Consider the following 60,948-nt stretch of genomic DNA (forward strand, 5'->3'; position numbering starts at 1 on the left):
AAATAACCACCGTTTGTGAAGATTTCCTCAAATCGGTCTAGATTATATGTACAGTAGAACTTCGATAATTCGTAATTCAAGGGACCAGCAAATTTTTACGAATTATCGTAGATTACGAATTAACGAGGATAAAATAAAAAATACGAATAACGAGGTTTTTCGAGGGGACCAAAATGCGTGTAAATTTTACGAAATATCAAGATTTTTTCAAGGGACCGACAGTTTGTTACGAATTATCGAAGATTACGAATTATCGAGGTACGAATTATCGAAGTTCTACTGTATATGAAAGTATATACATATAATTATTCGATTTCATACAAGTGGTATACCAACAACCCTTAGTATAATATAAAATCGGTTCATATCTATATAGATCACATAGGAGCCTCTATTGTATGCCTCTCTATTGTTCTGTTCTTACGGAGCAACTACACATTTTTCGTCAATGCGTTTTTCTAAAAATGAATTGTATTTAGTCGTTACAGTTTTATGTCTTTGCCTGAAGATGTCCGTGCAGTTCAAACTGGAATCAACGAGGATGCTGGTCATGCATCAACAATTTTTCTGTTACTATTTTTAAACGACGTGGTATTATCTTTGCCATACTCGTTGGCATCACTTCTTAATATTATGAAGTTATTATTGTTGTAATCTGTTATGTTTGTTGTCTCGGCTAATGGTGTCTGTCCACCCCACTCATCCATTGCTGCTGATGTGCTGCACCTGATATATTGAGTCTTTAATGCGAACGATAAATTGTTGATTTTATTTACTTTAAAATGCCGCAGTCATGAATGCTTAAGTCGTAGAGTTCTATCCCGCATTCTAAAAATAAGCGGCGACAATTATGCACTTTATGTTCATAAAACTTTGTTGATTTACAAATTAACGCAAGTAGGCGGGTATGTATGCATGGAAAGAGGGTATTGTTTTATGAGAAATTCCATAATTTATTGAACATTGCAGTTGTTTATGTTATCTGCCAGCAATGCATGCTTTAATAGAGTTAATTTTTATTAACAGTCTAAATCCAAGTTAACTTGTGCATTATCGAACCCTAGATACATAAAATAAAATTAAATTTATATCGCATTTAGAAAATTAAATAAGTCGCTTAGAAAAACTATCCCGATTTAGTAATGAGGAAAAGTAAAGAATTAGAAATTGAAGATTCATTTAGGTTCTTGCTCAAGTTAGTGAAAATAATAATTAATATCTGGTCAACAAAGATATATTAATTTCATTTGAACTATGATAAAAATTTGACTCATCGAAATATCAGTTTTAGACAATAAATTTCGAATAATTTTGAGACGATTTACAAGTGTGCGTCCGTCTGTCTGCCTTGTGTGCACGATGTAACCGATGTCATCCAAATTTGCACATGTTTTTTTTCCACTCATAGATTAAGTCCAAAGATGGGAAATACCGGCCCACCTCTTATAGTATCTGCCCACATAGGGTTTAAATTTGTTAATCTCATATAAAGCGAAAGGAATATCAAAATTCGGTTTGCCTATTTGCCAAATTTTAATATCACAAGGTTGGGATGTTTGTGAAGAAAAGAGTCAAGGTATTGGATATATAAAAGTATTTAAAATGATTCAATGTTATAAAAACCTATAATTATTTTTTTTTAATTTTACAGATGCACAAATTTTATAGAACATGCCCCATATATTAAAATAAAACAACCTCAACAAATTTACAAAGAAGACAGATTCGGACGTTTCCTTCATCATTTTATATTTCTCCGGATTTGACTTGTTATTTCTGTATGGAATTTTATTTTTTGCAGACGCCATCAGGCTTCGACAATAATAGTTGGCGGAAGTTAAATGAATCATTGTCTCGCCTCATTGTTCTCTGTAATGAGACAAAAGATGCAGTTTTTCTGTTTTAGCAGTTCTTTGATAATCCATTAATACCATCAATAATCCGTAATGAACACAACAATGCGCTCTGTACACTTCAGCATCTCCTGTCGTTGAGTTCTTTATCAGCAATGTAATCATTCTGAAGTATTTTCGTATTGTTTTTTGGTTTTGTTTTAACTTCTTGCTTTGCATTTCCTTCATTGTTCTGCAGGGTAGGGAAACATTTTATGTTCCGAAATGATTTCAAAACGATTGTCTATAAAAGAGTGAACTACTTCCGCTCGTGCTGGTCACGTATTTACCGTTTTCGTGTTTGTTCACACCGACCTGTCTTCATTATTGAACATTCATCCAATTCCGAACATTGATTTGCAATAAATATTCCGATAGATAGGTATTGATTAACAAAAAAAATCTAATATTTGTATGCATGCATGTCTAATGTGCCAAAGGTTTTAACTTCACTAAACGTATGTATCCAACAGGTGTTTCACGGCTATTGGAAGTGGTTATGGATCGATAATAGCTGTTTATTGTTGTCCGATTGCCAATTGGAAAAAAAACAATTGTGGATATTGCATGAGTACGTGAGGGTAATGAAATTTGTTCATTCAAATCCCGCAATAAAAAAATAATATGACTGAAAATTAGTGTTTGTAATTTGTTGTAGCTAACGGCAGGAAAAATTATAAAATAGATATTATTAATGCAATTTATGTGTGTATCTGCTATGATATTAATAATTGTTTTAAAATAAGGTAAATTAGATATATGAACAGTTTATTTTGAAAGTGCCTTAAGCCATTTTTTTTTCTTTAATAAAAATATTTAAGGTTGTGTGTTTGATTTGTTTCAAAAATATTGTAAACGTAATATGTTTTGTAAACTTTACTAGAAAACCAATCTGTGTATCAGAGCCTATAATGGACTTAAACCACTTTCAAAATAAACGACTCATATAATGCTCACTTTAACCCTTTGATGTCGGAATTCTTTCCCTTCCCTATTTTTTTTTTCAAAATCGGTGCTGGTTTTTGTGTTGGCAAAACATAACACATAACCATTCCTCGATATCTAAAATGTAAATATAACATTAAATAAACTTGGAAGGAGCTATCACCACTTTTCGAAGTAGATTATCTCTCTGTGCACGCTTTTTAAATTTCTATTGACTTATATTCTTTGAAATCGTCCATACAAATTCGTTTAATTTTCCAAAGAATTTAATTTTATTTCACAATGTCGCATTAATGGATTTATGACAAATACATTAATAATTTCTGGGCATTCAAGTTGTTTAGTAGGTTGAACGAATCTTGAGCCGCTTTTGAACTAAAAATGTGTTAATTACTTTCTATTTTTTTAATGATAAGTGTAAACAAAATATAACGCAATGACAACCGACATACTTGCATGTGCTCATCACTGTACCTTCATCAGTCTTGAGAGGCTAATGGTGATAATGAATGCAAGATAGGCACAGAAACACCCATGTCATATACGCAGTATCAATTTGAAGTGAAACGCCACAATGGCTTGGTAGATACATGCATACATATTGTTGGTGTATGTTTGTACTCAAGCAAGCATGTAAGAGGTGAGGAAGTGTGTGTATCGTCATGTGGTAACGATCCTCTTTATTCAATTTGTCCCATCTGTTTGTCAAGCAGAACACATCATTTCTTCGTATAAATTTAAAATAATAAAGAAATGCATATTGGTGTGAACGACACACATACATACTACGGCATGTCATACATATACTATCAAAATAATAGCATCGAAGTGTTATGAATATTTTAGAAAAAAATATTTCTTCGGAAAATCTTCTTGCAATTGGATAATAAATGTTACATACAAATACATCGTTTACTACAGTGTGGTAAACGGGGACTCCGGTTTGCTGAGGATACTACTTTTATTCTGACTTCGATTCCAACCCAGTTTTTTAGGCCAAATACGAAAATGTTAATGCAAGGAACAAAATTTAAAAGTAAATAAAATCGGACAAAAATGGGACAGATACTCGTAGTCGAATCTTAATACAATTGTACGTTAAATTATAAAATATATGCATATATACGTATGTGTATAAAATATATACATATGTGTACATATAATTAAAAAATTATGTTCCAACTTTTACCAGATGTTTTCTACGATCTCGTCACTATCATGAAACGTTCAAACACCTCTCCTCTTAAAAATCCCCAACACCAAGATTAGCAGCTGCTCTCCACTATCAGATGCCGGTATATTATATTAGAACTGGATTTTCCCCGTCTTTGACAAGACAAAAAAATATTAGCTGCTATAATTTTGACCGTAACTGTATAAACAATTTTGAATTAAACATCATCATACTGATACCAGCCACCGCCATTACGTACATGACTGAGGCATAATGGGCCAATCAATCTGTGTGTATTTTCTTGGTATAGGGCACTTTTTACTGACAACCACTGTCGCTGTCCACTGTGTGCAATTTGAATTATTGTTGTTTGCTGCTGATGCACACTTGGAACCAAGATTGACATGTGCTACTGGCACTCTTGTCCACTGGGATTTCATATTCTTATCATCGTCGACCTATTCGAATTCAGTGTTTGGTAGTGACAGTACGAAAAAAAAAAACGAATAACAAAATAGTTGCGCCACCGACACAACTATGGCATGCGTGTCCAAGAGCACTTACGCACTCGTTTGACGTTCTCTCGCAGCGTGGTTCCCTAGATCAATTCCGGATACAACGGAACATACAACGACGATATTGAGTGGGTGTGAGTTTGAGAACAACGTTGTGGTTTGCAGAGCTGCAGTGGCTGCTGATATTAAATGAGCTAATGACCCGTATTATCATCATCATACATAAGTTGCATGTTCGTAGCCATCCATTAGCTGCTGCAACACAGCACAATGAATGCGGTGCATTTGTGTTTGTGACAACATCATTACATTTGCATGCCTGGTAAGGGTGACTCAAAAGTTTTAACCGAATTATGAATGTTTGTTTAAATTACATAAATTGTGCAATTCCATATCGGGAACGGAGTAGTTAGCGATCGATAAATTACAAAATTATTGAGAAACATAATATTTATCTTTATCCTTATAACAATTTACTTTGATCCTTGGGTATACTTTCATGCTGGGATGGAAAATTCAGTACAATAGTACTTTTTTCAGTACCTTTTTACCGAAAAAAGTACCGTAGTACCCCCGTGACCATTTCAGTACCATTTCAATCCTTCATTAAACCATGATGTATAATTTTTTTTTTAATTTTCCATCCCTGCCTTCATGTCGAGGTTTTTAATATTTAACTTCAATTCATCCGAGAGAATAATATTTTTTTCCACTGAGTCGAATTCCAATTATTATAAACTTTTGCGAAGAACAGAAATAAAAGAACTTTTTTGATAGTTTCCGGGCTCATAGGCCTGCTATCATAGCTCGTTCACTCTCGGTTCTCGAGGTTATATCCAACGATAACCGCCTCAAAAATTCCGTTGAACTCTTAAATGGGATTTTTACTGCTACGACAATTTGTTGATCAGTACGAACTGATGTTCTTTTCCGGCCTTCCTCTGTGATGAACTGTCACTACTGATATAGTTGCATAAAATCCACTTATAATTCGAGAATTCACTGATTTATTCATGAAATATTTTTCCGAAATCATTTTCTGTTATAAATTATTTTCCCAATCACTGGTAATTAGCTGTTTTATTCGAGTACTGTATATTTTCTAGCTATTTTAATATTTTTTGGCAGTAATCAAAATGGAAAACCAGTGAAACCCATTAAGGAAAGTAGTAAAGTCGGACGGAGCCGACTATTTGATACCCTTCACCACTTTGGGTATATTCCACAGATTAATCCTAACAGACATTGAAGGACCATAAACACAAAAATGGATCCATAAAAATGTCATAATCTGAACCGATTTTCACGACACTTAACACACATCAATCTAGACCTAATTCATTACCCTATGCCGTGCAAATCGAAAGATATATATTGACTTTGGTGCACCATTTACATTAAATCGGAGGAAAATATATATGGGAGCTATATCTAATCTGGACCGATTTTCAGGTAACTTGACACACATCAGTCTAGACCTAATTCATTACGCTATGCCAAATTTCGTGCAAATCGAAAGATATATAAGGACTTTGGTACACAATTTACATTAAATCGGACAAAAATATATATGGAAGCTATATCTAAAACTGGACCGATTTTCAGGAAACTTAACACACATCATTCTATACCTAATTCCTTACGCTGTGCCAAATTTCGTACAAATCGAAGGATATATAGGGACTTTGGTGCACCATTTACATTAAATCGGACGAAAATATATATGAGAGCTATATCTAAATCTGATCCGATTTTTCAATAGGGTTCGTCCTTAGGCCAAATAAGTGGTATATGCCAAATTTCATCCAAATTGGATCATAAATGCGACCTGTACTTTGCTCACAAAAATACATTGACTGGCGGACATGCGTAAATCGACTCATAAAGTGATTCTATGCATATTCACAAAAGAAAGCATGTGTCTATCTCGTTTCCTTTTGCCTGTTACAAACATATGCACAAAGACATAATACCCTGTACCACTGTGTGGTGAAGGTTATAAAAATCCATTTAAAAATTATCTGTTAGAATCGAATTTGGGACTACAAAAATTAAATTTTAAATTCAGTCAAAAATGAATATTTACTGCACGTGGGTGCCCACTTATAAGACAAAATATGTTATATCGAAATTCGGGCAAATACGATAAAACACGGGTAACAAATGCTATTGATCGAACCTGTACATTAAAAATTCTTTTAATTCCTGTGACACCCTAATGTTTAAAATTCTCCCTAACGTTAAACATAAAAAGTTACTTCTATAACAAAAGTGAATATAATTAGATACATTTTACAGTAAATGTTGAAAGAGAACTTTTGATGATCCCTGTCAGTCATCTGTGATGAATTTACTTAACCAAATGAGTGCATACACACACATATGACGATGTTATTTGTGGTGGTAGTTGTTGCATGTTTGTGACTGTTTTTGTGCATTATTATCGTTAATCACATGTTGAGGTAGGTAATGCTTCCAATTGGAAACCAACCCACCCAAAACAGCATTGATAAGGCGTCCGAAAGCGGAACAGTGGCTGGCAGACTGGCGGGTTTTTGACGTAAGACTGGCTGGCTGTCGCTACGTCCCCTTCTTTCTTCTTTCCTTTAATTTGTTTGTTGGCTGAAGGCAAACAATGCAAGTCAACGGTAAAAGAATCCGGGGTTGGTTTTTCCTCAAAACTTTATTTTGGTGGAGTTATTTATTTAGATTTTAAATTTATTTTGTTGTTGTTTCTGTTTCTTTTTGTTCTTGCCAAGCAGTCTCCCCCCTCCTCACATACTACCCATGTATCAACGTATATAAGTGCGTTCGTATATATATTTAAAATGTACATAGAAAACATATGAACATAAATTTATCCATAGATTCAATGTGTGATGCATGCGGCCGTATGTTTGTTTGTACACACACTTCGCAATGCATTCAACACACATTGGAGGGCACAAATAAGTTGTATCAATTATGTTTATAGAACTTGACGAGACGACTGGCAAAGGCTGGAATAGCATAGAGGAGTGAAATAAATACGAAAAATAAACGAACAACAAGAAGAATAAAAAACCATAAATGTTCCAAGTTTTCATTATTTATTTACTTAGTTTCGGGCAAAAACGATACTCGAATTTAAATGAAATTCTTTTGAAAGAAAGAAAACACTTTTCAAGAAAGACTCCCTCTCATTTGGGGTCGGTCGATCTGTTACTCTGTGGCGTTGTCGCCACCGTCGTGTGTCAGAAGTTGTGTGTGCCCCGTAAAAAAAAAACACCACTGATTGTTGTAGCCACACTCGCAACGGATCGCACCGCATTCAATTGAATGTGCAGCACATTTTCTGCCGGTTGGCTGGAGTATTGTGGGCGCCGTAGTGGTTTTGTTATGCTTTGTGTATGGTCAATTCCACGTTTATATCCGGAATGGTTTTTCCTGAACTGAACTGTATAGAAAATACTAATCGTTTATTTGCTCTGCCACAAATGTGTCTATCCAATTAGATTTTGATCGTGGTTGAGTTTTATTTTATGGCATTTATGAGTGATGAATATTATTATGTGCTGATAAGAATATTGAAATGTTGCTGTGTTGCTACTAATCAGCTGTTGGAATAATTTAAAAATATGTTATAAATTTGAGAAAAAAATAAATTTTCTTGGAAAAATTCGAAACCAGTGCTGATGCAAAGAACTTCAGGTAATAAAGTCGGTAAAAAATTTATAATATTAAAGTAGACTCCATTCGCCTATAATGTAATTGTGACAAATAAGAAAATCGGAATCGGCAACAATCGATGTACCTTTTATGTTTCATTTTTGCACATACGGCTCGATTTAAGGCATAATACTCTCGATATGTATTTTCGTATGAACTAACATTAATAGTTTCACACAAAGATTAATTATCTGAAAATCGCGATATATCAATTCCAAATAAAGAAAATCTTTACCGATTCATGTTTTCCAGTGACTTTCATAGACCAACCATCTCAAAAACTCGAAACGACTTTCTTTGGAACATTCTACAGAAAATAATTCTAAGCAAGCATAAAACGAAGTATGATTCAAAATGAATTGTGCCATAAAAACATGATAAGGAAAATGTCTACCATGGGAATCGTTAAGAAAATCACCTATGATACCTTACCCCACTTTGGGGTAAAACAAAAGCCTTTCCAACATTTAGCGTAATCATAAAAAATATAGCTGTATACAAATCTTAAACGATTTGAATAAAACACACGCCATTCTAATCTCAAGTCGGTAGCTCATTAAATATTTCGTTTTATTCGGACAGTTTAAGAGAGATATATCCCTAAATCGTGGATTTTTTTGGAAACGTGGATTTGCTATTTGGTTTAGGAATAATATTTTCGATAAGACACTTCGAAATGCACTTGGATTTGAATTTGAAAATTATTTAGTTAATATGATTTAAAGAACATGTAGGACTAGTGCCAAATGTACTTTGTGTACTACTTGCAATCAGCGCTACATTTCCGCCCCTTGTTTGATAATGTAAATAATATCAGAATAGGTAGATAGATCCCTGTAAATATTTACACATAATTTGAAGGTCAACCACTGCTCTTGGATATACTATAATTTTCTCGGGTATATGTCCTCCAGGATTAAATATATAAGCCATATACAGTAGAATTCGGATAAGCGAACACCGGTTTATCGAAAAAATCGGTAAATTGAAAGCAAAAATTATAAACTAATATTTCGGATAAATTTTACTTCGCTTAAATGAAAACCTGGTTAATTGAAAATCCGTATAAGAGAAAGACTTTTTTGTTGGAAAAACACAATGTATAAGGAACGAGCGCCGTTCCTTATACATTTGTAACAGCGACGAAATTTATTAAATTTTTATATGTGCAATTTCTAAAATGAATGTGCACATTTTTCCAACCATACAAACAAAACGTCAACAGAGTTTCGCTTATCCGAAGTCCCTTTAATTGAAAATTCTACACAAGAGAAAAAAAAATTACTGAAATTTCGCGTTTTCGCTTAACAGAATTCGACGTACTACAAATTTGTCATCTTTCACACAAAAGTCTGGATTCATTTGACCCTATATAGTTTCTGGTCCTATAAAGGGTCAACAAACAGACAAAAATAATGTTTTTGGTCCATTTCATCCCCTAAATATTAACGGATCATTATCAAAAACAATAGGGGCCAGAAACGATCCCACATCCTACATTTTGTGATGATTGGTCCATAATTGTGGCCTGTAACGTGTTTACAAATTATAATGGACAGGCAGACGGACGGACACACATGGCTAGATTGACTCAACTAGTCGGTACATTAAAGGTGGGTGTAGGACCAATATTTCGGGGCGTTACAAACTTCTGGGCCACACAGAGCTATAATACCATTACAACAAATTTATGTATATATTTGAAATTATTCGCTGCCAAGATTAACTTATATGAAGTCATTTGGATTGCCATTTATATTATGATGTATTAATGTTACGATGATTGTTACACATTATGAATATAAGATAGTCGGTTAATATTCAACCCGTCCAATGAATCAACAGATTTGTTTCAAAAAATGACGAAAAGTTTGCATTTTATGCAGATAGACAGAACATGGAACAGTTGTCAGTGTACGAATGTGAGATGATTGACTTTTAATCTGACATCGAATCTAACGATGCAAGAGAACGGATATGGTAGATATTCAATTATGAAATCTTATATTTTTCATTTTGAGAGTAGTGGTTGAAATTGGTCATGGAAGAGAATCGGTAGATATGTTTATAAATTTAAAAGTCATTATCGTATAACCCACATGAATCAGTATTGTTTCTAGCTATATACGGAAAATTCACTTACCCCTAAAATTTGTTGCTTTATTTTTAGTGGACAATTAACTCGAAAATATCTGAATATCGTCAATACAATATTCGAAGATGCTAGATTGATGTGAAGATTTAAACCCCTTAAAATAAAATTGATAGTCACGTCAGTCCCAATAACAAACCTAACCAGCAGAAATAATATTCTTCGCACACACAAATACAATTTCTTTTCGTGGTTTCTTACGTTTCCCCATTCTTATTTAATTTATTTTGCAGCTATCTTAAGATATTAAACATCTCCATCCCTTATATAAGTTATAGTTCTGGATGATGGTCAATAAATTCCATTGAAATAAAATTATTTTAAATTTTCTCTTAAAAATAAAGTCTTTGTTTTTAAATTATTAGCTGCAAGCAACGAGTTGTATTTCCTCATTGCAGTCGCATCTTCCCACAGTGTTAAATGTGCGGTCTGTCATATGGAGATATGGGCTTGGCGCAATTTATGGTGGTTGAAATGTCTTTTCACACTTAATCAATTTATAGTTAATGTGTTTCCTAAAGAAAAAAATAACCCTAATAATTCCATTTGCTTATAGTTTTTAATTATAAATTTAAAAAAAAAAATCTATTATTTCAGTATAAAATTATAGGCTGTTATGAATATGGATTTAATCAACATAAGAAACTAAATAGCTATTAAATTAAGAACAATATTCCATTGCATTAGTAATACAAATCTACGGGATATTATCATTGAAAGATATTTTGCAAGCAAGTTCCTCAGCGTTAATACTAGTTCAGTCGCAATCAGGAACTTCTACTGATAAGTTTAAATTGATCTGGCTGCATATAATGAGCGTATAACCCAACCACCCGAATTTAGAACAATTGGATACAAACCACTTCCAATTTGGAGTTATCTATGGGAAACTACTTGTAGTCATTTTTCCTGTCAGCATATTGTTTATTTTATGTTTATCTACTATCAGTGTTGTGCAGAACAAAATTGCGAGTGAGTGTATGAAGACGATCGTGTCTAACCATTGCCGATAAGTTATGTTTTAGGCAGAGTAGCAGTTAGTAAAACAGAGTGATAGTTATATATTATGGCCAAACTAAAGCAACTAAAATTGCAAACTGAATAAATGACCTGTAAGTATTTTAAAAATAAAGTCTATTGAATGTTTTTTTTTTCAGAAATAAATAAATAATTTATCCGGAACCAGCCTTTAACATGTTTCGATGTCAGTTTGAGGTTATTGCCATGCTGAAGCACCCAATCAGTCGATATATTTTCTTCAGCGAAGGAAACCCAATATTTCTCCCCTGAATCCAATTTCAATTGATGTGAACATTTTAGAAATCCAAGTTGGCTTTCTGATTCTTTTTCGGAAATAAATGGCTTACTTAAGGATATCCGGGTATGTAGACCTGTTACCACAGCTCGTCTACGATTTATTGCTGGTGATATATCCAACGATTACCCTCTCACCAATTCCTTTGAACTCATAAATGGGCGTTTTTTACTTTTCGTACAATTTGTTGATTATTACGAACTGATGTTCTTTTGCAGTCTTCCTTCGTGATGAATTGTCACTACTGATATAGTTGCATACAACTGACTTATAATTTGAGAAATCGCTGATTTCTCTGAAATCATTTTCTGTGATAAATTGTTTTAATAATCACTTATAGGCGTACTCTATTTTTTTCTATCCATGATTAAATAATTTTTTGACAGTAAGGCAAGAGCGAAAACAGACACATGTTATTGTAATAAAATCCTTTTGAAAATGATCCGTAAGAATCGAAATAGGTGTAAAAACTAAAGCATAGTAATTATAACTGTAAAAACGTAAAATTTTAGTGCTCACCTTTTTGTACAGTGGGGTTGTTTTGTCCAAGTAAAGATTTAGTCAATTTAATTTTCCATACATTATTATTCATTTCAAAATGAATTTTGCATTTATGCTTTGTTTTTTTAGTAAATAAAGTACCCGATTTAAAACAGAAAAAAAACAGCACGATATGTTTATTTTTGAAAGCGTGTGTCACTACCACAATTACAATCATTTAGGTGGTAGACCAGAAACAGATCTTCAATCGATAACACCAAAAATTGAGACTCATATCCAACTCTATTTTCTGTAAGGATTTCATTAACAAAAACAAGATCAATCAATTCAGTTCAATTTTAATCTGGTTGCTTACTATTCGCATTACAAAGAACTGAGTCCCCATAACTAGAAATAGCAAGGAATCAAACATCTATGTGTTATAAATAGTTCTGAATTTCATTTGCATTCTCGTTCATATTTTAGGGTTTTTTTAATTGGGGCTCACCTTATCGGGAGTATATTGAAAAACATCAACAATTACTAGATATTTTTTCATGTAAAATGTAATGTCTTTGATTTTCCAATGCCAAACAGAACAGTGATTTTACGGCATTCACAATTTTATGATTTTACATTTTATTCGAAACCTAGACAATCAACCCCATTTAATTACGAATTCAAAGTAATTTCTTTGATTGAGACAACATCGATTTTCCTTAACGATGACAAAGAAATACCCTCCCTGAAGCATACAAGTGTGCATGGCAGGCAAACGGACGTGCGAGTCTCCCCTTACTGTGAATGAACTCTTCTTGCTATAGAATAGCCCATATGCTCAGGCCGATACAATCACGACGTTGACGGTTGGTGCTCAATAAACTATCGCTGCGTTGTGCATAAAACGAAGACAGCCGCAGCAGCATTGCAGAGCAACAGCGGACACCAACCAACCATCCATCCACAAATGCAGCCAGCCCAACCAACCAACCAACCAACCATCCAGTCAACCAGCCAGCCACAGGCAAAGGCAGGCACACCCACCAACACACTGGCACAGTGCCATGTAGCGGCAACGCGACAACGGCACACAAGCAAAATAAGCGGAGCTTAGGGCCTTTTCCGTCTTCGAGCAGAGCAAATGGTGTTTATTTTGATTTCGTTCGCCGGTGAAGCAAGTAGCAGTGTGTCAGAGTACGGGCGGATAAACGCGTGAATACGACAAGAACAACGACGACGACGACAACTACTTTAGAATAAGGCACAAAAAAAAGAACCCCAGATACAGATAAACAACATAACAAAAACAACACATACATACACACGACGCAGTCACACAAAGTGGAGTGAACAAAAAGCATCTGAAAGATACGATACGTCCAGATAGAGGATTATTAACGTGCCGAATTCGAATCAGCAGCAACAGTAGTAGTAGCAGCAGTATTTTACTGCGTGTGAAAACAAATACAGCAACGAAATGATTATTAAATAAAATCCAACTAAAATATGAAAACGAGAAAATAATAATCCACATCCGATGCTAGTGTAAGAAACGAATAAAAAAAGAAACGACTCTTCTGCATATCATCGAAACCAAGCAACAAATACGCGATATTAACGACAATACTAAATATATTTCTTTTTTTACAAATATACATAAATATTTTTCTGTGCGCCCCTCTCTCTCTCTCTGCGTGTGTGTATCCAGTGCAATGTAGTGCTTTGAAACGAAAGGAAAATTATCATTCCAGCAACAACATCAACAATAAAATAACACCAAACCAGTGAAAATTGTGATAAATATTGAATGGAAAATGTAAAGAGGGAAACATGTCTAAATTGAAGAGTAGTTCTAAAGTCCAATCAAGAACATAGATCATGTCGTTCAAACAGTAAGCAGTGAAGTGAAGTGAACAGCGCGGATAAGAAATAGAATCTAAAATAAATAAATCCGAATGTGAAGATAGATTGTCACCAACCAACAAATCAAACAGCTAGCCCTTTTATAGTGAAGTGAAGTAGTTCTTTATCAAAGAAAAATAATAATAAAAAAAAACACAAAAAATATATATTGGAAGTGCAGAAGAAGAAGAGAAAAGTAAACCTCTGTTAGAAAGAAACCCCATACATTTGTACATGTGTGTGTGTGTGTCACTTATCAATCAATAACCCCACAACGAAAATGTCTTCCCAAATCTGTCCAGTGATGTGTCTACTATTAACTTGCCTCTTTGGCAGTTTATTAACCCCGGTGTACACCTTTAATTTTGCTCCCAAGCCCCAAGTGGTTATTGGTGCGCCGCAATTGAAATTTTTCCAGCCACAAGTTCGCAGCTCATATTTTGGATACTCCATGGTTATACGCCCTACAAGGTAAGACGAAGATTTGTCACAAATGTCTACTAAGTAGCTGTAGTGGAGCGGTACGAAAAACAAACACTACTCCGGTCTAATTAGCGCCAAGCCAATACAAAATACATATCTACAGAAACCAAGAAAAAAAAACAGTTAGTTTACATTCAAACAAAGTATTTAGCATGTCGTAAAACTCAAATAAATCTATTAGCGCTTGGCAATTGTACGTGTAGCTACAAAAATTTAAACAAATTATTATCACTTCAGTAGTGGGAAATGAATGCAATCACGGGCTGAACAAAAGTGAAGTTGAAGAGTTTCTATTTTTTGTGGTTTGTTTTGACAACCAAGACATGGAGTGTGAAGGGAAAGCGGTCATCTACTATGCGGTGTATTGTGGGGTGACCACGGCACAGAAGTGCCCCCCACAAGCAAAATTATAAGAAGACACCACAGTTGGTTTATCTATTTTTTCAAATGTATTTTCGTATATAAATAAAACGCCCACCTCTGATCACCACATGTTGATTGGGACACTGCATTGCAGTAGATACAAATCTTGTTTTTTGTGTTGTTAATTTGAAATTCAAATTAGTTAAATATTAATTTGCATTAGCATTAAATTTTCTCATGGCTTACAAGTATTAATCAATTAGATAGCAAAATGTGGAAAACTAGATTTTTATATAAGCAAATGTGAGTTTAACTTCAGACAAATATAAACTATTTGGCAATATATAATGAGTGATGGTGAAAAACGTACGTAGGACAGATCAAATTCAACCATAATGGGGGAAAAATAAAGTGGAAGTGAGGATTTGGAGTATGATTCCAAAAAATAACTCGATTACGGACAAAAAAAAATACGTATAAATATGATTTATCGCTTTTAACATGATAAATGGTCTGTATGTACTCTTAGTATTATGATTTAGTATTGGTCGATTTACAAAAAAATATATACAGTAGATTTGACTTACCAGCACAAACTAACTTGCAATTATTTCTGTGCAAGATATTCAAAAGTCCAGATATCTTAAATCTCTTACCTGCGTCAATTTGCACGTAAATGAAATCGCTGCAGGACAGTGTTAAATTTTCAGGAATATGCGATCAACGCTAAGAATCTAACAATGAAACAAAAGGATTGTGTGTGGTAGTGAGAAGGATAAATGCAAATATTCTGAGCTGTTATCGTAAATGTGCAGGTATGAATTGTGCACTTAAAAGAAATATTTGGGGGGAATCTTAGGAAAAGTACAAAAGAAGTGTATTTTGGACAGCTAAATCCAAAGTGCAAGTATGTACAATCCAGTTAAATCAAAATTACTGTAAAGATATTGGAGTCGAGTATGCCCAAAAAATATTTCGACGTCGCAACTCTTGTGTCAATTAGACACTATATCTTTCTCGTTTAATGATGTGAGTTTAACATACTTTATGAGGATTTATTTTGCATATATACAATGGAATTGACAATTTAAGCCCAATGAGTCCTGGTACAATGTAAACGTACTATAAACTTCGACAAGAATATGTAATAATATTTATTGAAGTTGTAAGCAAACCATTCACCTCCGTCAGAGCTTTTGATAATTTGTATATTATCTTTAATCTAAATTTTATTATATTAAAAAACTAAACGCAGTAATAGTTTTTTTTATTTTTTTTCCTTCAAATATTGAATGATTTTTTATTATCGGAAAACGTCTTACCAAACTTTTTTCAAGCCAAAAAAATTCTAAGTTATGCCAGACATAAATATATAGGTTTCTATGACAAATAACGTTTATTTGATTAAGAGGTACGTTTGTCATTTTTTTAATCTTTTACTTTTTCTTCAAATTTTCCGCTATGAATTGACAAAATAAAAGTGTCATGTAATTGAGTTAAATGGTTTAAAAAAATATAAATATATTTTTGGTTTAGTCATAGGCAATGTTTTTTATATAAGCTAATAGCTCTAGAATAGCTATTTTTTGTATTAAATTATTCTGGTAATAAATTCTTTCAACTGAATATTGAAGTTTTCCTTGGCTTAAGATTGAACCAACATTGAAAGTTGTGTATGTACACAGTTGTTCAGCTTAGTTCGGTGTTTTTAAACATTTCATAGAAATATTTTTTGTTTGCAATTATTTTTATGAAACACACACATTCTTGACATTTTTAGAGAATACCAATTGCACTTTTAATATAATAAATAAATAATAATATTTTATAGCAATGACATTAATGAGCAAACGAATTTGAATGGTAATTTGACTCTGTCATTGGGAAATCATTTTTTATTGACATATTTGAAATAAGCCTTTAACGAATCTAAAACCCTTAAAGGCATTCTCAGTTATGTTTAGCGTATACAAAACATAAAAATCCCATTATGTTGCTGGCACTTAAAATAAATCGCTGAGTATTAAGAAACGCTTAAGGAATGGTCCATTCTTTGTTCCTACTATCTGCAGTTTTGTTTAATTTATTTTTTTATTTTTATCACCACTCAACGTTAAAATTTTGTGGCATTTTCAATTCTCCACTTTAATGTGCTTAAGATTTGAATATTAATGTATATGGCTTGCCAAAGTTTGTATTTCGAAAAAAAAAACACAAAAATCATATTCCCATTGAGTTAAACCACTCCTCGGCCAGTTTTCCAAGCTGTTTGGTAAAACTAGTTTCACAGCAAAGAAAAAAGTCGGAGCGATGCAAATCGACACAATCTTTTTTTACACTTTACAAATTTCTGTCGATATGGGTGGAACTAATGTAAGTTGGCATGGAATTAAGTGCGATATATGGCCAATATAAACGTAGCCTTTTAAAGATTGTTAATGAATAGTGTTAAAAGCTTTTTAGCTCATGAACCAAATCGTGTTTTATAACAACTTCGCTGTTAGAAAGGAAATGAGTTCAGTAAACATCGGACGTTTATCTACAGAAAACATTAACAAATTGTTAAACATTGAATTTCTGAAATGTTTGCATGTGTATGTGTGAAATTCAGGAGTCTGACGAAACTTTTTCTTAGCATAAATAGAAAAATGTTTTGGTTGGAATAGAAGTGTGAGAAATCTGGAGCGCTTATCGGGTTATAGTTTAGATTCGCCATGGACAATATATGTATATAAGCAATACATATAGTCGGAATGCCCTGATATTATTGTGTTATATTCTCACTGTTTTTTAACAATACAATGAATCCGGTTGGGGTGACATATTTGGTTTTAAAAAAAATTTCATACAAGTTATTTTTAATTTTTTGTCACATCGATAGATCTACAATTTAGCTTATGTGTATCTCAGCGGTTCCACCATTTTAAGATGTTACTATATTTTAATTAATTTAAATGCACCGATATATTATAACATAAGATCATTATAACTCATACAAAATTGAATTCTAAAAGGACTAATTTTGTGATGTCATTCGGTCCAGAACGTGAAATTATCTGATAAAAGAACGATTTGTAAACGTTGCTCGTTTCTAAAATTATTGGGTCCCTTCCAAAATTTAGGATAATGTAGGATATTCTTTTATTAACCATGTTTGTTTCAACTTATTTCTTACTACCGGTCTATTTTAGGAAATTAGTAGTAGTCACTTGGGTGAAATCTGCAGATCTGAAATCCAATTGTAAGTTTTTCGAAATCCTCAAATGTAATAAATTTATTTGAAAAATTTGACATTCCTCCATTAAAAAATGGTACATTATGGGGGTATTGTCGGATTTCAACTCTGTCTATGGAATGTGTAGAAAAATAAAAATATATAAACTCTTTTTAGGTGCAATTTGTTTACATTAATGGTTTCCTTTCTGAATAGTCAATATTTAATCAATGCATGATAAGACAGTCAACTACAATCTGAACTTACAATGTAAACTCCAATTGGGAGTTCAATTGCCTTCACATTTACTGCCAAAAATATGCAGTAGTGTTTATGGAATAGTCCCTTTTGTTCTTTAGAACTTCAAAGTCTTTTGCATTTTTATATAACTCGTGCCATTCCACACTGAAAATGATATAAAATGGTAATAGTTTTTATTATATAATAAAAGAATATACTTCCTGACAAACATATACTAAATTCAGTTTACAAACTTAATAAAATGACACATAAACATGCATGTCATCAAACAATGATCCCTTTTCGATTGTCTTAAATTCTTATTTCGTCCCCTTTTAGTAAAGCAAACGTTAATATTAAATGCTTCCTGTAAATACAATAAATATCCTTTTGTGGAACTGTATTAGTTGCGACCTTTTAACAATTTGTACAAAAAATGAAACAAAAACAAATCGTAAACTCGTCTTTCATTACTGGCAAATTTGGTTCAATGCCAACTGACTTGGTCAGTTTGCGCAGTCTACCCTCAACGGGGTGTTCTGCGTATACACAATAAAGTTCTGGAAGAAGCAGGACGTGGCAATATCATTGCACCCCACCCTATGATGGTGGAGGGTACACAAAAGAAAATAAAACAAAACCAAAATAGAAAAAAATCATCCCTCTTTGTTGCCATATAAAATTGGATACGATAAACCACAGTACGATACCATGTGTTACTGGGGATACCGAAAACTAGGCATTTTTGTGTATTCCATTTTCCCCGCGAGCAAAGTAAACAAAGAATGCATCCGATTAGCACCAACACTGCCATCACCACCACCACCGCTATTACCAATGTGTATTGATTGGCAATGGGAAAAGGGAGTATTGCCTAAATATGTATGTTGCTCATCATTGTGCCCACAGAACATGCAGCTACACTGGGCAAACATTTAGCCAGCCCACACATTATGCTGAGTTCCCATAAAGACCAACAATCCATTAACAGAGCAGAATTCGTAAATAACTTTTCACTTTTCATTGTAAATTTAGATGAAAAAAAATAATAAAATACCGGCCGGCAACATATGCAAGCGTTGTGTGGCATTATGGTCACTATGGCTCGATAGGCCCAACCACCACACATCGATGCTCCTCTACGGCTCACGAGTAATAATATTGCAATTAATTGCTTTTAAATTTGATTAAATTTTATTATTGCGTGTGTCTGGTGTCGGTCGCAATGTTTGTCCATTTGGACTTTTGATGTTGGCCAATGTTGTTGTATTTTTTTTTTTACTTTTTTGAATTTTTCATTCAATTAACTTTAAATGCGTGTGACATGGTCGGTCGTACAAAAAAGGAAAGGAAGGAGGTGGTGTTCTTTTGTGTTTGTTGCTGCTGAATTAACATTAATAAATATAATTAAATATACATAAATATATTTATGTATGAGAGTGTTGGCTTCCATGAAACCATCAATTAATTATAATAAAGAACGATGAAAACAACAACAAAAACAACTTCTACAGAAGGGATTGCAAAAAAAAAAAGAATCATAAATTAAATTGCGGTAGGTTTGGTTTTGCAACATTTACATCCGGAAGCTATTATTAAATAATGTTACAACAAATAAATAGTGTGTATTATATATTAAGTTGTGGAGAGAATATTATAATTCCCGTACAAATCTATCAAAATTTCTACACCAATCAGGTTCTCACATTTTCAGGACCTGAAAATAAATCTTTTATATTCCAACAGCAACAAATATTATTTTATTTTCTTTTGTTGTCTACAACAAATAGACTACTTCGTATTCAATTTTTATTGAGTATTTAAGTTTTTCCATTCGAATAAATGACAAAAGTGTCACTCCCAAAATTTTGAGATGTCTACAAGATTTTCACCAACAAAATACAAAATCATGTCGTATTTGATAATCTCTATTCTGTCTGCACGACATCTTCTCTTGTTTGTTAGTCCCATGAACTGCTCCAATGACAAATTCAGTGTCATTCGTTTCGTTTTTCAAATCAATTCAAAGCCAATCCACTACTCCCCATATCCATCCATTAAAAGTGGAAATAAAATTAACAAACAAAATGTCAAATATTCCCCCGATCGGGGAAACAATAAATAAAGCTGCCAAGAGTTTTTATAGCCACCGACAAAACCCATGTTTTATCAGATCGACAATGACACATACATATATGTTTGTTACAAATACACGAATATACATATATCGTACATACATACATACAACTTATGCATTATGTACATAAAAACATATGGGAGTGTGTGCATTGACCGTTAAACACAACATCGTCATCATCATGTGACGATGTCTGGTGCAACATATCATACTCAAGAAGCGAACATTTGAACGAACATACGAACAAACGCAGACAAATCGATTTGGTTGGTGGCGGCGAAGGCGATGAAATGGAAAAAATGCCCCCAAATTTGATGGAGTTCAACCGAAATTTGGTTTGACATTTCATTTGTTGACATTTAAATTAGAAATGAGTATAGCATTTAGAAGTGTCATTAAACAGATGCTAAATCACTGATGTGAGGGAGTGATATTCTGTATTTAGATACATATAAATGTGCACATATGTACACATTTAGTCTGTATTTATTTTTATGTTTAACGAATAAGATTGAGGATTTAAGGATAGAAGGTAGATGCTATTGGTGCTGAGATGTGTGTCACATAAATATATTATCAAAATAACCTGATATTAGTTTGTTAAAAATATTATTAGGTGTCAAGTATTTTGGTACTTCGCGTGTTTTATATCCAAAAAGTGTTGTGCTCCCATATATTTTAAATAGGAAAGAGGAAAATGTCGGAAAGACTTTCAGAGCGCAATATAATACGAAAATTTCTAGAACGGATCACTAATAATAAATACAAAACACTTATTTTATATCTTGTGATCTTATAGAAATCACTTTCTAATACCAGAACGTGGATCTATTCTAATATTGACTGCGAAGAAGTTTTCTACCACCAACAACCTAGATTGCCAAATTACAGTCACTTCTTTTATATGAGGACAATGTCAAAACATAGATCTATACTGAAAAAATACCGCACGTTTGAAAAAAGGAATTATAGAAAATTGGCGGGAAGCTTTGAATTGGGCCTATACCTTAAGTTGGATCGATGTATGCCCAAATTTAAGACTTTATCCTTAAAAATTGCGTTGTTCCAATTACAGAATACAGAAGTGAAGGGTATGAAAATAAATCAGGTTGTTTTTAACTTGTGCGTGTAACAAGTTGAATTCACTGGGGGGTTTCTTTTAATCTTAGAAGGACATATGGTATATATCCAAAGTAATGCAGGATATAATATAGATATAGATGGATGATCCCGTCTGTTATACCCTCAGCCTTATGGCTAATTAAATATTTGTTTTTGACCCCATGTTTCTTTGGACCAAATCCGTTTCAGACCATCAGGGATCGATTTGCAAATGTCCGTCCGTGTGTTTCTCTGGCCGGCTGGTGCGCACGAAAACTCTCCAAGGGAGTAAACGATTTCATTCCAACTTTTCACATCCTATTGTTAAAAAATTGTACTTAAAATTAATTTTATAATAACATGCAAACGAACTATCCGATTTTAACGAAACTTTGTACAACCTATTATCTTTACCAAGCCAATGATTAAAATTTTCAATATTTATAAATCGAATATAAGGCGGATAGATTATACGATTTGAAACAAAATTTGCACAACCTATTACCTTTACCAATCAAGTCCGAAAATGGGTCAACATTAAATCCGAATCCACTTCGATTAAAAGGTATTCCTTTTATTCCGAAGACCTCCGCAAATCATAGACTGATGGTATATATCTGTCGGAAACACCGACTGATACATTTTTACTTGTTTTTGTCAATATCTAGAAAGTGCTCTTATTTTCAATATCAGCACTGTGAGGAAAATGAAAAATTTGCCAATATTTCATTCCATGTGCGAAATTTTATACAATTCTGTTGTTATTGTTATTATTATAGGCCCAAGACTTTTCACGTCAAGATAATGAATACACACACACAGCTACGTAATTATTGCGTCAACGTTAGCGATGCTTCTAAAGTTTGATGACCCCAGCGATAGATTTCACAACAATCTGCTAAACACACACAGACACATTCACATCATACATACAACATCAGCTGTCGGCATTTATCAACGTATATTTGTCTAATAATATCACATTTTCACTGCCCTCTTCGATACGGGAAAACATCAGTGTGTGTGTGTGTTTTTAGTTATTTTATGCGGTTCTGTTTTTGAAATCAAATAAAATTTCCAGTGTAATCGAATACTGCAAACGAACTGTTTCTAAGTTTCAATTTCCTTTCTGAAATTCAAATATAATTTAAGGCTGTCATCGGTGGTCCCTTGGTAACGGGCGGCATGTAGTTAAATGAACTATTTATCCCTCCCATGTCATTATCGGAATGTGCAGTACCCGGATGAGTCATTCATATTCAGCTAGGGGGAATTGAAATTCATATGTACATATATATATATATAAATAAATGGATGCAGCCAGACCAGCCAGTTCAGTGTAGTTTACAGTTATGCAGAATATACTGCGGTTTCCATTAAAAATTCTGACAAATATTCTGAAACACACATAAACGTCACACTTATCGTCTTCCTGTAAATAAGCCAAACAAAAAACGAAAAGAAGAAACTAAATGACATTCTGTGCCAAAACAAGATTTTATGCTTTATGATTTACAACAACAACAACTCATTGCAAACGATGAGTCAAACAGTTTCGTATAAGTGTTTTTTTGGGGTAAGACCTAAAACCAAAGAATTCAGTTTGTTTACCAAATTCCATCTGGTATGCGTGCACTTTGATTTTAACCTCTTCAGTGTATTTTTTTCTTCCTTTTTTTGTGAAAGAAAGAAGCAGATTTACTTTGCTTTGTTGTATGAAACAAAAGAGTTTCAAAACAAAGGCAACAGTTCAGCAGATTGGGCTACTGTCCGTGCCATTATTATTTGTGGTCAAAAAAAATCCAAAATAAAGCAAAAAAAAAAAATAAATAAATAAATCGTTAAAAAAAAACAATCAATTTGGTTATGCCCGGTATACCTTTACAATGACGAGGTCGGTTCGAAATATTAAGGACATATATTTTTACAATTATGTATGTGCGCAACAAATCTTTAATGTTCGAAATGTATAAATTTTATATTGGGTTATATCGACGATGTACCGCCTGATTTCTGAAAACTATCGAATTTGGTAGTTCGTGTTGTATAGTGTAAAAAACATATAAGGTCAGGCCGTTATCGAAGTTGCAATGAAAAGGAAAACCTGAGAGATACTATATTCGCACCAATTATGCGACACGTTTCGCCGTTCGTTAAGCGGCCATCAAGCATATTGGGTAATGTGGCTTACAAATGTCGTTACTTAATATGTTGTCGAATATTGTTGAGAAATTGCATCTACGAATTAAATTCAACCGTGTCAATGTTCGGACATTTGGTATCACTCCAGAATATACATTTCAGCGAATATTTTTCTTGTAGTGGTGGACTTTTTTTCCACACAAGAAAAATTGATATTGTGCCAGACAACAATCAAGAAGTAAAATAAATTCTAAATCTGACTCAGAATTTTAAAGCGATCTATATGAAGTTCGTACTCCCTCAATTATTTTTCTTTCTATCATATGTCGAGTGGTACAAATTTCTCCTATACTTGTTTCAAGCTTAAATTTAAAAGTGTGTTTTTTTCTTCATATTGAAAATAGTTTTCCTTTAGTATGGAATAACACATGACATTTATACATTTAAAAAAAGATTGATAAGATGAAAGAAAATAAAAGAAAAATATTTCCCTTCAAATCGAGATAATGATTTCAATTAAAGAAAATTCCAAAATGAAGACAAACAAATCTTTGTGATGTGCATTCCAAATATTACTTCAGCCAATACTCGTTTTTCAACCCTCGTATTTTATTGCTTTTTTGTGCATTAATTTCTACCAAAAATTTAAACGTTTCCATGTAAGTATGTATGTATGAGTATGTGTGTGAACACTAACTGACACTATAATCGCATGACTCACTGAAGACGTCGCCCCTGTTGTTGTCTTGTAAGTTTTGTATAGTTTCCTACTCCTCCTTTTCCATAGCTGCATAGTCTGGCTGTCATCGTCTGGGAATGGATGGATGTGTATTCATGGAACAACAAATAGAATGAAAAAAAACTTTGTAGTTTAGCTATGGCAATGACTCCACTTCATCTCTTTGTTGTCGCATTAATAAAAAATAAAGTTGGAATCTTAAGGAACAACAACAACGACGACGACAACATTTTCAGCAGTCAAACAACAACATCCATCCATTCGATATTTAATAAGCTACAAATATGCGCTGCGAACGGGCGTTGCATAGAGTTAAGCATGAAGTTGTTTTTTTTTCGATTTCAGTTGTTAATGGAGTTTTTTTTTGTTGACTAGCTCCATCCAACGTTTATAGAAACATTTTTTGTGCAATCTAGTCAAGATGATGGAGATATTGGACCTTGAATTATCTGAGGTTGTTGCTCATGGCAAATAGGTGTTTTTTCTCTTTGTTAGGTTTTTTTTTTAATAATTAATATATCCATTAGCTAGGTAACTAATGAAATTGATTGAATTTTGAAATTGCTTTTCAAACGAACAGTTGCAGTAGAGTTTGTCTAGTCCATAAAAACAAATTGTAATTAACGTAGAAGGGGGTGTGGAGGTTTATATTGCAAAATATTAAATTACTTGGGCTTGGGCCTAACCCAAATGTGTCAATTTAATAATAAAAGGAATTTCTTATTATTGAGATAATCAATTTTCATTTTTAGCTGAAGAGGTGTGTAATATAAATATTTGGAATAAGTAACAAATATATTCAAAATTACATATTCAATTATATGTACTATTATCGGTGAACACAACATAAATGTTATTTTTCAATCAAACATAGTAACAATCAATATGTATGAATATACATATTTTATTTCCTACAATTCCTAATAAATAGACATTTTTAAAAATAATGTGCAAAACAATAAACAAATTGAGTAATACGAGTATCGACTGTCGCATGTTGTTGTTAACTTTAAATGATATCCACCCAAAACAACTCAGGTTATTGCATGTCCAAAAGCCGGAAATATTTAAGCGAGTTGGTAGCAGTGATTGGGCAATTATGTTAAGCAAGTTTAAGCTGTAGTCCAATTTACTGAAATACGATTGGATATGAAAAATACACACATCTTACGCCGAATGGGAGATCATATTTGGTTTTCATTTATTTTTGAAGTGGTGAAAAAATACATTTCAAACGGCCCCTTTAAAAATAAGTGGAAGACTTTGAAGAGGGGAATGCTATAAAATATGATATTGTGATATATTAGAAAATAAAGCAGGCAATTCGAATCGAATCGTGCAGATAATAAAGTCCCATTTTTATAACTTTACCCAAGAACACTACCAGTACTTTTTAAAAAATATTTACTTGATGTGAAAACACATATCCTCATCTATTTTTGGTAGTTTATTATTATTTTTTTTTTGGTTGAAAATAATTGAAATTTTTATGACAACTGTAACTGTTTCCAAAAACAGCATTTGGACAAAGTAAATGCTCTTGCTATAAACCCAACATAACACCACTATACACCATAGAGACACTTAGAAAGGTGTAACCGCAATCAGTGTTGCCAATTTAGCACTTTTAGTGCTAGATTTAGCACTTTTGAAACTCGTTTAGCACCAACAAAATTGATCTAGCACCTAGCACCTTTTTTTAGCATTTTTATTTTTTTCTGGAATTAGTTAAAATTTTGGGTATTATTTCGATTTCACATTGACGCATTACAATGTCCCTATGATTCACGCTATAATTTTAATTTTCCAATGTTAAAAAGTGCCAGTACATTTGTAAATAAGTATTACAGTTCGGACGGTCAGAACTGTCTATACCCTACACCATGTGGAGTGTATTAAAATGATCGGGTACTTCATATACTTACTATAGCAACCTACTGCTTATTAGTTAAAATAAAAAATGTAAAAATCATGAACCTAAATCAGAAAGGAAAAATAAGTTCTTTATTAATCGGGAATCTCAAATTGCCAAATTGTAGCCATTTCGGAGTACCGAAAGTGGGTCGCGACCCTCTTTATAATGGGGTTATGTCAAAAGATGGACCTACACTTCGTCGGGAAATGGTTCTAATTCTTAAAGGACACAAATAGGATATAACCTTTATATGGGGGATATGTCTGTATGAGTATGTGTGTGAACACTAACTGACACTATAATCGCATGACTCACTGAAGACGTCGCCCCTGTTGTTGTCTTGTAAGTTTTGTATAGTTTCCAAATTGCCAAATTGTAGCCATTTCGGAGTACCGAAAGTGGGTCGCGACCCTCTTTATAATGGGGTTATGTCAAAAGATGGACCTACACTTCGTCGGGAAATGGTTCTAATTCATAAAGGACACAAATAGGATATAACCTTTATATGGGGGATATGTCCAAACATAGACCTATATAAATACTTGTCCGCATATATATATCCTACCCAACAAGAACACAGATAATGCGTCTAAAACCTTCCAAATAAAGAAGGTAGAGCAGTACTTTAATATGAGTACCATGTGCCTTGACAATTTTCTGCATATATGCCATTCTCGAAACCCTACATATTAATCGATATTAATACTTTTTAGGGGGGAAATTTGACATACCATTAAAATCCAAAGTTTCAAATTATAGTCAATTTGATGAAAAACTTACTCGACGACCCCAAAATGCCGTTCTCTAGGCCTACCTCGAAACATTGACCCACGTGATAATTTTTGGTAGGGACATGTTTACCTAATGAGAATACAAAATATCAAATGAAGGGGACCCCCATTCTCGGTTAAAAACAATTATTTTGTATTTTGATTTAATTCGAATCTACACTAATTCAAGAATGTCGCTATGAAATTTAAAGTGAAAATCTCAACAACTGTTGATGATATAGCCGATTTATCGTGCTAGCATCAAGTGACGGCAAGAGGGCTTCTCAAACTTTGAACGCATTTTCACCAAACAGCGTTTTTGCAAATGGCGGAAATTTTGGGACATTTCCCTATGAGTGTATAGCTATCGTATGACCCTTAAAGCCAATTCTTCTAATTTCTCTTATAAGATTTTTAGCACTTTTATTTGGCACTTTTTAAAATTTTTTAGCACTTTTTTAAACAAAATGTAGCATTTTTTATCAACAAAGTTTTGGCAACACTGACCGCAGTTAACACTTTTTAATTTACACAGTAATTGTCATGTTTTTGTTACTGTGGTTGATTTTAAACAAAAACATTATTTATTTGCACAGTTGTTAAACATAATATTATTAGAGACATAGAGATCGAAATATCTTCAAATATTCAATAATTAAAATTAATGGGTACAGTATTTTTGTTCGGTCTAGCCTATTATTCAATAGTCTGTCTGTTTGCGAAAAGTGGCAATGTACCCACAAAGTGCCACATGTAAACTATTCGTGCGAATCGTTGTCATCAGATGATGCATCAGAACTGAGCATTTTTTTTTTTTTTTTTTTATGGGAGAAACAACAATAAAAACCTCACGCATGAATTCCATGGTAATTACTGTCACCATAGCATTGCATGTAGATATATACACGTATACATATATACATATTCCAGTCCCTAAAATGAAAATTTTCAACAAAAAGCATAATTCAATTCCTCGAGAGGAGAGTATAAAAAAACCTTTGTATGCTTACTATAGACAGAAACGAAAAAAAGAATTGCCCACATTTAAATCTAGATCATAACTAATTGTGGCACTACACAAGTAAAGCCAGGAGAGTTGTGTATAATTATTGAAAAAAAGTTCATGTGTATGTTCAGTCAATTTTGTTTATCGCGGTAACTTTAACAAGAATCAGAAGTCATGACATCAGCATCCCCGAAAAAAATCTTTTCTCATGTGTTCTTGAGCTAGACTTTTTGTTGTTCCTGTTTAATTAAAGTCATTTGAATCAAAAAAAAAAAAAAAGTTGAGAATGTTGAAATGACTACGGACACACACGCATACTGCTGGGCTTTCATAATTGAAGTGGGACAAAGATCAGAATGTGTGTCATGTACGTACGGCTGATTGTCTGTACTCTGAGGTAATTTCACAGTGTGGACCAAATAATTGAAGTGATGAACTAAAATAGAATTTAATAATGTGTATAATTAAGGTTACCCAAAAAATTCCACAGAGGAATTATTTATGTTTTTGTAGGTCGTTGGAGCTCGATATACAGTGATATTATTTTGTACTTTTGTACAGACGAGTTTTTTAATGTAGCATTTCAAAGCAAGTACAATTTTCAAACACAAAATATTATTTTCTGTGTAACTATGGATAAAAAATATATTTATAATATAAGTCGTTTCAACAACATATAGATATGTCTGATGATCCGCTCAGCCAACGACGGAATGAGTCGCATAATGGTGGGTGACTCTCCGTTTCATTGCTAAACTTTGATCACATAGATCTACTCGAAAGAGAAAAACTAAATAATTGTATATAGACGTATTGATGGCTATTTTGGGCTGGCGCGATTAATAAATGCTCAAACTGAAAACCTTTTGAGTAAAAATAAAGGCACAGAATCATAGGCAACTGTGTCATAAAGTGAGCTTATACAATCCATTTTAAGCAATGCATTTTTTAATCAATAAGAATCAGGAGTTTGAAATTGCTCTCAGCTCGATAGTATATAATATTCAAAACTATTATAGTATTATTGTGTTATATAAGTTGCCCAAAGGCTAAGTTAACTGACCGACATACATATGTGAAAATATATTCAATCACAAATCGTAGATTTTTTTTCAAAGAACATGGAGCAAGTATGGACGTAAAGTGGGAATTTAAATGAATTTTTAGGGAATTGGTAATGCTTATCTTCTCAGTGCTATTTTATTGTCCATATATGTCGAAGAACAAAGTGATAGCCAATAATATAAAAAACGTGTGATCTTTCGAAATGTTCTGAATAACATCAAACTGGTTTTTTGAAGTATTGCTTACTATTCGTATCTCCATATTGAAATTATTGTTGTCTATAACGTTTTTTTGTCTGTTTTTTTTATAATTTCCTTTGTTATTATAGCAATTATTTTCTATTCTGTTTTTAGCATATCGTGTGAATGACTCATTGGCCGAACTAAATTAATTAACACTTAGATTGTCATTGTTGTGCTATTAACCTTTCCCACTCCCGCCTTTCGAATTATATGCCGGGCAAAATTAAACATTTTAGAAAACGTAAAGCTTAAGATAATCCCCAAAAAGCCAACAACAACAACTCAGCCAAAATTATCTCACCGCTTGGCATGAAAGCATAAAAACACATCGTTATTATTTATCTTTGCCAAACATTTTGTTGACTGTTTCTGTTTCCTTATTTCTTCATTTATGCTGGCTCTAAGCGAATATTAAAATGGTTGTAGGGCTGAAGTTGTTTTTGGTTATGTAGTGTTGTTGTGGTCTATTCAATATTAAGAAAGTCTTGTTGTCATCGTAGAGATAAAATACCGAGTCATACAGACAGAAGTCATATTTCATGACTTTCACCAAAATTTATTTGGGTTTTTGTGATATTTTTTGCATTAATTTTTATTACAAATTTTAATTGAATTTCCTGGTGAGCGGTGTTATCTTTCGGAGTTTATTTGCAAATTACCTAGGTCTGTTGGTGTAACAACAAACACAATATAAGTTAATTTCTATGTTTCTCTTGAAACCAGACAGACATGAGAAGTGTGTGTGAATTCGACGGTAGCACTGGTATTTAAAAAATCATTAATATATTGGCGTATAATTGATGATGTCCATTAGACGACATGTTCGATTTTTCTAAAGCCGACAATAATTATTTTAGCCGCTTTAGAACAAAATTAGCATTGTAGTTGTGTTAGTAAAGCATTTTATGTATGTATTTCTTCGTTATTAATTTTTGGTTGTTTGGAGATTTTCAGTAGTATAGTCGGACGGGGCCGACCATACGATACCCTACACAACTAACACGGAACTCTAACTTTCTGCGGATTTATATTCCGAGCCAGTGTAATATTTCTAATATTTGCAACCTCTTGCCCGATTAGAGGTCAACAGCACCTCTTCCTTACACTGCCATATTTTCCGAAAATTTCTAACATTCAGTACAGCCCTTCTATACTTGTCCAGATTCCCTCCACCGTGGGTTGTGTTGTGATGTTTGGCTTATAATTGTGGCCTATATATCGACTCCATAAAGCACAAAAAATTAAGTTTTTCGCCAACTTCATTCCAAAATTATTATCTGACCGTCATCGAAAATTATAGGCTTTGTCCTTGACCATAACTGGACCCTCATGGAAAATTTCAAAGCGATCAGCGCTATATTTCCTTCCTCTAGTGTGGTAATGGGTTACTAAATAATATCTGAATACGTAAGCTCCTGAAAATATTTACGTCTAACTCCCACATCCGATTACATACGATAATATAATTGGTATCAATTTAAAGGCCTTGGATATATTATAAACTTCTCGGGTCTATGTCCTTCAGAAGTGAATATATTCGCCATAGAATACAAATTTTGTCATTTTTCACACAAAAGTCAGGGTAAATTTGACCCGCTAAATATTGACCGATCTTTATCAAAACAGGCATGCTTATTCGCGGTGTTTGGGCCATAATTGCGGCCTCTGGAGCGACCAGAAAAACGGACAAAAATTTAGTATTTGGTCCATTTCATCCCCTAAATATTAACCGATCTTTTCCAAAAATAAAAAAAAAAAAATAATTTTTACAAATGATGAATTTTGTTGCGTTTTATTTTTCTAGAGTAATTTAACTATTTTTACAGTTTTATAACATTGAAACAGAGCTAGTGTATAAAATTTTTAAAAGTAATACCTAAATATGGCATCGATATTGGTCTCTTTATTTTACTGACTTTATAGATTTTTCATAATTTAGTGTTACAGTGTCTTATAAAATTTAAATCTAGAAGCAATCTAGAATTGGAAAGCTATAAGAGGGTCTTAATTGAAAATTAGGATCATAATTCGAATTTTATTTAACATATTTACCCCTGGAATGCCAATTTGCAACATACTATCATGGCGAATGTGTGTATGACCTTGAATTTTCTAAAAATGGTCGGTACCGTTAAAGTGTACTGACTATGCACCAAAATTAAGAAACAGAATTTCTACACATTGTTAATAAGTAGTATTCATATAATTTATTATTAATTTAGCTTATGAGAAGAACTTTAAAATAAGATGGTATACAAATGGATTTTAGTACCACCATTAGTTTATCTAGCTTAAAAAATCGTCTAAACTATTTTATGCGTTAAACCCCCATAAAATAGTTTAGGAGCATTTTCTCCAATATTTATGTTTTACATAATTTGTTGTTTTTGTTTTCTTGTCGTTGTTGTTGTGTGGTAATCTAAGTTAACGTTAATTAATAAATTAAAACCAAAGTTAACACGCGACAGACAGACATGAGTTCACAGATACACTGATGCGGTATTAACATAAATTGAACATTTCGAATGTAACGACAGTCCAACAAGACAACAAAGGAGATGATTCATGCTATATTCCAAGTACACGGTTATGAGAAATCTTTCAAATGTTGTTGTTTTTTTTTTTCAATCCAATCAAAACAAACGCAACGAAGAAGAAGAAGAAGAAAATGATTGAGAGGAGACCGTTTGACAAACACTTGTAAACAAAAAACCACAAAACGAGACAAAAAACAACAAATCAAAAGAAAAAAATACAACGAACAGCCGTCACAAGTCAACAGTTGGACTCTTTTGGTTTTTGAGTGGTTTCGACTGTCATCGGTGTGGGTTAGTTGGAGGGTGTATGACAAGGCTTAAGCTTTAGTTGACCCAAAAACCGCGAGTTATGAGTACCAGTTAAAAGTGTTCGAACACAATTGATCATTCACAACATATCAGACTCAGCTGGAGAGTTAATTGAGAGTGTTGAGAGTGAGAGCGTGTGACTGGCAATCAACACAAACACGAGTCGTCTTACCGGTTTATGGCTAAAGCTTTCCATTACTCATACGTTCAGTCGATTCTTTGGCCATACAATGACGACGATGACATACAAGAGAACATAAACACGTTAATCAATACACAAACGTTCGGCTGGCTATTCGATGTTTGGCTTTTCGACTGACCATTTCACGTATTGAGTCCAGCATCTTTAGTTTGATTTGTGCTTCTCATGGGCTGGGTTGTTAAGAACCCATAACGCGCTTTGTTAACGATCGAAAGTGGTAAAAAAGATAAAAACATAAATAAAGTCGTTGTAATACCGTCTGTGTTCGTGTGTGCGTGTGTCAATTGTGTAATAGAAAATATTTAAAATCGTAAAAATTAAGCCAATAAAGAAATAAAAAAATGGTAACACCGAAATGTTACCGGTTACGGTTATTTGGCTCCGCCATCGTGTTTCTAACGCTGCTCTTGTGCAATGACATCGATGTGTCAGAGTCTTACAACTTGTCACCAGTGCCCAATGCCATCATTCGGGATCCACAATTTCCCACCTTTATTCCAAAACATAAAGCGTCATATTTTGGTTTCACCTTAAATCTTAGAAAATTGGGGTAAGTTTGAATTACAGATCTTTAGCGGAGGAATATTAAGTGATGAGTATTTATGACGACACCCGGTTTTATCGTTTTTATTAGTCACTTTAAATTTTAATGGTCCAGCATTTGAATTAATCACTGAATATATAATCTTCATAAATGTGAAAAAATTTGATAACTATGACAAATCTATACACGCCCAAACTGCTAACTGTTGTTAAATGACAGTTAAATTTTCTGGATAGGATTTAGTATTTTTTAATTTCTTACAATTTGTTATATTAATGAGAATTTAAAATGCCAAATGTCCAAAACAATTTTGGACATCGTATAGACAGACAATGGCTGAATGTGTATTGAATATTAATTAAACATTGGTCATTCTTACTTCGATCGCACAACTTTATGACAATTACCATATGCAAGTCCATTACCACTGTCTGCCTGTCGCAATGAGAGGCGGAACAAAAGGGTTCTTTTACAACCAAATTTGGCAAGTGTGTGTGCGTGTGTTATAATTTACTTGACGTATTTTTATGACGTCTCCATATGCAGATTTTTATAATCGCCATTTTCGCTAAGCTTCTTTTTTAAACGAGCCGCCAAATATTAAAGTTTGGGATATTTATGAGTGAAACTAGTTTCCGGTTTCGTGCAACAATTCCAACAAGCGATGCATTTATGGAATAATATAACTTTGCAATATATAACTCGGGATGTCAGATATTGAATTGATGAGCAGAAGGGAGTCTTTATATACAAGCCGGTAGGTTTCTACGCAAAGGAAGTATTCCAATTTTTTGAAGGGGTCATACAAAACATTATATTTGTCTAAAAAATATATATTTTTTAATTTTCAAAATAAATAAATAAATTAAGAGCATTATTTACCATTCGGATAACGATTTTTTACTGTACACAAATTTCGGTTCGGTCACTCTGAACACTAACTTGTCCATTAAAAAAATATTGAAAACACAGATACAAATTTGCATTTCTAAGTCGATATAAAATTTATCACATCTTTATCGTATAATAATAAAACCACAAATGTATTAATAATTGAATGACAAATGTTTATGAAAATCATTGTTATATTAATGATATATTTATTATTTTTAGAGGCGAAAATAAGTAAATAAATATTAAAATATACCATAGCCTAGTATTAATATTTTTTTAAACAGAATTTAATTTATAATCCTGGATGATTTATTGTAATGAGTCTGATAGACTGAGATTCCTTTTGATCCATTCATAAAATTTTTTTAATTAAAAAAAAAAAAACAATTAATTTTTCGTTTACATGTACTGATTTTTATATTTCATTTTCTATTTTCAGTCTAATTATTGGTGCTCCTCGTGCCCAATCAACATTGGAATCACAACGAAAAATCAATGAAACCGGTGCCGTATACCGCTGCACCTTCAATGGTACACCAGAATGCACTCCGTTTGTCTTTGAAAATCGTGGAAATATCAACATTGAACACAATGAATATTCATATGATTCGGAAAAACGCGATTTCCAATGGATGGGCGCTGCAATGGACGGCGGTACCAAGGATACGGATAAATTAATTGTCTGTGCTCCCCGTTTCATTACGCCAGCCATAAACGATTATCTGATGCATGGAAGATGTTATTGGATCAACGATACACTGTCCGCAACGCCACAGGGAATACGCCAAATTTCGCCACTCCGAGCAAGAGGAGATCAAATTAGGGACGATGACGGCGAACGCTACTATTATTATATGTTAGCCGAGCAGGGTCTCAGCGTGCATGTGACACCGGACAATGAGGAATTCCTAATTGGTGCACCCGGTATCCATACGTGGAAGGGTTCGGTGATACGTTATCGTAAAATGGAAATTAACGATGAGCCAAGCTTAAGTCGTCGTGACACCAGCCGAGTGTCACGAGTTGCACGCCAAACCCATGTCATCTATGAAACAAATATTCCCAATCCGAATAATTTCAAACAGGCCAGTGATTCGTATTTTGGATATTCTGTTGGATCCGGTTATTTTGATTCGAACAATCCTCAGAAACTTATGTATGTGGCAACAGCTCCACAAGCAGATGAACAATCAGGAGAGGTAAGATTTTGAACTTGTAATTACCTAGTATTTGTATTAATACATACATACATATTTTCAGGCCTATGTCTTCGACTATATAAGCAAGTATAAAATCGCCAAACACTTTGTCTTCCGTGGTAAACAGTTTGGTGAATATTTTGGTTACGCGGTGCTTGCCGAAGATATCAATGGTGATAAATTGACGGATGTTATTATTTCGGCTCCTCAATATACAATCACTGGTTCATATGATGATGGTGCCATCTATGTATTTATTAATCAGGGAAATGTAAGTTGATCGCCCTTCTCCCTCTCCCTTGCATTAATTATAACGAACAATATTTTAAATAATTTTTACAGTTTAATTTCGAACGCAAACTTATGACCTCGCCATTCCATGGAAAAGCCCGTTTTGGCACCACACTTACCAAATTGGGCGACATAAATTATGATGGCTTCAATGATATTGCTGTTGGTGCCCCATTTGCTGGAAATGGTTCCGTTTTTGTGTATATGGGTAGTGAGCGTGGTCTACGAGAACAACCCAGTCAACGTTTGGACTACCCAGGCACAGAACAGTTGACCTATGGCAGTGCCATGTTTGGCCATGGCCTATCCAAGGGTTCAGACATCGATGATAATGGTTATAATGATTTCGCTATTGGTGCTCCAAACGCAGAAGTCGTGTATCTCTATCACTCGTATCCAGTTGTTAGCATTAAGGCTACCATTTCATCGCAAACCCGTGAAATTAGTCCCGAACAAACAACATTCCCCGTGACAGTATGCTACAGCATTGCTACCAATTCTCGCAAAGTCAAATCGCAGGAGTTGGCCCTAAATGTCGTTGTTGACCCCCAGGTGAAACGTGTTCGTATTATATCCACAAACACCAATGAATTGCAATTCAATGTCACTGCCACCACTACAACGCAATGCAAAGTTGTTGACTGCAATGTCCGCTTCAGCGTGAGTGACATCTTCAAACCAATCGAATTGGAATTGCACTATCAATTGGTACATGCCATTCCAAATTCTGAAGGTAAATATTCACATAGCCGTTTTTTACGAATTATTATCTCATTTGCGGTTCTTTGCATTTTCTTTACAAAAGTGTTTTGCGAAACTTGTGCCGCCGTTGATCCTGCCGAACCCAAGACGTCCACCGAGAAGATCATCTTCAGTACAGGATGTGCAACAGATATTTGTGTCGCCGATTTGCAAATGACACCTAGATTAGAGTGAGTTTTGGGTGATTCTATTTAACTAAGACATCCATACTAATAGACCTTTTTATGTGTATCCTTTAGTCGCACATTCATACTGGGTAGCAGTCGAACATTTAAAGTTTCCTACGATGTCATTAACATGGGCGAAACTGCGTATTTGCCACAAATCAACATCACCTCTTCAAATCGTATGCTATTTGCCAAAATACCGTCAAACTGTAAACACAATAGCCAAGATTCAATGCTGCTATGCGATCTGAATCACGGACAGCCTATGGCCAAGGGCACATCGGATACAATTACTGTGATATACGATACCAGCAATATATCGGGGGAGAAAATGGTGTTAATGGCTAAAGTCTTTAGTACAGGCAAAGAGCAGACTCCGGGAGATAATATTGCCAGCGATGTTATAACACTGGCTGAATTCACTGAAATATCAGCAGTGGGGTAAGTACTTTTTTCATTTTTCAAAGAGAAATGTGTTGCTCATGTTTTCTTGATCTCTTGTAGGGTGCCAAAAACCGAACCTGTCATTTTGGAAGAACTCGCAGATAGGGCCGAAATCATAAACTTCTATGAGGTAAGAAATATTGTAAAAAAGTGGTCAAAATTAAATTGCATGGAACTTTGTATACCCTCCACCATGAGGCAACAAAATTCAAACGATACCATATATCTCGTTTAAAGTTTTCAATTGCCACACAACTCATAAAGAACAGATAAAATACTACATGTTCTCAATCAGAGTGTGTAAGATATATTCATATTTTTTACACAACATTATGTCTATACAGCGAACCATTCTGCGTTAATAAATCAAAAACCACAGAAATTCCATATTTAACTTAATTTGCTTAAGCAATGCTATCTACATTATCAATATTATTACGGTGGTAAAGTTATTTGGATGACATTCGCCCTTCTGTCCTATCGTGATTTCAAATCAACGTGGTGTATTTATAAATAAATGTAATATTATTTGAAATATATGTATAGTTTCTGTGGTCCAATGGTAGAGGGTATTTACATTTAATATGTATGTCAGTAAAACATTAGGCCTTTTAATGGACACCTACTAAAAAGTTGTTTTTTTCTCTCCTTCTTTGTTTACAGATCAAAAGCAATGGTCCCAGTACTGTCAGTTCTATGCAACTTGTTTTTGATATTCCTGTGGCCTATACCATACCAGGTACCACAAAAACCATACCTATTGTCGATATTAACAACATCACAATGCTGGCTATGTACGACGCACAAATAAAGGATGTCAGCTATTATCAGAACAATACCCAGCTACTAATGAATGCGGTAGAGAAAATGTCAAGTTTCTCGACACAATTTACAACACAGGTTAAGACCGAGACTTCAAGCAGCAGTCATTTCCGGACAATGGAAGTGCATAACGGTGGCGAATTTACCGTCAAAGAAGAATCATTTGGAGGTAAATAGTTTAAAAATTGTTGTTGTAAAATACAGTTTTTTCACCATTTGTATTGTTTTATGTATTTTTGCAGAATCAATATTATCCAGTTTGTCACGACGAAGAAGACGTCGCGAAGCTGCTGCTTTAACAGCAAACAAGGATCAGTATGCCCGTATTGCCCACGCCAAATCATTTGAATTGTTGGGTGAAGACTTGAAGGGTAAATTGCCGGTGAATCGAACGATTGTATTTAACTGCAATGATCCCGAGATGACATTATGTGTTCGTGCTGTTATCCCTCTGTACGATTTTAAACCAAAGAAACCCATCACAGTGACCATGAAATATCACGTCGATCTGCAGGAAGTCAATCAAATCCTAATTGAACCGTGGGAATTCTTTGTGATAGTGATTGACGTCGGTGTCCAGAAAACGAATGACCCCTTGGGTTCAACTTTGGCCATATCGAAGAAAATCGAGTACAATCTCATAGCGAAACATCAATTGTACAGCACACCCTTATATGTCATTATTTTGGCCATCATTGGTGGCCTACTAGCCTTAGCCCTGATAACATATGGCATGTACAAAGCTGGTTTCTTTAAGCGTGCCAAAAAGGAGGAAATGGATAAGCTGGTACACCAAGCCCAACTGTCGAATGACGGTGTTACCGAAACGTCGAACCTTAACACCGAAGACAATTGAAAGTGCAATGTCGGCGACATTCGATTTTCATTGTGATCTTGTCTCGAGTCCAAAAAGCTGTGAATACACCTCCCGCCGTTTTTGTCTTACAAAAGTGGCACAAATTTGTTTAAATTTTATTTTTTTATCATTAATTTGTTTAGAACAAACGTGTTATGTACGTCCCGACGTACATCGGACAACATCACCATCAATCCAACACTGAGAACGTGTTGATAGTCAACTGTAGCTGCCGCAGGAGTTGTCAGGCATTTTAGGACGATTTCGATACCAAATGTTACTATTTTTGTGTGCATAAATTTAAGTTAATTTATTTGTTTTAGTTTTTTGATTTGATCTGTACTTTTTGTGTTCTCTTATGTTTGTTTTTGCCTTATTTTTTTAATTCGTAAATAAGGATATCATCGAATACTTAGACCTAATTTTATTTTTTTAGTTTTAGGTTAAGTTCTTATTAGCTGCCATGTGTAAATAACTATTAAGTGTAGTGAGCAAGAAACGCAACAAACTAAATCCAAGTCGAGCAAATTGCTGCGTGTATTTGAAATTGTACATTTTTATTGATTGGAAAAAAACCGCAGCACGCTTTCTATTCCAGACACTATAAAAAATCGAAACGAGGATAATCTGATGCGTGCTCTATGTATAAGATTTTATAAGTATTAATTTTTTATATGAAATATTAACAAATATACAAAATACATACGAAAACATTTTTTGTACACTTTCTTTATTACTTGTAAACATGGGCGTTAATGAATAGGCACAAAATACAGTTTTGCCGGATTCGTCGAAATGTTTGTGGTTCAGAAGGATATATGAACTACCTATGTATGTATCGTAAACATGACACAATTTTCATCGAACAAGTATTTGCTCTTCTAATATGTAATTATTGTAGTTTTATAACCGATTTGTTTTTGATATAGTTATATAATATACAATATAATAGGACTTTATTTAACCGATTTGTTGTATGATTTGTTGCCATTTTAAAGGTAACTTCATAATGCCTCTCTAACAGAAGTCCTGCTCTCTATTTGCAGAAAACTCTAGTAGTCGAATTTCACAATCCTCTCTAGATGCCAATTTTTTATCATTAAAGAAATTTTGCAATGCAAGAAAAATATTATAATCGCTTGGTGCCAAGCCCGGACTGTATGGCGGGTCTGTATATGGCGTGTACGCATATATGTGGCAGCTATTGGGTTTTGAAGGACTTTAGCTAGTTGGTAACATGTAATGAATTATTGTTTTTGACCATCTGTATGGACGAATTATTAGTACGACGGTTTTTTTTGTGGACTACCTCCTAGAAACTGAGATTTTGGCTTTATACTTATTCACTCTGGAGGCACTATATTCTTCAGACATCTCTCTTACTTATATTTCAATCGTATAATCGGCGACAATGAGTTTTTCACAATGCGTTTTATTAACCCCAACCCAAATGTATCCCTTGTCATTTCTATTTGGTTGTTTGTGACCAGATATTACAATTTTCTATTAAATATTTATTAACATTGCTTCTTAACACTCAAGAATACTTAAACTTTGAGAAAAAATATAAACTGTGATACCTATAAAAACGGTATTTCAATATCGAGTTATCCATTTTATCAATAAATTTTACAGAGAAATTCCAAAAATTCATGGGAAAAAATACAATTACATATTCAATTGAACCTAAAACGATGAAAAAAATACAAAGGGAAAACAGTTTGGTATCCCTGCTATAATGAAGTTGAGTGCCGCATTGATTGTTTTGCAGAAGGCTTATACCAAACCTGAGTTGGAAAATATTCCGAGAAGTTGTTTTAGAATTGTATAAAAAGCTCAAAATTCCTGGCGTTGTAGGTTGTATTGGTGGCACAAGTGCCTTCTAACTAAATATTCTAATAACATGGTGCGAAATTAATGCTACGGTCAACAACCAAAAAAGGATACGTAGATCAATAACCGTGGTACATTTGTACCCATCCAAAGTTAGCGCTGTAATGGCTACATGTTGTCTAAAGCCGCAAAAATTTGCAGAGAGGTTGGGGAACAGCTAAATAATAATCATATAAAAAATAATTAAAAAAGCTTAACCCATTCGAAAGCTCCAACGAAATTACTATGATTATATTAGACAGATTATCATTTAAACATTGACTTTCTTTTTCTTCAATTATAAATGAAAATAAAAAACTAGTTTCACGTTTTGTGGGGGAATAATGTTGATAAACTATAAAAATCTATTACTGCAATTCAGAATCCAAATTAATATGTTTCATTTATAAATAAGCTTTTGTTTTACCTTTAACTATGCTGTTTAACGCTTCGATTAATCAAGCTGTATTTCCTCACAAATGGAAAACGTCATATATCATTCCACTATTTAAAAATGGAAATAAATCCGATGTTGCTAATTATCGTGGAATTGCAAAATTAAGTATAATTCCAAAGCTCTTTGAAAAAATAATAACTGATAACATTTACCATCATGTTAGTTCCCTTATATCTCCCTACCAGCATGGATTTCAGAAAAAATGCTCCACAGCAACGAACCTTCTGCACTTCTCCACCATAGTCAATCGGGGATTTCTTCGAGGAATGCAAACCGATGCTGTTTACACGGACTTCAGCAAAGCATTTGATAAAGTCAATCATAAGCTGTTACGATTAAAACTTGAGTGCCTGGGATTTACTAACAGAAGTCTCAACTGGATTTCTTCATACCTAAAACATAGGACACAAAATGTAAAATTTAATAATACCATATCGAGAAGTATTGCAGTTTCCTCTGGAGTGCCACAAGGCAGCCATCTAGGTCCTCTTCTATTTTCTTTATTCATGAATGACCTGCCTCAAATAATAAAGTTTTCATATATCTTGATGTATGCCGATGATGTGAAATTATTTCTCAGTTTTTCAGACATCTCAAGTAATGATTTGTTACAACATGATCTGAATGCACTTAACGGCTACTCTCTGGAAAAAGTTAATGAGTTTGTGGATCTAGGAGTTCTTTTGGATCGTAAACTGAATTTTAATTCCCACATTTCAGTAACAATAAACAAAGCAAAGTCCGTGCTTGGGCTTATTAAACGGTGGAGTAAAGAGTTCATGGATCCTTATGTCACAAGAAATTTATATACAACGCTTGTTCGCCCTATATTGGAATACTCTTCGATCATATGGGATCCTATATATATTACACACAGTGATCGCATCGAGTCCGTTCAAAAGCAGTTTCTAATTTTCTATTTACAGAACTTAAACTTCTCGAATTATAATCTTCCATCATATACAGATAGACTTTCCCTCATCAAGCTGCCAACTTTAAAAAGCCGAAGGAAAATGTTGAATGTATCATTTATTTTTAATGTAATAATGGGTGACGGTTATGCTGGATTTTTAATCAACAACATTTGTTTCAATATTCCCCAAAGAGCTACTCGCAATTATGTACCACTAGCTATTCAATTTTCTAGAATGAATTATTCAAATGCAGATCCCTTAACAAGAATGTCTAACGATTTTAATGAATTATATAATCTTATTGATTTTTCTATGAATCTTGAAGCATTGAAAAGTAAAATTGTAATATATTTAAATTCATGAAATTAAGTATAACATTTTGTATTATATAGTCTGTAAGGAAAATATCCATATACTAATAAATAAATAAAAGTTTTCAAAGTATGTATACATATTTTCGGTCACTTCGTAAGCTTTATATGAGATTTGTTTTCTTAATAAACTGTTTGTGGGAGAACTACCAGATGTGCTTGACCGATGTAGTCCATTTATGTACTTGATCTTCTATGGTGTAAACTTATTCAACAATATACCTTTTGGTAATATGCTGGTAATGTTTTCCCAATATCCCAAGAAATAATAAAATTTCAAGTTTTCCCATGTTAACTCAATGTATACCACAATACCCGTCCTTGTGTTTATTTAAAAAGGTTTGTGGTGTTTTTTTTTTCTAAAAACATTAAACATTACATTGTAAAGCAATAAATTCTTTTTAAATATCAATTTCAAGCGAAATTTAATTTTTATTATTTATTCTCATCGTAACTTGCAGAAATGGCGTTACTACAACACATAAACTAGCCTATGATAACATATAAAATATTTATTTCAATAGCAATTGCATGAGATTTTATCGAGATTCTAAGTCTTAGAATCTAGAATCTTAGAATCTATGAGCGAATAACTTTGTTCAAAAGCCCGTCGGAACAAAATATAACTAATGATACTTGCAATTTTCAATAACGCCTAAAAGTATGCAGTATAGTAAATTATTTAATTAGCATATTCAATGCATTTATGTAGGACAAAACGATTCAACATTAACACTAGATTTAAAGAGTGAGTCAATTGAATACTAATATTTATTTTACAACATTCAAGTATCACATGGGCTTTTAAACTACGAAGGGAAATTGGAGAAGATAACAAAGTATTGACAATTTTTGGAGGACATACTAGCGAGAGTTGATCCATAGGTCTTCTATTAGATTTACAGTTTTCTATTAGATTTACACATTTGCAAAAAAAAAAAAATAAATAAATAAATTGAATTGGAACAGTTTTCTTTACAGAAAACATACATTTTCTGGTATGAGTCAATATGGATCACTTTAGTAAAATAACGTATATATTCAACATCCGTAAATCTAGCGTTAATATTGGATGGATTGGATGTCTTTTTTACCGTCGATAAATATATATATATATATATATATATATGGGAAATTACAAAAATCTTTTAAATTCCTTGAAGCTGAGGTTTGCAAGCTTATAACTCGCGAAATATGAACATATTGTATAAAATTTAAATTCATTTCTATAGAATGAAGTGTTCTTGTCAAAATCTTAAAGTATTGGTAATAAATAATAAGTTGGGTGGAAGCTGTGATGGTGGTAATGCAAAAAATGGGTGAAAATGTGTTGAAGCCAACGAGTTTTTTTGTGTTTCTTCCTGATTTGTGGCTAAACTACACTACGCACGCACATGTGACCAGTGACTAAGTTGCAGAATACCCCATGGACAATATGGTTCTAATGTATGATTTTTCGATATAATCACTGTATCCACCCAAAAAGGATGCTGACATTTTGAAGCCGGATTTTAGGTGTTTTTTGAATTTTTCTTATAATTAGGATGCGCATCCAGATAATGGACTATTTTTTGAGTCCTAATTTAAGAAGGTCCATTGAAATTCCGTGGAACCCCGCGTGATTTTAGTTTTTTTAAGTGCCGGATCTAATGAACCCAGTCATGTTAAATTCCGCCCAATAAAACGGCGGATATAGGTACCTTGAATGTGGGAAAAACTACAAAAACTTGTTTTGACAAATTCGCGTATATAATCGCGTTTCTCTTCGAATTGATTTCACATTCATTTTTGTCTTATCATATTCGCGAGTCTGTGTGAAAATATGTCAAAAATATATCGATACGCGAATAATATGCGTATTTTATCCAAAATCGATTGTGGAGGCACATCCGCGGTTCTTAACCGGTCCTTTTAAAATAGGTTTGTGTATTTTCATAGGAGATTACTGAAATCGTCGAAACTGTTATCAGATGAATATACCGATATTTAACAATCATCTAAAAGAATTTGAAGAAAAAAGCGTCGCATATTTTAGAAGATTAAGGCAAACCCGTAATCCCTTAACCATACTAAAAAATCGAAAATTCAAAAAACATTTCGATTTAATTAAAAAATTAATTTATTTTATTTTCAGATGTCTTCATGCTTCTATTTGTTTTTCGTGACAATTTAACCGTAATTCTATGTGATTTGACAAGTATGCAAAGAAAACAAATGTGTTTAACCTGTTGTGAAGAAATTCGCGAATTACAACAAATAAGAATTAATTTAATTTATATTTGAAATACAAGATTTAAAACCGCTATAATTTTTGTGCGCAGCATCCGAATTTGTAAACGCGTATATATTTCGAATCAGCATATTTTTCTTAACCTATGTACCAAAAATCATGAATGTGCTCGCAAAAAAATTTTTCAAATTATGGAATTTTAAAAGAATTTTGTAATTTCCCATATATTAGATTGGGGAAAAATAAATCCATTATTTTTCGGCAAATGTTTTCGTAAAGTATCGATCAAACAATTTCAGATTAATGCTCGTTGGAAGGGTGACATTTCGCAGTAAAAAAATTATTTTCTTGTTTTTTGATTGGTGCATTCAGTTCTGAGTTACAGGGTGTTAAAAAATGAAAGTGGAAAAAAAATCGGTACATTTTACAGTTTTTCTTTGACAAAGGGGAAAATTCAAGCCAAGGTAGGCCGGTCGCAGTCGTAACATCGCCCAGCAGCTGAAAATCGACCATAAAACTGTTATAAACCATTTATGTCTTCGGAATTATACACAAGTTTCGGTTTATTTAAGGTAAATGTATTTATCAAAGAAGTTGAATGGTCAAATTACTATTCCATTCGGACTTTTCTTTAATCACAAAAAACAACAACAAACTTTTTTTGTAAATTATTTTTCTTCCTTTTTAAATCTTTAAATATATATGTGCAAAGTTACAAACCTTAACAAGCATTGATATTCATTTACCAGCCCATTTAAAATTTTACAAATAAAAAATATTAACAAATTTTGGGTTGTGAAATATTGAAATTTTTGACCATTTATGGGGAGATGCTAGAAGGAGAGGGCCGGCGGGTCTCACCTTCGCAGCTTATATTGACTTGGTGAAGATAACAGGTCAAATCGAACATTCCTTTCGCCTAATATTGAATTAATATACATTTGACCCTATGTGGGTGAAGGAGTAGACCATTAGTCCCATATTCAGACTTGATCTAGGCTTGGTGGAGATATTAGTTTGTACAAAGTTTGTTTCAAATCAGATAGTTCGTTCGCATGATATGTATATAAAATTAATTTTTATCACAAGTTTAACGGTTTATTGGGAGAGGTACCAGAAGGAATGGACCGATATTCCCCATTTGAACTATGTTTGGAAGAAATATTAAGATGTACAATGTTTGGATATGACCGATTACTCCCTTCAAGATAGACAGACGAACGGACATTTATAACTCGACTCCAAATTGTCTGAAAAGGCTTTTGCCTAAAGAAACATGGGGTCTAAAACCAAAATTTTGATGAGGCATATTTTTGCCGTATCCAATAAGCCATAAGACTGGGGATATATAAATTATTTTCAAGGTTTTTGGAGGAAGTACCATGACTCAATGAATGAAACATATTGAAACTCTTATTTTCCATGTCATACATCGGGAAATATGCCAGTTAAATATAAAGTTAAGCAAAAAATAAAAAAAAACATTTCTGTTAAAAAAATACTTTAGATCCGTACTATGGTGGAGGGTATACAAATTCCTGAACGGATTCCACGAAACCAAAATTGCACATAATTGGCTGTTACAGTATGGGAACAACACAATTTTCATAATTTTGACCGCTTGACTTGCATTTTCGCCTTTGTCAAAGAAAAACTGTAAAATGTTCCGAATTTTCTCTTTGTTCACTTCCATTTTGAGCACCCTGAACTCACAACTGAATGCACCAAACATAAATGTTATAGTTTCCGAAAGTTACAAAATATCATAATAGTTCTTCATTTTTAGTGATATGATCGTAAAATTTCCACCAAACCTCGATAAAGAACATAAATGCCCCACAAATTATCACAACCTAAAAAAATCATAAATTTCGTTTACTTAAAAGTTGGCAGTAAAATTTCAGAAATTTGTTAAGTTATATTATATGAATGGTTGACGTATGAGTTCTCAAAAAATGGCCGTTAAAAATATGACCGTTATCCCTTTCCTTATGCATAATTAAGTGTTTGGAGACCTATAGATCTGGACCATACCAAATTATGTGGCTTTAAAACATAGTATTTCGAAGATACGCGTCATTTAAGTTACATATATATATTGAAGTCAATTTCTTCAATGCATTTAATGATTTTGTTTGTGATGATTTTCAAAGGCATATAATTATTGCAATGTTTTCTCCTTAAACTGACATACAAAGGCAAAGCCAATTTTTCTCAAACTCTGTTCATGAATAAATTTTGATAATTTCCATATTTTGACTTTTTATATTTAACAGTATTGTTTCATTAAATGCACAGAGCAAGTGTATTTGAACATATACATATACATCATATGTAAATAAGTGATTCATCCATTCATAATTCCGATACAAGTTGATAACAATGTGTCGAATTGTTAGTATTTTCCCGCAATACAATCCAAAATTAAACTAAACGTGATCTGAATTAAATCGCGTTTAATTGCATAAGATATCTGCAAAAAAGCACGACAATATTCACAACAAAAGCTGACACTGGAAATCTCGGACAAAGAAGACAACAACAATGTAAATTTATAAACAAAATAAAAGACGACACAAAGGCCCAATCGGCAATGACATGTAAATGGAGGGGTTCGGAGAAACATTGTTAAGTTGTAAACATCTTACTTTTTTTGGTAAAAACTTTTTTCGGCTAACGGAGTTAACTGAGAGCATTGAGCTATGTGAGCACATATCTTTCTTTTGACCGCCTAAGTAGTTAAGTTTCTCTCAATATGATCTTAAACAGTGCATTTGAGCAGCGGCTCGCATGGCTTCAGAGACGTTCATACACGATAATAGATTGGTCGGCGAGCGTAATTTCACAGTTAACTTCCATTGTATCGTTGTCAGAATAGAATTTTCAGTACAATATACGCTACTAACGTGCGAGGTTGTTAAGACCGCTCCTAAATATCTGGAAAGCTATCGCGCTATCAATCATAAAAATACTATACCATCGTGTGCGATAAGTAGATAGTCGAACGGGTGTCGCGAGTGTTTGTGTGTTGGGAAGTGTTGATTGAAAGCTAAACGGCATTACAGCCCAACAATTATGATGCCGCCAAAATTAAAGCTGTCATATATTGGCAGCTTACTTCTGCTAGTTCTTTTAACGAATAATGTCAGTTGTTTTAATTTATCACCCAAACCGAATATAATCGTTAAGGATCCTGGTTTTGTAACAGATATGCCAAAATATCAATCGTCGTATTTTGGATTTGCTTTAAACCTGAGGCCATTGGGGTGAGTAAATGCGTGCGTTGCTGGACAAAAGATATGTCCATGCTATTCGTCAGCAAGCCGTGTTTATTGGAATTTGTAAAGTAAAAAAAAAACAAAAATGAATCATAGCGACAGAGAACAAATTGCAGGGTTTGTCATCAATATCATATGGGATCGTTGTTCGTTTTCGTTGAAAAACAGTTAGTATCGGTGGAATGAAGTCATACTAAGGCTTGCATATCTTCACTTCTTTATCTCTGAGTATGTTTGCGATAATATATGTTTGTGTGTCTGTATGCGATACTGCTGGCAAATACTCACAAATGAAGTCAATATTTATTTAGTACAAACAAACATTTTCTTCATACCTGGATAATTTCCCCCCCATCAAATATTGGTTTAAATAGAATTCGATTTACTGCTTCGAATTTTTGCCTATATTTTATTTGAATAATAACCCATTTCATTAATTGTTTACACACTCATCGATCGATATTGAATATTAATAACAATGAGGTGTAAGTCGCAAATAAGTTGTGTTAATGACTTGGTCATCACAATCATAACCTTGTAATGATAATCGTTGATTTTCGAAAATGTTGTTTCTTCTTCCTCTGTTGATTTTCGAAAATGTTGTTTCTTCTTCTTCTTCTGTAATACTGCCACAAACATTTTATCAAGCAATGCCATTGAAAACCCGTAACCCGCCTTTCTTCGACCCTCTAAATAGTAAATGTGATAAGATTATACCGAAAATATAATATTATTAATTTTCATTTTTAACTGAATAATAATGATAGCAACAACAACAGTTGGACAATAACAAATAATTGGTAATGTGTTTGCCTTGTCCAACTTTGTCATTTCTGTTGACCGTAGTTTTGCTAGAATTTCATTCGTTTTGTGGTATTAAATGTCACTGCATAATTGGTCGTTCTGTAGATAATTTTAATTAGGTTAATTCCCAAAATTGCAATTTATTATAATGAAATAACAAAATCACCACATGAGCACGTTAAGTTTGTATAATGGCAACATTTTGTCATGACTAGACCCCAAGTTCGTAAATTTGAATTGACCTTTAATAAATTCAATTTTTATTTTGTTTTTTCAAATATTTCAGAATCTGGGCCAGATTTTGAAAAAAATTATATTTTACTTATGGCATTTGGGTATAAAATGTCTTTTTTGTAAAACATTTCATCGGGAGAGAATATCAAAAAAAAAAAAAAAAATTAAGGTAACTGAAACTATAATCTACCCTGCCTTAACTGGTACAGCTCAGTATTTTCACCCAATGTTATGAAATTGTCGAAAGATTATAAATATTATTGCATATTTGAATACCACCAATGAGGTTTGTATTAATAGTGAGCCTAATCCGTATTTACATCTACGGAGAAACATTTTATAGTTTTTTTCTGAGTTTTGATTTGAAAATCAGCGGTATTATCTAATTGAATATATACTGGTTTTGTAGAGGAACTTTGAGTAATGTGGACTACAATTTTCTTTTTGATATTGACGGCATAACTCCTATATAAAAAAATTGATTCAATAACATTGTAAATTTGTTCCAGGTCAAAAAATAGATATATATGTCTAAAATATTTTTATATATTTTTTTTAATATTAACAATCTGCAACAACATTTCTTGTTATAGATTGTCAATATCTTACGTAATACAAACAGATAAATTTAAAAATAGAATGGACACCTTGTCTGCCGAAATAATATAAGTTTTCTTCCTCTATGTGATTCTGCAAGCAATGTACGTATCGTAAACAATGTGTACGCACGTTGTGGAAAGTGCGCGGATATTTCTAATTATTTTGTTATGATTATAAGATAATTATCTTCAATATTAAGTAGCCAAAATAACTATAGATAATTTTCAAATAATCACACTTTTTCACAATTGAAAAAGTGAAAAAATAAATTGAACTGTAGTGCATCAGATTTAATGAAAACACTCGACATAAGCTGTGTCAGCACAAAAAAAAAATCATATTTTCTTTAATAAAATATTTTGAGTGCAGAAATTAAAATAATAAACTGACGAAAATAGTTATTTCTTTATTTATATTGAAACAAATTTAATACATGTTGTTTTAGGGTACTTTTAGGAATCATGTTCAGCTTCATCTGAAGTACTGAATTTTAGGTGCGTATTTTATATATTTTCTTAAATGACAAGACGTATGGTAACTGTATCCAAATCTAAACCATTTGAATTCTTGATAATAAATTCAAATATTGCAAATGCAATATTAAGTAATACTTATTATACCTTCCATAGTATGGAGGGTATATTAAGTTTGTTTTTCCGTTTATATCTCATCGAAATAATTATTTCCTATGACGATTTAAGCATGTCCGTCTGTCTGTTGTAATCTGTAGCCTCTGAACGAATTGAGATAGATCGCTTAAATTTTACATAGAATTGTCTTTTGTCTCCAGACAGGACAAGTTCGAATATGAGCTATAAGTGTAACCCCCCTCCCCCCAAATGCTCTATTTTTTGGGGTTTTTGAGCGCGGTATTCCAATGAATTCGCTCAAATGAATTCTTATTGGGTACAAAATGTCTCCACTAAAAAATATAAGTTGTAGTCCACTTTTCCTGGTAGCCCCCATATAACGAAGACTTCCAGCTTTTTAACCGAATACGCTCAAATTTTGTACAATAAATAATAATAATAAAATAAAAAAAAAAATGTTTTTACAATTATTGGCTACATTAATCCACACACATGTCCTTAGTAACCTATGTCAAATTCAGTTTCATTAGGGCAGATTTAGGGTCGTTTTTTGTGCAAAGAGTCAAATTTATGTAAATCGATTTAAATCAAACTATTCATTATGATACAACACAGAGTGCTAAAATCGAAAAATATATATGCGAGCTATATCTAAATCTAAACCAATTTCATTTAACTCTTCAGTGCACCATTTGCTAAAAATCGCAAGTAAATATATATGGGAGTTATATCTAAATTTGAACCGATTTTTACGAAACTTAACACATATTACTGTAGACTCAAATCAGAACGCTATGCCAAATTTCGAAAGAAATGTGGTAATTATCTTATTCGAATCGGGCGGAAATGCATAAATCGACATTAATCCTTTGAGTCCCGAATTTTTTCCGCAATCTTAGAACAAATTTCTGTTCACAAATTTATTTCACAACTATCCTAAAATTAAAGTCCAATATCAAGAAAACCAATAGCAAAATCGAGAAAAAATAATTTTAAATTATTCTCTGTATTTATTTTTGCAAGAATCAAAAATAGTTTTGATGGCAGAATTCGTACAATTTGAATACGAAGCGATTTAAATATTTTGGACTGTATACACAATTTAGTACTTTACACAAATTTGCCCTCTTCTCTATATTGAAAAGCTCATAACTTTACCAACATTTTGAATTTTTTTGATTTTTCTTTTGATATGTGTCGTTTATAATCAAGTCTTGACATGTGACATCCAAATAATATATATGTACCTACTAGCTGATTGTTAAATATAAGCTCTAAAACATGTTGTTTCCTGTGGGCAACATTGGACCACAAACAGTTGTGAGAAATGTTGAAAAATTCATTTCAAATTTAAAGGAAGAAAAATATTGTGTATTCAATCAAAATATGCTTCTGTTTCCCATATTACCATAGTATTGTTCACATATTTCAACTTCTTCCAAAATAATTTTTGTCAAAAATATGCCCTTTTTTCTCCTTCAGTGTATGAAAACAAAAACGAATAAGTGAGAATTTTGAAAATATTTTTTTATGTTCAAATGTTTCTCTTTTTGTAATTGTGTATGTGAGAAATTTGACGCACACCGACAGCCCATGAGACCAATTTTGGGCACTGCTGGTCTATCTCGATACCTTTTGCCTGTTACAAACATATCTACAAAGACATAATATCCTTTTGACTGTGACCCACTATAGTTCCGTTTTCCTCGTAAACCGTTCCTGAACCCAAAAAACTGGTATAACATTGAATTATATTTAAGAGAGCAAAAACAAAGTGGCGTTCTCTTTGAAAACTTTTTACTCGAGAAATTTGCCCGAGTAAAAATGGTAAACAGGAATGCCTACTTCAGATTGGCTGTTATGTTGATTTTGAAGTATTACCATCTAATTTTGGCATTTACTATTAAAAAAGTACTGGAACATACCATATATGTTATGTTGTGCAATATATTAGGTGCGTTTGTTTATTTTTTCCGAAAAAAATCTCAGAATAATATGACTTAATGTAAAAAGTTGATGTACAAAATGGAATTTAATTTTTTATAAAATTGTTACAAAATAGTTTCAAAAAATTTAAAATAACAAATTTATACCATACTGTGGTACAGGGTATTACGTCTTTGTGCATATGCAAAAGGAATCGAAATAGACCCATGGTTCCTTTTGAGAATATGCATAGAATCACTTTCTAAGTCGATTTACGCATGTCCGTCTGCCCGTCCGTCTGTCCATGTTAAATTGTAAAATATGTAAATTTATTATCGAATTGTATGAAATTTGGCACAGCTCATTCATTTGCCAAAAACAACATAACAGTCAATATATAGGGAAAAATATTCAGATATGATATAGTTCCCATATGTAATATAGTCCGATTTCATGTAAATGGTGTATTCAATGTGTATAAAGTCCCATATATTTGACGACTTGCACCAAATTTTCGTAGCGTACTGAATTTGTCTGCTGATGTGTGCCAAGTTTGTGAAAATTGGTTTTGTTTTAGATATAGCTTTATATTATAGATTGATTTTAAAAATTGAATTACCAATGCCATATATGGCTGATAGGAACAAAACGTACTGAAATTAGTATTACCTAACCTGTGGCAAGTTTCGTTGAAATCGGTTCATGTTACTATATAACTCCCATATATATTTTCGCCCGATTTTAAGTAAATTGGACATTTGTTTATTTTTAGTTGACATCAAATTTTGCACAACGTACAAAATTGAGCATAGAATTACTTAGTTGCGTTTTTTTAGAAGTACAGACCTATTGATATTTGTTTGAAGTCCATTTACCTACTTTTGTCCCATTGTAACAAGCGAAAAATGTATTTTCAGTTAATTGAAAATTTTAAATTGAAAAATTTATTGGTGTATCATTTAGATAAAATTGTGAGTGTTACAAAAAGTTTCAAAAAATTTATAATAAGAAATTTATAATATGTAAGAACTGGGTTTAAAATCTGCTCTCTCAATCCACTCCCTTTTTACTGACTTTTTATTTTTTTACAAATTATTGAGCGAATGAACATACCTATCAACAATATGTGAAATTTATATTGATTATTAGTATTATTATTCGGTAACTGCCAAAAACAACATAACAGTCAATATATAGGGCAAATATAAAAAATGTCTGAGTCATCATTAATATAGTGGATTAAGATGACTAATCGCAATTCAATGTGTATAAACGTAGGTATATTTGACACTTCATTTCATGCTTTCACTAAGAATTTGTCTGCTTTTCTATGAAGAGTATGTCAATTGGTTTTGTTTTCAATAGGCTTTCAATCGGTATCTGAATGATTCCTAGAAAATTCAAATTACTAATGCCATTTTCATTGGGTGTAGTCCAGCGTAATGCCTTTTGTACGCTTGCTTGTTGATTCATATTTTTGTGCAATATAACAATGCCTCACATTCAATCATTCAAAATCCCCATTTGTTTATTTTTAGTTGCTCAATATACATAATAAGAAGTAAGTTCTCGATTTATTATAAACTTTAACGTGGTCATCAAACTGGAAAAATGTATTTTCAGTTAATTGAAAATTTTAAATTGAAAAATATAGGGTATTTGGTGTACCATTTAGATAAAATTGGTTTACCATTAAAAAAAATTAACAAAACTTAGCACATGCCATTCTGGCCTCAAATGTGTCGTGTTCTCTTCAAATTGTTGTCTTAATCGGACAAACATTGCAGTAATGTAAAATCGTACGAAAATATATTGGAGCTATGCCTAAATCTGAAACGATTTTTACCATTTTCAAAAATATTCGTCCTTGGGACAAATATATGATCTGTGCCAAATTTCTAATATGTGGACAAACGGACATGTTGAAATATACTCAGAAAGTGATTCTATGTAAATTCTCAAAACTAACTACGGTGGGTATAACCTTGGTAGGGTGTAACAAACATTATTAGGGGAACATCGTGGATTGCGGTATAAGGTTATTTGAATATTTAATTCAATAAATATTCAATTACACACTTATATTATTTACAATTTAATTTTTGTCATTTCCCCCTCGTTTATTGCACGATTCTGTTATAATTTGTTTTTATTGCAGCATTATAGTTGGTGCTCCACGTGCACAATCAACGTTGGAAGCACAACGTGGTATTAACGAAACTGGTGCTATTTATCGCTGTACCTTGACTGGAACATCACAATGCAATACCTATGTGTTCGAGGATCGTGGAAATGTCAACGTACCGGCAAATGAATATTCGTACGATTCCGAGAAAAAAGATCACCAGTGGTTGGGGGCGTCCATAGATGGTGGTCCAAAAGATACCGATAAACTTATCGTATGTGCTCCCCGATTTATAACACCCGTTACCAACGATTATCTAATGCATGGTGTCTGCTATTGGATCAATGACACCCTGACACCGAATCCCGTGAATGTGACGAGAATATCACCACTACGCGGTAAGCAGGAGCAAATTATGGATGAAAATGGGAAACGCATCTATTATTACATGTTGGCGGAACAGGGTATTTGTGCCCATGTGACAGCCGACAACGAGGAATTTTTAATCGGTGCCCCTGGTATACACACATGGAAAGGTTCTGTAATCCGTTATCGCAAAGTGGTGGATACCGATGAGCCGAGTTTGAGTCGTCGCGATACCAGCAGTGTTTCACGAGTTACCCGGCAGGCGGACGTTCAACCAGCACCATTTACGAGATACGAAACAAACATACCAAACCCCAAGACGTTCGATCAAGCGGACGACTCATACTTTGGTTACTCCGTAGCGTCAGGATATTTTAATTCAAACGATCGCAACAAATTGCTTTATGTAGCAACAGCACCTCAGGACAGTGAACAGTCTGGATTGGTAAGTCTTATCCGGGTCATGCGAACGAGAAAGTCTACTAATTATTTCACTTTTAGGCCTATATTTTCGATTATCATAGAAATACAATAAATAAGCTGTACACTTTACGTGGTTCCCAGTTTGGAGAATATTTTGGTTACGCGGCTTTAGCTGAAGATATCAATGGAGACGGTTTGACCGATGTCATAGTGTCTGCCCCACAATATAGTATTTCCGGTTCATTTGATGACGGTGCAATTTATGTTTTTCTCAATAAAGGCAATGTAAGTGTAACTTCTGAGACATTCGAATGTGTTACATTACATTTTACTTCTTCTTCTTCTTTTTAGATGGATTTTGAAAGCAAGACCATTATTTCACCCATACATGCCAAAGCCCGATTTGGCACTACACTCACCTCTTTGGGTGATATCAACCATGACGGCTTCAATGACATTGCAGTTGGTGCTCCTTTCGCTCAGAATGGCGCTGTGTTTATTTATTTGGGCGGTGAGCATGGTCTGCGCGAACAACCTAGTCAGCGCTTTGATTTCACAGACACCACACAATCCGCCTACGGACAAGCTATGTTCGGCCATGGTCTATCCAAGGGTTCCGACATCGATGGCAATGGTTTCAATGATTTTGCCATTGGTGCTCCAAATGCCGAAACCGTATTCGTATATCGTTCCTATCCTGTTGTCTCCATAAAGGCTACAATTTCTTCGGCAACACGTGAAATTAAGCCTGAACAAACTTCTTTCCGTGTCGAAGTGTGCTACAGTATTGCCACAACTTCGACCAAAGTCCAGTCACAAGATCTGAACATGCACGTCATTCTTGATCCACAAGTAAAGCGTGTTCAAATTGCCTCCACGAATAGCAACGAAATGAAATTCAAAGTTACAGCTACCACGACGAATCAGTGCACCCAAATCGATTGCAATGTCCGTTTCAATGTTGAAACAATATTCAAACCTATCGAAATGGAACTACGTTATAAGTTGGTGAATGGCATTCCAAATTCTGAAGGTGAGCGTCACAAAATAAGAATATCTATATTCGGAAGTTGTTCATTTACCCCCTTTATGTTGCAGAATTTTGTGAAACTTGTGCCGCAGTAGACCCCGCAGAACCTACATCACACAAAGAGAAAATTATCTTTAGTACCGGATGTGCTTCACAAATATGTGTAGCGGATTTGCAAGTGAAAAGTAATTTGGAGTGAGTAATCGAAAATATATATCGTTGATCCAGATGTAACATTTTATTTATATAACTTCATATATTTATATGCGCAGGAAGAACTTTGTCTTGGGTAGCAGTCGCACATTTAGCGTATCATATGATGTGTCCAACAATGGCGAAACTGCCTATTTACCACAAATCAACATCACCTCCTCCAACCGCATGCCTTTTGCCAAGATTCCATCCAACTGCAAAACGAATAATCAGGACGTATCTTTACTCTGTGATCTCAATCAGGGCCAACCGATGGCCAAGGGTGCCAGCGATACTATTACAGTGATATTTGATACCAGCAGGATATCGGGGCAAAGTATGACTATAGTGGCAAAGGCATTTAGTACTGGCAAAGAACTGAACAATGCCGATAATATAGCCACAGATGTGGTTGCCCTTAGCGAGTTTACAGAAATTGTTGCCGTTGGGTAAGTTGTCAGTTTGACGGGTGCAAGCATTGTTTGTCTTATTTACATTCTCATTTCATATTTTAGAAAACCAAACACTGATCATATTAACTTGGAAAAGGCTGGCAATACAGCTGAAGTGATTAATCTCTATGATGTGAGTAGAATATTTAAAATGTAAACTCTAACCTAGGAAAAAGCCATTAACTCAGAGGATACGAGTCAGGACTTGCACAAAGTCCAGGCACAAGCTAAACATCTAAAGTTAGAATTTTTATACCCTACACGCTTCTATATCATTGTAAATTTCCTGTTATTAGGTTGTTTGCGTGGGAAACTGAAACATCAAATTACATACACTCAATGTGGATAACTGGGAGTAATGTAAAAATCAAAAACATAAATGTGGGTTTCAATTTTCAATTCCTTTGCATATATGTCAAATGAATCCTCATAATGTTGGTTAACCCGTTAAAAAGTTCTTATGCATATGCCATTTTACAATTTAACTTAAAGCTATTTCAAAAAGTGGATTTATCGAAATGTGCACTGAACGCCTCAGTTATTACAGTTTACTCTGGTGGGAAATGTGGTTCAAACCTTCCAAATATCGAAAATGGGGTAGTAACAATATCTGGAAAATATGCGAAAATGCTGCTTAAAATCTGCAAAACGCCGATTAATGGTGGTACCTCTCTATGCGGGCTTCCCCGAAACATGGTCCAATATTGATAATTTTTATGGGGAGATTGTAAAACTTGCTTAACCTCTCCCCAACCCAAAAGATAAACCAATATAGTTTATCTTTTGGGTTGGAAGATTTTCTACTCAGTGAGAACCAAAAATTACAGTTTATTAGGGTGGAAATACGAACCCAGTAGCTTAAAAAATACCGACTATTTTAGGGTACCGTATACCATTTTCAATATCAACGACAATTTTATAAATGTAAATCATATATGTTCCTCTCTCGGGAATTTACTGCCGATAGAACATTTGTGTTCTCCCATTAATGTCTAAGCAATATAACTAAAGGATTTACACCACGAAAAATTGTCACACTTTTTGGTTTACTGATCGTAGTGTATCGACTTTTTGCATGTAGTTGCAATTCTGTAAAAGGCTACGTATAGTTTTTGGAGATGATCATTTAATACTTAGGTTATCAAATTTAACAATAACTTTGTTTTAGTCGCTATACGGATCCAAATTATGACTTAAATAGACAATAATTTTTGAGGGAAGAATGTTCATTTTATTTAGTAGATATTCATTCAGGGAAGATATTGACCGAATGACCATCGTATAAAATAGATGTTGTTGACCTATAATTTAGTGTATGCGGTCGAAAATAGGAGACATTCTATAATAAAATACAAACATTTTCTCCGCAAAAAGAATAAGAGCAGTGATAGTAATTCTTTATGGAGCGCATTGGTTAGGGATCAACAGGGAACAGCAATGAATAAGGCTTTTAAAAATTCAGCTTCCAAGCTCATCCTAAATTAATATTCCTACAAAAATTCGTATTTTCAAAGTAATAACGCATATGCAAAAAATTATAAATCTGTATTTCACATCAACAGATCAAGAGCGTTGGACCCAGTAATGTTGGTTCGATGAAAATCGTTTTTGATATACCAGTGGCCTATAGGATACCCGATACTACGAAAACAATACCAATTGTCGACATGAGCAACATTACAATGCAAGCTGTCTATGATGCCCAAATCAAAGATGTCCAGTTCTACCAGAACACGACTCAAATTCTAATGAACGCAGTCGAAACAACATCCAGCTTTTCCACACAATTCACCAGCAAACTTGTAAACGGCGGCGGAGGCAACAATGGCATGCATTATGACTCCACAAATATGGGCCATGTTAATGAATTTAATATTAGAGAGGAATCCTTTGGAGGTAGGTTGTGAAGTGCAGCAGTACGAAGATCGAATTGATAGCATTTATCAAATAATTCCTATTTTTCTGTAGATTCGTTTATGTCTAGCTCAACGGCACGTCGTCGCAGACGTCGTGAAGCGACTACCCTTACAGCCAATAAAGAAAATTACGCTCGCATCACCAATTCAAAGTCATATGAATTGTTAGGGGAGGACTTGAAGGGAACTCTTCCGGTTAATCGTACCATTGTGTTCAATTGTAACGATCCGGAAACGACGATGTGTGTGCGCGCTGTTATTACCTTGTACGATTTCAAACCCAATAAACCAGTCACAGTGACCATGAAATACCACGTGGACTTGAAGGAGGTCAATCAGATTCTCATCGAACCTTGGGAATTCTTCGTGGTAGTAGTAGATTTGAATGTGCAAAAGACGGGAGATCCTTTGGGCACAACATTGGCTGTTACCAAAAAGTTAGAGTATAATATTATATCGAAGCACCAACTGTATGGTACACCTATATGGGTGATAATAGTGTCTGTCATCGGCGGTCTATTGGCTCTGGCCTTAATTACCTATGGCATGTACAGAGCTGGCTTCTTTAAGCGTGCCACTAAGGAAGAAATGGACAAGTTAATGCATCAAGCTCAGTTGTCAAGTGATGGAGTTACTGAGGCATCAAACCTAAATAATGATGGAAACTGATTTAATGGATGTGATATGTGCAGCTGTGATGTACAAGTCTAGCCATTCCTGTTTTTTATTAATATTTATTATTATATTTATTGTTTTATTTTGTTTTTATTTTTAATGTTCTATCATATTTTACATCACAAAGTGAACGAATTTGTGATTGTGCAATTGAAAATACCAAATTTAATTTGTATAGCTGCCATGAATATGCATATAAGTGTATGTATTTATATATGTATATATGATTTTTCTTTATTAATGTTATAAATATGTTGCAAGTCTATTGCAGAAATAAAATTGAAAGAATTTTTTTACTGATTGCCAATATACGTTTTACAAATAGAATGATTTCATAATGCTATTCTATGGCATTTAGAAACGATTTGAAAGACAATGTAGTTCGGACCAAAAACAACCAGACGACGACTCTAAATTGTTAGAAACTGATTTGGTCAAATTCAGTTGGCGTCGAACACCGGCGTTTCTAGTAGGAACATTTTGTAATCTATTTACGTGTTTAAAATATCCAACAATATCACATATATACATATTCATTAAAAAACATTATATAATTTACTAGCTGACCCGGCAAACGTTGTTTTGCCTTATCAATATTGCATCAATATAATAAAAACATTTGCCACTAAGTGTATGTCAATAAAAAGTATTAACTGGTACCCCAATGCAGGTCCAAGCAAATAACAGTTTATAATTTGGTAGAACTTATTTCACCAAATGTTTTTTCAATAGAAGATCATGTTTTGTTATTGCTCCAACGTTTTTACATTATCTTATTTGTCCCTTCTTGAAGGATCCTTAATTACAATATCATTTTGTTCATGTCCAACTGTCCTTTTAATTTTTATATTGAAACCAGTATATAACTCGACAAATTTTAGATTTGGCATAAAAATTTAGTGGTTCCCGCTTAGTTACAGGTATATTTCATTTTTAAACAAATTGTTAATTAGTTTTCAGATTGCCTTTATAGATTTGTATATGTTTGCAATATATTCTATAAATAGTTTCTGACAGTTATGGGGGAAAAGTTTGGCCAATGTTGACGCCGTATACCTTATTTTAATGGTAAATGCCTGTTTTATGTCTTAACTCTAAATCGAAATTTTGTAATCGGATTTGTTATATCCTCACATTGTTTAACAACATGATTTCAATTTAAAATAATTTCAATTTAAAATAAGCTGTTGTTTAAGGTTACAAAGGTCCACATCCAAACTTCAAGTTAACATCAAAAAAGAAACATTGCCGAAATACACTCTTTTGACAAATATGAAAATCAGATTTCATATCCAACAGCTTGGGCTCTGAAGAAAATAAGACAAAACTTCAAATATCTTACGGGAATATTAATAATGCTATCAATACCATTATTTTCGTCGATGTTAATTTTCGCATTATTAGCTTTAGAACATACATATATTTATGAAATTGGACGTTTTGAAACGCCATATGTCTTAAAAAACAACAATATATTTAAACATTAAAGCTCGATACAAAAATTGGGGAATTGTAAATATTAATTTATATATTTGTTTTGGCGGAATATCACAATTACTTTGTATATTTTCCTATTCTGACCACATACGATTTATAATTCTTCAAAATCAGTTCAGACGTACTTAAAACGGCATATACATTAGAACTTTTTACCGGGTTAACCTACTTTATGAGGATTTATTTGACATATATACAAAGAAATTGTACCCACTGGGTTAACGAAAGACGTACTATAAGTTATAAACGATGTAACTAACACAACGTTCGATAATTCTAATTTCCCGACTTTTTGATGTTTTTCTCAACATTTTCTTCGTAAAAACCATCCCAATGCAATTACAAACAGCCGAAAACGTGAGTGAAGTCGGTGCAGTCTTGGTGTATTGACGCACCGACTTCACTCACGTTTTCATTTCACATCTTTAAAAATACATTTGAGGAACCATAAATGCACATATAAGTTAGA

The 60,948-nt window shown here is 33.4% G+C and overlaps 2 protein-coding genes across 2 annotated transcripts; both read left to right on the forward strand.

Moving 5' to 3' along the window:
• Positions 1-14,328: 14,328 nt before the first annotated feature.
• Positions 14,329-38,529, forward strand: LOC133332855 (integrin alpha-PS3). Its single transcript, XM_061541225.1, has 9 exons — positions 14,329-14,554; positions 34,426-35,185; positions 35,247-35,456; positions 35,528-36,209; positions 36,282-36,408; positions 36,478-36,846; positions 36,910-36,979; positions 37,513-37,840; positions 37,914-38,529. Exons 1-9 carry the CDS (start codon positions 14,364-14,366, stop codon positions 38,525-38,527), a joined length of 3,351 nt encoding a protein of 1,116 aa, XP_061397209.1. The 5' UTR covers positions 14,329-14,363; the 3' UTR covers positions 38,528-38,529.
• An 8,917-nt stretch (positions 38,530-47,446) lies between these two features.
• Positions 47,447-58,976, forward strand: LOC133332853 (integrin alpha-PS3-like). The gene is made up of 9 exons (XM_061541222.1): positions 47,447-47,637; positions 53,962-54,739; positions 54,796-55,002; positions 55,069-55,750; positions 55,816-55,942; positions 56,020-56,388; positions 56,455-56,524; positions 57,954-58,287; positions 58,360-58,976. Exons 1-9 carry the CDS (start codon positions 47,447-47,449, stop codon positions 58,974-58,976), a joined length of 3,375 nt encoding a protein of 1,124 aa, XP_061397206.1.
• Positions 58,977-60,948: the final 1,972 nt, after the last annotated feature.

Source organism: Musca vetustissima, unplaced genomic scaffold (assembly GCF_032173495.1).
Source record: "Musca vetustissima isolate MV318-11 ecotype Yass unplaced genomic scaffold, APGP_CSIRO_Mvet_v1 utg11625, whole genome shotgun sequence".
NCBI lineage: Eukaryota > Metazoa > Arthropoda > Insecta > Diptera > Muscidae > Musca > Musca vetustissima.

Bases quoted from the DNA above. Each gene is read 5' to 3' on its own strand.
- LOC133332855 (XM_061541225.1), top strand. From the start codon at position 14,364: ATGTCTTCCCAAATCTGTCCAGTGATGTGTCTACTATTAACTTGCCTC. The intron at 36,409-36,477 runs GTGAGTTTTGGG...TGTATCCTTTAG, and splicing joins CAAATGACACCTAGATTAGA to TCGCACATTCATACTGGGTA. The intron at 36,980-37,512 runs GTAAGAAATATT...CTTTGTTTACAG, and splicing joins AAATCATAAACTTCTATGAG to ATCAAAAGCAATGGTCCCAG.
- LOC133332853 (XM_061541222.1), top strand. From the start codon at position 47,447: ATGATGCCGCCAAAATTAAAGCTGTCATATATTGGCAGCTTACTTCTG. The intron at 55,003-55,068 runs GTAAGTGTAACT...TCTTCTTTTTAG, and splicing joins TTTTTCTCAATAAAGGCAAT to ATGGATTTTGAAAGCAAGAC. The intron at 56,389-56,454 runs GTAAGTTGTCAG...TTCATATTTTAG, and splicing joins ACAGAAATTGTTGCCGTTGG to AAAACCAAACACTGATCATA.